A 54,731-nucleotide genomic window follows, 5' to 3' on the forward strand; every position below is an offset into this window, starting at 1 on the left:
TATTTATTATTTCTCTATGTAAACTGCTTTTGAACCTTTTGTTGAAAAGCGGTATATAAATATTTGTTGTTGTTGTTGGGTAGCCCAAGGTTTCCGCCCAGGCTATTATGCAGGTAGAAGGGCACAGGTGAGCCCTTCTACCTGGGATCCCAGTCGTGTGTCTACTCAAGCAGACGTAGAGCCAGGCTCCTAGAGCACCCAACTCGCGGGGAAATCCGCAATGCACCCACATGGTGCATTGTGGGATTTCTGGAGGCCTGGCAGCGTTTCCCAGGCCTCCAGAACACCACGCTGCTCGTCTCAGCAGTGATTGTGTGCGCAGCTGAGTAGCACAGCACAAGGATCACTGTGGCCGTATGGGGGAAGGTCGGTATACACCTCCCCCCACCACCAGCCAGAACGACCTTAGCATGTGCCTCTGTGTATCTCTCAGCCTAACCTACCTCACAGGGTTGTTGTGGGGATAAGCATAACCATGTACACCACTCTGGGGTCCTTGGAGAAAGAGCAGAGACTTTTACACACAGCAGGCTTTACCGCGGGTTTACTGGGAGGCTTTACTGCGAACTCGAAGTTGTCGCCCAAAACCAATGCAAATAGTGGAAATTTTTTGCCCCGGAAATAAATCGGGGTAAAAAAACTGGGGCATGGTGGAATGTGGAGGGTGGGGACAAGGAGTGGGCAAGTTGCTGCATTTAACAAAAAGTCGAGAAGCTCATGACTACTAACACAAGTCTGTTCTTTATGCCCACCTCTCTTAGTGAGTTAGTGGCTATTAATATAGCAATGAAATAAATGCAAGTGACACTTTTATAAACCTTCTGTTTAAATGGACAAACACAGGAACATAGGAACATAGGAAGCTGCCATACACTGAGTCAGACCATAGGTCCATAGTATTGTCTACCCAGACTGGTAGCGGCTTCTTCAAGGTAGCAGGCAGGAATCTCTCTCAGCCCTATCACAGAGAGGCCAGGGAGAACTTGAAACCTTCTGCTCTTCCCAGAGTGGCTCCATCCCCTGAGGGGAATATCTTACAGTGCTCACACACTCATCAAGTCTCCCATTCATATGCAACCAGGGCAGACCCTGCTTAGCTAAGGGGACAAGTCATACTTGCTACCACAAGACCAGCTCTCCTCTCAATGTATGGTGCCACTGAGACCTTAACAGCCAAGCTGAAGACAGATCATCCTGAAGAGACTCTATCTATGTGGTCGCTAAGCGTCAACACCGACTTAATCAATCAATCGGTCTATATTCTAACATGCTGTTAAAAACCCAAATTGTATGTGAACTGTTCCCCAATAATTTGCAGGGACTTTGGGGTAAATCCAGCCGATATGTGGAACATATAGACCAATGGCCTGCCTTATACTGAGTCAGGCCATTGGTCTATCTAGCTCAGTATTGTCTACACAGACTGGCAGCAGCTTCTCCAAGGTTGCAGGCAGGAATCTCTCTCAGCCCTATCTTGAAGAAGCCAAGGAGGGAACTTGGACCCTTCTGCTCTTCCCAGAGTGGCTCCACCTGCTAAGGGAATATCTTACAATGCTCACACTTCTAGTCTCCCATTCATATGCACCCAGGGCAGACCCTGCTTAGCTAAGGGGACAAGTCATGCTTGCTACCACAAGACCAGCTCTCCTCTCCTAGACGCACCCCCACCATTCCAGAGGAGATGCGAGTTAAAGGGCTTTAAAAGCCCCATGTGAAAAACTTCCAGGTCAAGTAAGCAAGCAAACAAACAAATAAAATTCATCATGCGGGTCCTGTGAACTACTTTTGTCCTGGTCCCCACACAAGCTAGAGACAGCCCTGTAGAGAAACCCTTGGCATCCAGCTTCAGGCCAAACATTAACAGTATCCTGTTTTTCAAAAATGTGCCCTAATGTGCTGTGACTGAAAGTGAATGGATAATCAGTTAATGGATATTGCACTGGGAAAATCTCCCTGTATGAGAGGATTAAGAGGCTCCAGTGACCACGGGAACATTATCCTTGTCATGCCTCTGGCATCAAGCCTCTCTTGCTTAATAGCATTAATACTTCACAGGTGGGGTTCAGTTTCCAAGGTGCGTACCAGGGGCATTGCTAGGAACTTATAAGATCGGGGGCCCGGGTCCAGAGCACCCACTTTGCTAATTAAACTCAATCATACCCCCTCAAGGATAATCACAGATGTTTTAAAGGTCTCTAAGGTTATCATGCAGTGAAATCCTGTACATACCTACTTAGAAGCAGGGTGGAACCACCATTGAGCGAACGGGTTCAAAGAACCCGGGCCACCGCCTCTCAGGGGCCACACGCCAGACACGCCCCCTGCATCTGACGCATGGCCTTGTTTAGGAGCTAGATCGGCCAGTGCTGTGTTCTGCCTGCTCTGGCCACACTGCAAACGCACGGCCCCGTTTGGGAGCTAAAACATGCGCCCCCTCGTCTGACATCAGATGCGGGGGGCGTGACTAACCACTCCCTGCATCCAATGTCAGATGCTGATGCAGGGGGCAGGGCTAGGGGGCCGCAGCAGTGGGCTGAGCCCGGGCCACTGCTGGCCTCCCTGCACGCCTGCTTGGAAGTGAGCCTACTGTAGTCAATGGGACTTAAGAACATAAGAACAGTCCTGCTGGATCAGGCCAAAGACCCATCTAGTCCAGCATCCTGTTTCACACAGTGGCCCACCAGATGCCGCCGGAAGCCACAGGTAGGAGTTGAGGGCATGCCCTCTCTCCTGCTGTGACTCCCCTGCAACTGGTACTCAGAGGCATCCTGCCTTTGAGGCTGGAGGTGGCTTCAAAGGAGGTGGCCCACAGCCTTCTGACAAATGTTAAGCTTTGCATTTGGGTAAGAAAAATCAAAGGCACAAGGGCAGGATGGGGAAGACCTGGCTTGGCAGCAGTATATGGGATGTGGATCCAGGTGTCTTCGTGGACCACAAGATGGACAAGATCCAGCAGTGTGATGTGGCTGTTAAAAAAGGAGAAGCGGGTGGCTGATGAGATTCGGGGCTCTGAGCCATTCAGTGGGGGGCCGAGTCCCATGGGCGACCCCTTAATGATGCCCCTGGTACATGCCAGCATAGAATGGAAAGCCCTCCAACCAAACCTCTTTATTGGGTACAGCACCAGCCTTTTCACTCTGTGTACATCTTGCACTGAATTTGTGGCTAATATTGGAGGCTAAACCGTCACCATCACTTTTAATTGTAAACCTCCCTGAGCCTGCTCGGAAGGGCAGTATAAAAATCAAATAAATAAATAAATAAATAAATAAAATAAAATAAAATAAAATAAAATAAAATAAACACCATCAGTTCAAAATCCGGCAGCTCAACTGACTGTAAGGAACTATCATCTGGCTCCTCCCCAAATCCAGATATTATAGAGCATTTTGCCCTTCCGCTTTTAAAAAAATGTAAATAAATATCAGCAGTGGATTGTCTCTTGAAACAGGTGTATGTGATATCTAGGGGAAGACAGGCAGCCCACCCGCTATGCAGTTTGGTTATTCAAACGTAGATCCTTACTGCCCTCTGCTGTGCAGCATTGGTAAATTTCCCACAAAAAGCCATTATTAAGCAGCCTGACAAACAGCACAGAAATTGCTTTTTTAATTACAGCTAAGGCTATAATAGAGTGTGTAATACAAAGTCTGCACAGTTACAAGGTTTGGTTTGTTCTTCCAACTAATGTGTATCTACAGTGCTCCGTGCATTGTCTTGGATGTTTACATATACACAAATAATTCTTAGCAGGCCAGTTCTATGAAGCTCAGTGGGGATTGTGGAAGAACTAGGGGTGTATTGGAGGAGGAACATGCAGGAATGGAGCGCCGGTACTTCTTGGCTTCTTTGGCTGTCAGGGTGGGCATCATGGCCATGGGGGATATCATGGAGAGACCCATCACTTCTGAATTTGCAACTGGGAAGAACTGAATTCTAAAATGCTCCACCTGTGGAAAGCCACAGAACGGCAGTGGACTAGATGCAGTTCTCCATAAAGCATCTTTGTAGTCCAACAAGACCAGCTTAACTAAAATTCTCTTAATTTGCTGCTGAATGTCAATACATTTAAACTGTGTGACTATCTAAACATGTTGTATAGTACTTCATGCTGGTCAAAGACTGAAATAAACCCATCCATCCATTCACTATAATTTAACAGATCTCAATGTTTTGAGCTTTTATTTGGCAATAGGTTGGCACAAATGAAATTTGAGTCCTCTGACCCAATTGTTGTCATATATGCAGTTTGTTAATACACATGGTTTTTGTTGTTGTGCTAGGGAGGAGCCATTTCTCAGTGGTAGAGCATCTGCCTCACATGCAGTGCGTTCCAAATCAGTGGCAAACCTATAGGAACATAGGAAGCTGCCATATACTGAGTCAGACCTTAGGTCTATTTAGCTCACTATTTTCTTCACAGACTGGCAGTGACTTCTCCAAGGTTGCAGGCAGGAATCTCTCTCAGCCCTATCTTGGAGATGCTGTCAGGGAGGGAACTTGAAACCTTCTGCTCTTCCCAGAGCGGCTTCATCCCCTGAGGGGAATATCTTGCAGTGCTCACACATCAAGTCTCCCATTCACATGCAACCAGGGCAGACCCTGCTTAGCTAAGGGGACAAGTCATGCTTGCTACTGCTACCACAAGACCAGCTTTCCTCTCCTTAATTGTGGGGATGTGTACTACTACTACTACTACAACAAATATTTATATACCACTTTTCAACAAAAGTTCCCAAAGTGGTATGCAAAGAAAATAAAGAGATAAATAAGAAGGATCCCTGCCCCCAAAGGGCTCACAATCTAAAAAGGAACATAACACAGACAACAGTACCAGCTACAGGAGGGATGCTGTCCTGGGGATGGATAGGGCCAGTTGTGCTCCCCCTTCTCAATCAAGAAAACAACCACTTTAAAAAGGTGCCTCGTTGCTCAGTTAGCAGGGGAGGTTCTAAAGCCATAGGCTCCCTGCTCCCCCCGGAGGGGTCACCAAGCACTGCTCACCGGCTGTATCTCCTTCTCACCTTGCCCCCTTGCCCCTGCTACTCACCTGTCACCTCCACAGAAGGTCCACTAAGCCCACAGTCTCTGTATGCAGAGATAACCTTTGCCGGCTGCGACATGGTGAAAGACCTTCACGGCCAGGCGCCTGTCACCAGTCCGTGATGTCATGACAGTGGACAGTGTGGTGACAGCCAACAACCTGGATGGCTTTAAGAGGGGTTTGGATGACTTCGTGGAGGAGAGGTCTATCAATGGCTACTAGTCGGAGGGCTGTGGGCCACCTCCAGCCTCAAGGGCAGGGTGCCTCTGAGTACCAGTTGCAGGGGAGTAATGGCAGGTGAGAGGGCACGCCCTCAACTCCTGTCTGTGGCTTTCAGCGGCATCTGGTGGGCCACTGTGCGAAACAGGATGCTGGACTAGATGGGCCTTGGGCCTGATCCAGCAGGGCTGTTCTTATGTTCTTATGTTCTTATGTCATCATACTGCCCTGCAGCCAGAAAAGGTTAGCAAGCTGGGCCACATGCAGGGACTGTGGGCTTAGTGGGTCTGGCACACTGTAGGGATGTGCACAGAACCAGTTTGGCACTCCTTTTCTGGAGCATCGAACCAGTTCGAAATGCCGGCGTTTGAGCCTGTTCGGAGGCCAGGGGGGCTACTTTCAGGGACAGGCGCACACGGGTCGGCTATTTGCATAGTGATGCTGAATGGGGCTGCAAGGAGGAACGCTGCAGCCCTGCACCCATGCTTTTTGGGAGAGTGCCAGCAGGGGGAAAGCAGCAGTGCAGGGATTGGCAGGTGGGAAGCACCCTTCCTGTCCCTTAAAGTAACCTCCCTGCCCTCCCGGGAGTGCAGGGAACTGGTTCCGTGTGCATCCCTACCACACAGACCAGCGGAGGTGGAGTGAGCAGCAGGGTGAAGCTTCAGGTGGGGCGGTTACAGGTGAGCCGGGGAGGGGGTGGCTGTAGTGTTGGCATCCTTCCAAAAGGTTTGAACACACGCTGCCACCAACATTGCTACACATTGTCCAATCCCTTGCATCTCCAGGTAGGGTTGGGAAAGATTCCTGTCTGAAACCTTGGAGGGTCACTGCCAGTCAGAGCACACTAGGAAAAGGATAATTTTTGCCAGTCCTGCCTTCGTTCTGCACCCCTCTGTGCCTCCTGAAAATATGTCCTTGAGAATTCGGCAGCCCTCAGGGACATATTTTCAGGAGGCACAGAGGATTGCAGAGAGAAGGGGGGGGGTGTTTGGCAAAATTTGTCCTTTCTTCATTACACACGCTACATATTGTTCCGCATGTGCAACATTAGCCTAGTAATTCCCCTGTTAACTGAGCAAAGAGGCACCTTTTAAAAGTGGTGGTTCTCTTTATTTAGCAGGGGTAGAGCAACTGGCCCTATCCATCCCCAATACAGCATCCCTCCAGTGGCTGTTGCTGGTGTCTACCTTGTGTTTCGCTTTTAGATTGTGAGCCCTTTGGGGACAGAGAGCCATTTTATTTTTTTATTTTTTATTTATTTATTTATTTATTTATTTATTTATTTATATGTAAACTACTTTGGGAACTGTTGTATTCATAAACCAGTCAATGTTATTCTGGGGCACTGTGGGGGGAAATGGCAATGGTACTTAAGGGAACGCCTTCTTCGGCATGAACCCCACCACCCACTGAGATCTGCTGGAGAGGTCCGTCTGCAGCTGCCACCAGCTCGTCTGTTAGCCACTCAGGGATGGGCCTTCTCTGCTGCTGCCCCGAGGCTTTGGAATACGCTCCCTAGTGAAATGAGCCTCCCCATCTCTGACAGCTTTTTAAAAGACTTTAAAAACACATCTCTTCACCCAGGCTTTTAATTAATGTTGTTTTAATTGGTTTTAATGCTATTTTAAAATATTATTTTAAATTTTTTAATTGTTTTAATGTGTGTGTGTCCCCCCCCATTTCTGTCTTAACGAATATTTTATTTTGTTTTTATTTTGTTGTAAACCGCCCAGAGATGTAAGTTTTGGGCGGTATAGAAATGTTTTGATAGATAGATAGATAGATAGATAGATAGATAGATAGATAGATAGATATTACCAATGTGGGCCACCATGTTTTTGGCATAACTGCCACTTTCCCCCCAGAATGTCCTGGAACAATTCCACATCCAAGCCATTATGGGGAAAACAATATGGTGGCTACCAGGAAAGAAGTTCCACCACTCCCAGTTTCAAGTGGGAAAAGCTTTTTTACATGATAAAAGGCCCACTGTTGCTACCGTGTTCCAAGTAAAACTTGGCACCATACTGAAGGCATTCCTCATCTAGGATAACATTTCACCAAAATTGAAGGCCCCCCGTTTGGGATGTTCAAAGCAACCCCCTCGTAGCCTCGCTTGTATCTTCCAGCTCTACAAAATATTACTTTGAGCCTTTGTTAATCATTTGGAAATTGTATTAAGACTCAGCGGCTTCTGTTGTAGTGCTCTAGTGCTCGATGAAAGGGGAGGAAATGGCTTCTGGTGCACCACTTTCAATCTCACATTAGAAAAAGGTTAGTTTTGTAATAACTGTCTTGGCGTTCATGCTCAGTTTAATTTCAAGAGAAAGAAAACGGAGCTGAAGGGTGGATGGAAATTCCTGAATGAATAGCTTCCCTTAAGTCATCTGTGCAATCACATTAACTTTCATCGAATGATATATGGTTAAAGGCTAATTGCATTAATTTATAAGGAGGGGTTGTGGGAGAACAAAGGCTGCATAAACAGCCTGTTCCAAATTAGGCCTAAAAGAAATATTGATCTTTTCCCTGAAAGGTGTCCCTGGGGAGGGGGCAAGCCCAAGGTGCCCCATGCAAAGTCATTTCCCTTGGAAAGCACGAGCACTGAGGCCATAAGGCAAGGTCTGGGGATTTCAGTGCTTTTGCATGAAGTACAGGACTTTTTCCAGGGTGAGGGGGGGAAAGCTTGCAACCCTATGCCCCACTGAATTCAATGAGACTGGATGAATTCGGTCGGGGGGGGACTGCCTCTTTTTGCCCCGACACCCACCCCACCAGGCGCCATCCTGTATCTGTGCTCGTTTTAAAAGGGAACCTGGATTCAGGCCCCTCAAATTCATGGAACAGATAGGAAATATATTGCTGAGCCTTTGGTCAACATACTGTATTTACTTGAATCCAAGACTAGATTTTTTCAAAAATTTTAAATATTAGAAAATATTAGAATCAAGATGTCATCTTAAATCCAGAGTCCTGACCCTTTTGAGTAAAGGCAGGCACAACTTTTTAAAGGGGGTTGTCTTACAATTCAAATCCGTCTTCGATTCGGGTAAATACGGTAACATGTGAATTACTGTACCTGCACCTGTGCAAATATGTACCTGTGCACATGGTATCCAGACTGTATGAGTGTAGAAGATAACATGTGAACAGGGCTTTAATGGGGAAATGACATGACTAGCAAGCCAGAGGTTGCCGGTTTGAAACCCCGCTGGTGTGTTTCCCAGACTATGGGAAGCGGCAATAAGGGAAATCAGCAATATATGCTAAAAGGCATCATCTCATACTGTGTGGGAGATGGCAATGGTAAACCCCTCCTGTATTCTACCAAAGGGCTCTGTGGTCGCCAGGAGTCGACACCGACTTGACGGCATACTTTACCTTTACCTAGAGCAGCTAAGAGACCAAGCTCCAAATCAGGACTCCCCTGCTTCAAATCCTGCCTCTGCCATGAGCTCATTGGTGGCCTTTCAGCTTCAGCTGCAATATGGGAATGATGATGATACTTACTCACCTTACAAGACTGTGGCAAGGATGATACTAGGGATCCAACCAATCCAGAGCCAGTCTGGAGTCTCGAAGAATAGGCATGATTACTGAAAGCAATCCTGGTGGGTTTAGTGGCTTGATAATTATCAAGCCATTAAAAGATTATTGGCTGACATTTAGAGCAAGAATGCACCTGTGCATCAAGAGAGCAGTCTAACAGAACTTCCTAACTACCGTGGTGCAATGGAAAAACAGCCATTTTTGACTGCTTCTCCTGTAAGCCCTCTGTGCCGTCTTCAGGCACCCTTCTCCCGGAAGCCCTCTTACTGGAGGGCTTTCCCTTCTCCAGGAATCCCTCTGTGCCACCTGAAAATATGTCCCCAAGGACTGCACAACCCTTAGGGACATATTTTTAGGTGGCACAGCGGGCTTCCTGGGGAAGGGGAGGCACAAAATAGTTAGGAAATTCAGTTAGGCTGCTGTCTCACTGCACAGGTGAATCCTTGCTCTGTATGTCAGCCACTATTCCCCCCCACACACAGACACAAATATCCAGAGTGGGGGGTGTCTCCAGGTATACTTCAGAGCTGTCAACCCTACATATGAAACATATGCACATGGGAGTAGCGGGGTGGGGGGAGCTATACAAATGCTAAGCATTATTTTTACAAAAATGTGCCAGAATAGTTGCCCTTCAAACTAAATTATTTATTCAAAAGGATATTTTATTCTTGCCATATCATTTGTATCTGATAACATAGATAAAATAAGCTAAACAAAAGTTTCTTTCCCAGAATGACAATCTAGATTTTCCATCTAACAAATAAAGATGATGATGAGATTTTGGGATATGATAACAATATGAGCAGTAACAATCTGAAACACTCCAGTGCTTAACTGGATACCATTTATTTGTTATTAAAATATCTGGAAAACCCAGGACAAAATCCCGGACAATCTTAGTGGATGCTGTCCACCAAAACCCCAAGATCTCTCTCCTGGTCAGTCACTAACAGCTCAGTCCCCAAATCAGTATATATATATGAAGTTGTGGTATTTTTACACCAGTATGTATCACTTTACACTTGCTTACATTGAGCTGCATTTGCCATTTTGTTGCCCACTGACCCAGTTTGGAGAAATCCTTTTGGAGCTCCTTGCAATCTGTTTTGGATTTCACTACCCTAAATAGTTAAGTGTCATCTGCAAATTTGTCCACCTCGCTGTTTACCCCTACTTCTAGATCACTTATCAACAAGTTAAAGAGTACTGGCTCCAGTACAGATCCCTGGGGGAACCCCACTTCTTACTTCGCTCCATTGTGAAAACTGTCCATTTATTTCTACCCTCTGTTTCCTGTCCTTCAACCAATCCACACGAACCTATCTCCTTATCCCATCCCCGTTAAGTTTACTCAAGTGCCTTTAGTGGGGAACTTTGTCAAAAGCTTTTTGAAAGTCCAATTATACTATGTGAACCAGATCACATAGATAGATAGATAGATAGATAGATAGATAGATAGATAGATAGATAGATAGATAGATAGACACAACCTCTTCATAAAAACTATTCTTGTCACACCTAATGGTTAATATATACACCATATCACAAATCTTAAATAGCTTTCATGCTCACCATCATGTAGCCAGAGTTACAAACAAGTATTTAACATCACAAGTATTTCTATATACTCTGTACTGCCTCTATTTTCAGTAGAGAGGAGAGCTGGTCTTGTGGTAACAAGCATGACTTGTCCCCTTAGCTAAGCAGGGTCTGCCCTGGTTGCATATGAATGGGAGACTTGATGTGTGAGCACTGTAAGATATTCCCCTCAGGGGATGGAGCCACGTGCTCTGGGAAGAGCATCTAGATTCCAAGTTCCCTCTCTGGCAGCATCTCCAAGATAGGGCTGAGAGAGATTCCTGCCTGCAACCTTGTAGAAGCCACTGCCAGTCTGTGTGTAGACAATACTGAGCAAGATGGACCTATGGTCTGACTCAGTATATGGCAGCTTCCTATGTTCCTCCATAAAGGGGCATAAATCAGAATCTCTACAATAAAATGAACAGTGTCAGTCACCAAGGAGTGATAAATATGTTTCTTGTAGGGAAAGAGTCCATTGAGTTTCATAAGAGCCAACAGCTAGGTGCATTTCAACCTAAAATCAGTCTTCTTCAGTGGCTTCAGGACTTCTCCCAGAAGGAGAAGTAGGCTGTACATTCATATTTGCTCCACTGATGGATATTACCTGAAATAAAAGTTGCCAATTGTTCTGGAAGGACTTTGGATATATTTCTGGGAAAACAACAAGTCAAGTCACTGAAGATAACCAATTTCAGGCACTGTCCAGCATGACTTGTCCCCAGCAAGCATGACTTGTCCCCTTAGCTATGCCCTGGTTGCATATGAATGGGAGACTAGAAGTGTGATCATTGCAAGATGTTCCCCTCAGGGGATGGAGCCAGGAAGAGCAGAAGGTTCCAAGTTCCCTCCCTGGCATCTCCAAGATAGGGCTGAGAGATATTCCTGCCTGCAACCTTGGAGAAGCCACTGCCAGTCTGTGTGTAGACAACACTGAGCTAAATGGACCAGTGGTCTGACTTGGTTGGTATATGGCAGCTTCCTATGTTCCAGATCTAGACCTGCTTTGCTTCAGCAAAGTGGTTGTGTCATGTGCCCTTAAACCATTAGAGTATGAGAAAGAACATCTACTTGAAGATTTACTTGATGCATCTGAACTCCCATGTGCCCTGTACTGTGCTACAGATTTATGTATTTGTTTGTTTATTTATTTTACTGATTAATTTCTATTCTGCCCTTCCAAAAATGGCTCAGGGTAGTTTACACAGAGAAATAACAAACAAATAAGATGGATTATATGTGATGCTTTTTATTGTGTGAATGAACATACCAACCATCTGTTAGAAAGTTGACTATTAAACATTGCTTGTAACTGCTGTCATGGCTGAACCATTAATGGCTTATGTTGCCAAAGCACCAAGTTCAGAAACCAACCATCCCACCGCACCACTCATCTCCGTCCTGAGAAATGACACCAGATGAAGTTGCAGCTGTTTGCTTTTATTTGTGGTATAAAATCAAGGTCAGATGGATTTACATGGTCCTCCACCATCCCCTCTGTATCCCTACTCTCCCATTACTAGCAGCACGATTGGTGACTTCGGTCATGAACGCAGAGGCTCAACTTCAAACACATTTACACGTAGCTGTTTCTTCCCTTCTGGGCTGCAGTGAAGGAGTAGAGAGAAAGATTATTTTTGCTACTAAAGGAAACTTATATGCAAGCAGTTCCCCATAAGCATTTGTTTTCCAGATCCCCATAAGTAATTTTCCAAATGCCCATAAGTAGTTTGTTTTCCAGGTCATCTTATGAAGTGAACTGGCTTTCCAAGGCCTCAGGCAGGAGTCTTTCCCAGCCCTACCTAGAAATGCCAAGGATTGAACCTGGAATCATGTTGGTTCAAGATAGAGTCCACTCAAGGTATAGACAACATTTCTGTAACCCATGTGCTGACAATGAATGGATGAATGAATGAATGACAGTTTGATACAATTCAAATTCACAGGACATAGGAGGGGTTCCTAGGTAAGTCACCAAGGTTGTTCTCATGACCATTTTTGGTGAGGCTGGGGAGGAGAGGCAGGTCACAACCAGCCTCCCCCAACATGATCCTCGCTGCTGCAGGGTCACTCACACCATGTGCCCACACTACCAGTGTGAGAGCGATCCCAGAGCAGCGAGTGAGAGTGGGGAAAGCGGGCTGTGTCCTCCGGCATCCCACAATTCATTGTGTAAGAAGCATGGTGCATTGGGGGATTTCCCCGCTGCTGGGCACTCCTTCTGCCCAGCTCCATGGAAGTACGGACTATCGGCAGCCCGAGCTTCAACATGACTGGCTGGTGAGAGAAGAGGGCACATGCGTGTCCTCCTCCTTCACTTTAAGCCCGGGTTCAAAACCTAGGCTACCCGGTTGAAGATCACTGGTATCAGGACCAATCCTGGCGATTCTCATGACCAGTCCAACTAGGGCTATCACTGTCCTATCCGGGTAGGGCTGCCATGAGAATGACCTCACCATGTTAAATAAGTGGAAAGTGGGCTCCATTAGAACTAGAACTACTTAAGGTGGGGTTTTTGTGTGTGTTTGTTTCGTTTGGTTTGGTTTAGCATCATCCTCTTAAATGTTGGCATTTAATTTCTCACACCATTTTCTATCCAGCTCCAGCCCAGCAAAAGTTAGTTGGGACTAAGGCCTGGTGTTCACTGTCCAGTGTCAGGGACGTACCACTTCAGAGTGCAAGTGGAGGCTCATGGGACTGGATGCTTTTTCATACAAAACCTCTCTCCACACAGAAAATAAGATGCCAGGGAGAAGGCTCTAACTTAGCCTCCTCCCTGACTTCCTAGACCAATATTAGGTTGCTTATTATTTTGGGCCATCATTTGCTGCGTTCCAGCCTATTGGGTCCTTTCGGGGAGGGCTTGCTTCTTGTCCTGCTGCCCCCACTGAAGCACTGTTGAAGGGCAGCACCAAAGGTTGTTGACCCATTGGCACAGCCCCTTCAGCATGTTTACCATGACTCTGAATTTAAGATGGGCCCCTTTTAAAATAGAGATTAAACACCTAGATTTACCAAAAAGAAAGAGGACGCTGGATTTAAGATGACCCCTCTGCATCAAAAAACTTGAGGGAAACCTAGTCTTGGATTCAGATGAATACAGTAGATATCAAGTTAGGATGAGGGACTTGTTTGCTTTGTTCTAGGATGGAGCTTTGTTCTCTTTTGGTTTGTCCTCAGAAGGAGCTGTCTGTAGTTCAGTGGCAGAGCATCTGCTTTGCATGCAGAGGCTCCAAGTTTAGTCCCTGGCATCTCCCAATTGGGCTGGGAAAGACGCCTGTCTGAAGAGCCGCTACCAGTTTGTGTAGACGATACTGAGCCAGGTGGACAAGTGACTTGACTCAGAGAAGGGACTTGGACTAGAGATGCTGGGTGCTGTACATAATCCAACAATGTCTGGGGACTCAAGTTTGAGGACCGCCCCGCCCCCACTCAACTGGCTGACCATTCTTGGGATTTATTTGCTCAGACTGACAAGGCTTGGAACAGCCAGCTGTCCAGTGTTCCCTGTAACAAGGACGTTGTTGACTCCCAGCATGCCTAGCTGCAATGACCTTTGGCTGGGGATTATGGGAGTTGTAGTCTGCAACACCTGGGAATCCCTGTGTTAGGGAACCCTGCTGGTGTCTCTGACTCTCACCTTTGTTTTTCAATGTCCTCAATGGTCTCTGGCAGCTGGATGTTCAACGTCTCGGGGAGGAAGAAGGCTGCAGAGCCACACAGCACTGCCATGGCACAGTATGTGACTTGTGGCAGAGGTTTCCAGATGCTGTCCAGCAGGAAAATGAGAGGAGCTACAGACCCACCCAGACGTGCCATGAAGGAGCAGTATCCTTGCCCATTCTGTCTAGAAACAGAGCAGAGAGGCTGAATGTCTCACATTGGGTGGGAGATCCAAGCCCTGGCAATTCTATACAGATCGCTCACCGGATAGTTCATTTATTCTGATTTTTAGCAAAGCCATCTCTCAGTTAAAAAACCATCAATAATTAATAAAACCCGCACATGAGCAAAAAACGATAGTTTTTAGAAGCCAAACACATACTTGAAGCACCTTTGGATTTAGATGATGCCTGGAATTGTGGGCAAAGCTGCATTTGGATCCAGTTTGGATCCATCTCTGGCAGGCATCATCATCATCAAACAGTAGAGGAGAAGAAAAGAAGCCTTGAAGAATATATCAAGGACAGTGAAGAAGATGCACTTCCAATGGTCAATAACGAGAAACTATTCAACACCAATCAAACAAAGCAGGCCTACAAGAAAGAACAAGTCAAGAACTGAGCAGAAAAATGGAAAAATAAGCCACTACATGGTCAATATTTGCACAATATTGGTGGAAAATCAGACATCACCAAGACCTGGCAATGGCTTAAGAATGGTTACTTGAAGAAAGAAACAGAGAGTTTAATACTGACTGCACAAGAACAGGCACTAAGAACAAATGCAATAAGAGCAAAAGTCAAAAAGTCAACAACAAACAGCAAGTGTCGCCTTTGTAAAGAAGCAGATGAAACAGTGGACCACCTAATCAGCTGTGGTCAAAAGATCGCACAGAATGACTACAAACAAAGGCATGACAAGGTAGCAGGGATGATACACTGGAACATCTGCAAAAAATACAAGCTACCTGTAGCCAAAGATTGGTGGGACTATAAAATTGAAAAAATGGTAGAAAATGAAGATGCAAAAATATTATGAGACTTCCGACTACAAACAGATAAACATCTGCCACACAATACACCAGATATAACTGTAGTCGAGAAGAAAGAAAAACAAGTCAAAATAATCGACATAGCAATACCAGGGGGTAGCAGAATAGAAGAAAAAGAAACAGAAAAAAATCACAAAATACAAAGGTCTACAAATTGAAATTGAAAGGCTGTGGCAGAAACAGACCAAAATAATCCCAGTGGTAATTGGCACCCTAGGTGCAATTCCAAAACAACTTGAAGAGCACCTCAACACCATAGGGGCCACAGAAATCACCATCAGCCAGTTACAAAAAGCAACTTTACTGGGAACAGCCTATATTCTGCAATGATATAATAACAGCATTGATAATAAAATCCAGCCATCCCAGGTCCTTGGGAAGGATTCGATGTCTGTATAAAACAAACCAGTCAATAACACCTGTCTGACTGTGTAAATAAATAAATAAATAATAATAATTCGATTTCTATACCACCCTTCCAAAAATGGTTCAGGGCAATTTACAAAGAAAAATAATATCAACATGTTATGTTGAACGCAGGTCCAGAAGTACACTTCCTATCTGTACCATTAATTTGAAAAGCCTGTATCCAGCTTCACTTTTTAAATGAACACAGGTACATTCATTCACACAAACACTTGTGCAAGTGTATAGACATCAGCATAATGCCTGGATTGGGTTAAAGTATCTGATTAATCTGACTGAGTGATTAATCAATTTAATATTTCAACCCTAATTTTCAGTCAATATTGTAGAAAAGCAAATACCTGGAATGTATTCCATTAGGATTTGCATAGGCTAGAAGATGGAGGCTGGGGGATCTACTTAAGAGGACTCCTGTTAGATCAGACCAGCTAGCCCAGCATCCTGCTTCCCATCTAGGCCAACCACAGCCTACTAGTTACCAGCTGAGTTACCTCTGAGCTCAAGGGGATCTCCCTCCTACCTGAGGACAGTAGGATAGAGTTCTGATGCATACAAGAAGACCATGGTGAAAGCAGCTTCAGAGAATCCTTTGCCTATGACGGCAATGACTGAGCGCAAAATCCCCAGTGCTGGAAGAAGGAACAGGGCACTGTTGGGAAAGTGGGAGGAACCTCTACACGGAAAGCAATGCAAAGTCCTCAGTCCACAGATCCCACACAGAACAATGTGAAGAATGAACATCTGCATGCACAGTAGGCATAGTTAAGAGTTAACCAGCTCAGAATGTTTTGCCACCCCATCACACAATCTGTCTGGCCCATCCAGCATTCTCTGAAGTGTTGCAAAAGGTTCTGGGAAGTCTGTCTCAAAGGTACACACAGCTTCATTAGTGTCCATAGCTCTGTCATGCTATGAGAAGCCAGAGAGGGAATTTGGAACCTTTTGCTCTTCCCATAGCAGCGGCTCCATCCCCAAAGGGGAATATCTTATAGTGCTCACACTTCTAGTATCCCATTCATATGCAACCAGGGCAGACCTGGTTGAGGAAAGCTGAGGAGAGCTGGTCTTGCGGTAGCAAGCATGACTTGTCCCATTAGCTAAGCAGGGTCCACCCTGGTTGCATATGAATGGGAGACTAGAAGTGTGAGCACTAGAAGATATTCCCCTCAGGGGATGGAGCTGCTCTGGGAAGAGCATCAGAAGGTTCCAACTTCCCTCCTTGGCTTCTCCAAGATAGGGCTGAGAGAGATTCCTCCCTTCAACCTTGGAGAAGCTGCAGCCAGTCTGTGAAGACAATACTGAGCTAGATAGACCAATGGTCTGACTCAGTATATGGCAGCTTCCTATGTTCCTACGTTCCTACAACCCTGCTTAGCTAAGGGGACAAGTCATGCTTGCTACCACAAGACCAGCTCCCTTCCCTGAAGGTCCCAAGTTCACTCCAAGCATCTCTATTCAAATAATCTTAAGCTTAAAAAGACCTCTGAGTCTTTGGGAGTTGCTGACTGTCAGACGAAACAATTCTGGTTATCCAGGCCAACGGTCTTAACTCAGTCCAGCAATTCTTTATATTGTTTTAATGAATGAACATCTATTTATAATAATTATTTATATTCTTCTAATTAATGAACGCTTATTTGCATGGATTCTCTTTGCTTGGACAACTTTTTTCATTAGCAAAAGAAGAGAAAGGGAAATGTAAAAAATACTTTAACCCAGGAGTTCTCAAACTGGAGTCCCTAGATGCGCCCATAGCTGAGGATAGGTCTGTAGCTCAGAGGTAGACCACTGGCTTTGCATGCAGAAGGTCCCAGATTCAATTCCTAGCATCTCTAGATAGGGCTGGGAGGAGAGACCGTTGCCTGAAACCTCTGACAGCCGCGGCTAGTCAGTGTAGACTATACGGAGCTTAGATGGACCAATGATCTGATTCCATATAAGGCAGCTTCCTATGTCCCTGTGTGGTTGGAGTACAATTTCCATTCTTCCCAACCATAATACCATTATGGGATGGTGGGAATAATAGTACAACAGTATCTGGGGACCCAAGTTTGAGATATCGGCTCTAACGGAAGAGTATTTATTTTCAGCCCTATAGATGACTAGTGGTGGGCGGTTTGGTAGTTTGGTGGTTAATTTCAATCACCTCTTCTATAAGATCATTTGCACAATCAAAAACTCTGCCCTACCCAGGTTTTGGAGCTGTGTGTTCTCCTAATTTTCAGTTGTGTGGAAGCAAGGTAGGAGTAAAACCTGGGTAGAAGTGATTGTGTGGAAGCAAGGTAGGAGGAAAACCTCGATACCTTCCACATAATCACTTCTACCCAGGTTTTCCTCTTACCTTGCTTCCACACAACCAGAAATTGAGAGCATACACAGCTCCCAAACCCGGGTAGGATACAGTTTTTGCCTGGGGAGGGTTAGCAGGGAGAGCGGGCTTAGCCTGCTCTCCTTGCACCCGAGCAGGCAGTGTGCTCTGGGCAGCCGAAGTGGCCGCCCACATGACTGCCGGCTCCGTTATGGAGCTGGCAGGGGCTGGGAGGATCGGGGGCTGCGTGGCACCCTGCAAGGCCACAGGGCATGCTGGAGAGACCCCCGAGCCGGGAGGCTGCTTTTCAGCCTCCCGGTTGGGGGTCTACTCGTGAGTAGCCAAACCGCAGAGCCGCACTGCGGCAACTCACGATCAGAAAGCTCGGGTTAGCAGAGCGCTCGCTCCACTAACGTGGGCTTAGGGGAGGGCTACTTAAGCGGGTGACCCGCTTTGACTCAACCGGGCTCGGCTGCAAGCCCAGTGAGTCTCACGATCGGTGGGAAATGGGCTAAGCACCCTTAGCCTGCTTTCCACTGATCATGAGAATAGCTTCCATGTCTACTAATACAGATATGTATTCATTCATACCTCTCTCTGTTTTTAGTCGGATCTCTCAGTTCCCTTAGAGTAGTGTGCCTAGTAAGTTACCTATTCTGGAAAATATATACTTTTTCAAAACCAAACCTACTTACATGTTGGGATGACAATGTTGATTCCTATGCATAACCCAGCTAGGATGAGTGACCAGGCCTGGCACGGCCTTCGCCCTGCTCGATTCACCGCGACATACACAATGAGCTTGGCAGGAATCTCAATGATCCCAAAGACAAACTGGGTCATGTACATTCCCTGGCCGAAGCCTGTGATGTTCATGCTCATGCCATAGTAGGAGAAGGCCACCCCAAACCTGAAGGGGAGGGAGATAAAGAGATGTGCAGAGAAACTGCAGACTCAGACAGCACATAAATCCCGGGTTGGGGGGAAAAGATGTCTCACCACACAGCTCCCATGCAGAACGAGATCTTTCTCATCACTGGTGTCCGGAAGAGGTGGATGTAGGAGTAATTCCCACCTGACTTCTGGGTTGCTGCTGCGGTCTTACTCAGCATCTGAGAAATTGAAGGCGGGTTTCAGTGCTGTAGTTCTACTGCTGAGCAAGAACTTTCTGCGGCCTCAACAGCATCATGGATTTGGTATGCATGCAAGCAGCAGGTCAGGTTAATATTGTTAGACTTCCTGTTGGAGTATGTAACTCTAGAACAGGCCTGCTCAACTTAGGCCCCCCAGCTGTTTTTGAACTACAACTCCCATAATCTCCAGCCACAGTGGCCAATAGCCTGGGATTATGGGAATTGTAGGCCAACATCTGCAGGTGGGCCGAAGTTGAGCAGCCCTGCTCTAGAAGAATGACTGATTGGCTCTCCACATGAGCAGTGTGAAGAGCCGGATGGGGTTTGGCCGGGAGAACAGGCTTGACCTGCTCTCCGTGCACACAAGCATTCAGCCCTCCCTCGGCAGCTGGATCAGCCGCCCACAGGATTACCAGCTCCGTCACGGAGCTGGTAGGGGCGGTGGGGATCTGGGGCTGCCTGGCCCTCAGAAGCCCCAGAATGCCCCCATGAGTGTGGGGGGCATTCTGGGGATCCCCCCCCCCCACCGGCATTGGGAGGCTTGCTGTAGCCTCCCAGTCGGGGGTCTCCTTGCGAGGTGCTGCAGCGACTCATGATCCGAAAAATGGGGTTAGCAGAGCATTTGCCTCATTTAACCTCATTTAAACCTCATTTAATGGGGGGTGGGGGACAATTAGGTGGTCTAGCCACCAGCAGCCACACGACTTCGGCGGTTCATATGCTCCCCTAGCCTGGTTTCCACTGCGTGTGTGAATAGCCTCAGAGTCTATGTTATTAGATGAACTAGAAGCCATGCTGATCATGTAAGCAGAGAACAGCTATAGTACAGCCTATTAGAATCAATGTATAGGGAATAGCTTAGTAGGACTGTCTCAGTCTGAGAGCCAAAGAAAGTGCTGGCTCCTCCTTTGCCTTTTGCCTTCTCCCTGCTGATCCTACTGGTAGCGGGGGAAACGGCCTCTTTGGGGAAGAGACCTTTAATGCTCACCAGGGGCGTAGCTATAATAGGGCAAGGGGAGACGGTTGTCTGGAGGCCCACTGCCTTGGGGGGCCCCCAGAGGCAAGTCACATGACTGACTCCCCCAGCCGCACACCCGCCCGGCCCGGGCTTCCTTCCGTTGTATTCATCCTCCGAAATTGATGTGGTTGTTAAGACCTGGAGCTATCAGAACGGCATGTCTTTCTCTAGTACCATTCAATGATCTGCATCGTCCACAATTTACAAAACAATTTACAAAATATTTAATAATAATAATAATAATAATAATAATAATTCAATTTCTATACCACCCTTCCCAAAATGGCTCAGGGCAGTTTACACAGAGAAATAATAAATAAAATAATTTAGGATGATGTTCTATTGTGGCACATAGGATATATATATATGATTTTTGTTACCACTATTCAGCCTCATTTAAGATTTTTTTACTTCATGAGCTGAGCTTCAGTGAGGGGTGGGGCATTTTAAAGTCCTGTCTCTGGGCCCACTCCAACCTTGCTACACCCCTGATGCTCACCTAAACCCTGCTGAAAACAATGGTCTTTTTACCTAATGGGTTTGATGTCCAAGCATCATCAATCTAAATGAACTCACCAACAAACTGAGGAAACAGCATCTAAGATATGTGAGTTTTCCTTTTGAACATTTAAAATAAAAATAATTTAGCCTTCTTGGATGTTATCTCATTTGAGTAATACTGCATAAAATCATCTGATGTTCTAAACAAAAACATCCCCATAGAATGTTTATGATGCCATGTGGAAACATGAAAGCTAGGACTGGAAAATCCTTATTCTGCAGTCAAAACGGCAGCTGGCCCACAATGCCTGTGTTTGGCAATGTAGTGGTGATAGCCCTGGGTGATCTGTTGATGTCTCTTCTTTTGAGTTAATCGCTAGGAGATTGCCTCATGATAGCTGAGATCTCTTGGGAGTATTTTTCAGGAGATAAGCATCACCTTAGAGAAGGTGGCCTCCCCACCAAGGGAAAGGTGTGAGGGTCTGTGTGTGCGCACAGAAACAGCGATTTGGGGGGGGGGGAGAGCGAGAGCGAACACTATGAGTCAGGTGCACCTTAGCAATGTCTTCCTCTTGGGATCCAGTATTGGGTAGCACAAGAGTTCTGTACTTCTTGTACACAGGAGTTCCCAGAAAATTGTTGAGGTTGTTGGACATCTCTCATCATCATCCTTCAGCCATTGTGGCTGGGAATGTTGGAGTTATAGTCCAACAACATGTAAGGATCATTCATGGAGACCGCATTCTCTAATTGCTTTATTGATTTGATTTGATTTGATTTGATTTGTATTCTGCCCTTCCAAAATGGCTCAGGGCATTTTACAATTAAAACAAACTACTAAAACAGTAAAGAGCTAAAACAAATTTAAAATAATGTAACAATTAACAGTTTTAAAACATTTTAAAACAACAATTAAACAATTACAGTGATTAAAAGCCCCGAAATCAGGTTTTGAATTTTAAAATAGATCAGATATTAAAACCTCCAAAATTTAGGAAGCTGAGAAATCTTGGGTGAAAAGATGGGTTTTCAGGTGTTTTTTTAAAATTGCCAGAGATGGGGAGGATCGTATCTCAACAGCAAGCACATTCCACAATCTCGGAGCAGCAACCGAGAAGGCCCGTTTCTGTGTAGCTACCAAACGGGTTGGCGGTAACTGGAGACGGACGGTAACTGGAGACGGACCTCCTCAGATGACCTCAATGGGCGGTGGGGCTCATAATGAAGAAGTCGCTCTCTTAGATACCCAGGGCCTAAGCCATTTAGGGCTTAACTAGGGCTTAACTAGCACTTTGTATTTTGTCCGGGAACCTATTGGCAGCCAGTGTAACTCCATCAGTAAAGGAGTAACAAGGTCTCTCCGAGTTGACTCAGAGACCAACCTGGCTGCCGCGTTCTGAACCAACTGAAGTTTCCAGACTACATACAAAGGTAGCCCCACGTAGAGCTCATTACAAAAGTCAAATCTGGAGGTTACCAGCAGATGTACCACAGTTTTGAGGTCGTTGATCTCGAAAACGGGCGCAGCTGGCGTATCAGCCAGAGCTGATAGAAAGCACCCCTGGCCACAGCCTCAACCTGAGAAACCAAGGAGAGGTGTGAATCCAGAAGTACTCCCAGGCTGCGAACCTGTTCCTTTTGGGGAAGTGTGACCCCATCTAGAACAGGCAGATCAAAATTGTCTCTAGAGTTCTGACCCCGCACAATAAGTACCTCCATCTTATCTGGATTCAGCTTCAGTTTATTCTCCCTCATCCAGCCCATTACTGCTTCCAGGCAGGCATTTAGGGAGGATATGCCAGCTTGACATGGAGAAGTAGATCTGGGTGTCGTCAGCATACTGGTAACACCCAGCTCCAAATCCCCTGATGATCTCTCCTAGCGGTTTCATGTAGATGTTAAAAAGCATTGGAGAGAGTATGGAGCCTTGAGGGACACCATACTTAAGCTCAGATTTTGAAGAGCAACAATCTCCAATTGACACCATCTGGAATCTATCCGAGAGGTAGGAGCGGAACCACTGTAGAACAGTGCCTTCCACCCCCAACACCCTCAGACGTTCCAGAAGGATACTATCATCGATAGTATCTAAAGCCGCCGAGAGATCCAAAAGGACCAACAGAGTCACACTTCCTCTGTCAAATGACAATTGGAAATCATCCATCAGGCCAACCAAAGCAGTCTCCACCCCATAGCCCACCCGAAAACCAGTTTGAAATGGGTCTAGATAATCAGTTTCCTCCAAGATCGCCTGGAGCTGAGAGGCCACTACCCTCTCAATTACCTTGCCCAGCCATGGGAGGTTGGAAACAGGCCTATAATTGCTCAACTCTGAGGGATCTAATGCAGGCTTCTTTAGAAGAGGTCTAATGATTGCCTCCTTAAGACAAGGAGGCATCCTGCCCTCCCTCAGAGAAGCATTTATTATTTCTACCAGGATGTTTACAACAACCTCCCTGCTAGATAGAACAAGCCATGTTGGACAAGGGTCAAGAGTACAAGTGGTAGGCCTCACCACTCCAAGCAGCTTGTCCACATCCTCAGGAGCCACAAACTGAAACTGATCCAGTCGAATCACATAAGAGGAGTCATTGGACACCTCCAGCTCAGACATCAAATTAACTGTGGAGTCTCCATTGAGGTCGGCCCGAATCCGAGAGATTTTATCTGCGAAAAACTCTTTAAAGACATTACAGCGGGTAACTGATGACTCCAAAGATGCATGCCAAATCTGCACGATCTTTGCTTGATATCTTGTGGCACACAGTGCTCCCCACTTCCTCAAGGGGTGAGAAGTACTAGGGGTTGTGTTCCCTGGTTTTAGTTTCCCTGGAATGTGACAGTACTGAAGCTTTATCGTGCTTTTGTAATATTTGCAATATGGGAGGGGGGGCAGATACTAATCCCCTCACAACCCTGAACAACTCCACTGGACATGAACTCGCAGAGGCAATACGGGCAGAAAAGAACTGCTTCTTTGCCGCACGTATCGCCTGAGCATAGATCTTTAAATGTGCTCCATGTCGTAATCTGTCGAATTTGAGTCGAGTCTTTCTCCACTTGCACTCCAGTCGCCTACCTTGCTGCTTCAGCCCCTGTAGATCTTCTGTATACCAAGGGGCCAAATTTGAAGTGGGTCAGAGGGGACACTTGCGGGGAATCGTGTCTACTGCCCTGGTGAGCAAGTTGTTCCAATTCTCAACCAGGGCAACAACAGGATCACCAGCAAAGCCAACATTAAATCCCTCCAAGGCTTCTTGGAATCTTAGTGGATCCAATAACCTCTTCGGGCGGACCATTCTAATGGGCCTCTCGCCCCTGTGGAGGTGGGAAGTAATTGTAAGTCCAACCTTAACCAGATGGTGGTCCATCCATGACAATGGGGAAATCACAGGAGTCCCCACCCATGGAACACCACCCTGATCAGAGTAAAACACCAAATCAAGCGTGTAACCCCCAATATGTGTCGGTCCACTTGTGATAGTCCCATAGTTGTCATGGCCGTTATGAACTCCCGAGCTACCCCAGACAGATTGGTCCCGAAGTGAACATTGAAGTCCCCCAGCACCAAGAGTCTGGGAGACTCCAATGCAAGTTCCGCGGCCAAGTCCGTGAGCTCAGTAAGGGATTCCGCTGGGCAGCGGGGAAATCGGTACACCAACAGAAGTCCCAGTCTATCCCTGGTCCCCAAACTCAAGTAGACACATTCAGTATGGTCCAATACCCTGATAGGGACCCTGTTAAGGGAGATGTTATCCCTATAGACCACAGCCACCCTACCTCCCCACCCACGTCCCCTCACCTGCTCCTCTACAGAATATCCTGGAGGGAGAAGATGGGACTAAACTGGACCACTAGCCTCCCCCAACCAAGTCTCGGTAATACATACCAGGTTGGCCCCTTCATCCATTATCAAATCATGGATGAGTTCAGATTTATTTTGGACTGATCTGGCATTACAGAGGAGCAGGGGAAAGCTATGTGGGTTGTTGGCAGTGCTCCCCGAGGTCAAAGAGCTGGCAGGACAGCCAGGAGGGGAGACAGCTATTAAATTTCTGACTACCCTTCCCCTGGAGATGCAAGGAGAGCTGGTCTTGCAGAAATTTATGCAAGGAGAGCTGGTCTTGCAGAAATATCGAAGTTCCCTCCCTAGCATCTCCAAGATAGGGCTGAGATAGACTCCTGCCTGCAAGGAGAAGCCACTTGGAGAAGCTACTGCCAGTCTGTGTAGACAATGCTGAGCTAGATGGACCAACTCGGTATATGGCAGCTTCCTATGTTCCTATGACCCAAGGTTGAGAATTCCTTGGCTTGCAGATCTGCTGCCTTCTATTTATCTCCACTCATGCAAATTTGAAAATAAAGCAAATATTACAAAAGCACGATAAAGCTTCAGTACTGTCACATCCCAGGGAAACTAAAACCAGGGAACACGACCCCTAGTACTTCTCACCCCTTGAGGAAGTGGGGAACACTGTATGCCACAAGATATCGAGCAAAGATTGTGTAGATTCGGCATGCATCTTACCTAATCCTGGCTGCAGGACTTGAACTGCTTTGTAGCAGATTTTGCCATTTTCTAGAAGGTTGGGAGTTTAGGGTGAGAGAAAAGCATTTAGGAAGAAGAACTCTCAACCACGGCATAAGTTTTGCCCAGCGAATTCTGCCTTGGCAACATCTACAAGTGGGCAGTGACAAATCAGTTGCTCACAACACCCACATCACTGATGATCAGAACACCCTCTCTGGCTGTTGTATAGCTGGAACAATTAGAGATTGGTCAAATCATTTCTGTCATAGGAACACAGGAAACTGCCATATACCGAGTCAGACCATTGGTCCATCTAGCTCCGTATTGTCTACACAGACTGGCAGCAGCTTCTCCAAGGTGGCATCTTACAGTGTTTGCATGTAGTCTCCCATTCAAAATACAAACCAGGGTGCATCCTGCTTAGCAAAGGGGACTTTTCTTGATTGCTACCACAAGACCAGTTCTCCTTTGGTCTGCCTCTTTTGGTCCTAATCCCAGATGCCTTGACTCACCTCAAGGTTTATTTTGGCAGCAAACTCTTTCTTTCCATTCATTTTGGCGCACTTCTGCAAATGCCTGTGAGCTTGCTTTAGCTTCCCTTTGGTCAGTAACCACCTAGCAGACTCTGGGAGCCACCTGTTAAAGGGGGGAAAGAATTAGGACATCTCATGCATTGCTTGTATTCTCCAGCTTTGTTGAAAATTCACCCAGCCACTCGGGATCAGACCTTCCATGAGGCAAGGTGAGGCAGTCACTTCAGGCAGTACTTAGGAACATAAGAATCTGCCATATACTGAGTTAGACCATTAGTCTATCTAGCTCAGTATTGTCTTCACAGACTGGCAGCAGCTTCTCCAAGTTGCAGGCAGGAGTCTCTCTCAGCCCTATCTTGGAAAAGCCAGGGAGGGAATTTGAAACCTTCTGCTCTTCCCAGAGTGGCTCCATCCCTTAAGGGGAATATCTTGCAGTGCTCACACACTCATCAAGTCTCCCATTCATATGCAACCAGGGCAGACCCTGCTTAACTAAGGGGACAAGTCATGCTTGCTACCACAAGACCAGCTCTCCTCTCTGTAGATTATTAGGGCACCAGCAGCTGCAGGGCAGCAAGATGCTCTCCTCTTCTACTATTGGAGTCGCTCTTTGGGAGCAATGTGACCTTTGCAAATCTTGCAAGAAGTACGAGGAGAGAAGAGGAAGCTCCTGGCAACCTTCCCTGAGCACCATTTGCCCCCTGAGGCACTCTTACCCCTGGACTTTGGGGCAACGTCCAGGGCCTCCACACCCTCTGGGGCCCCCCAAATCCTCTTTAGTCTGTCCTGGGTGGTGTGGTTGCCGTGCTGCACTGCCAGCCCACACTGCGCTGGGCAGCCGAGAGCAATTGTGACCTGCACTGGTACTTTAGAGACAGAGTGGGGAAAGAAATGTGTGGGATGGGGATATGTTAAGTTGCGTGTTGAAGTGTTTCTGCTAATGCATGTTTGCATAAATATACCTGTTTTATATTCTTACATTCTTGTGAGTTCAGTTGCTGTTTGTGCCCTCAAGAACCCATGTGTTAAAAATACTGTGTTTGTCGTGTGTGTGTGTAGGGCAGGGGCGTAACTATAATAGGGCAAGGGGAGACCGTTGGCTGGGGGCCCACTGCCTTGCCCCCCCCCCCGAGGCAAGTCACCTGACTGACTCCCCCAGCCACACACCCACCCAGGCTTCCTTCAGTTGTATTCATCCTCCAAAATTGATGTGGGTGTCAAGACCTGGAGCTACCAGAACAGCATGTCTTTCTCTAGTACCATTCAATGACTTGCATTGTCCACAATTTACAAAACCTTTAAAAAAATAATTTAGGATGATGTTCTAGTGTGGCACATGGGTGTTTATATATATATAACTTAAATTGTTTACACACACACACACACACACACACACACACACACATTTTACTTCAGTGAGGGGGGGGCATTTTGAAATCTTGTCTCTGGGCCCACTCCAACCTTGCTACTCCCCTGGTGTAGGGGGATGATGCTTAACTTGCAGTACGGGGGAGGCTCCAAAGGCCTTTAGGTCCAGGCTTCAAAATTACCTCGGTGCCCTGGCAACCTTCGAATAAATCGAGGCTGTTTCATGGTACTCTAGGATGGGTTTCTCAATAGGTGAATTAGCTGCATGAAGCTAGCCAAGTAATAACAGCTGGGAGGGATCTACTACTATAAGGACTTGTGGGAGTATCCTGCAAAGCAGAAAATGCATATAGCGCATGCTTGGCTTGATTACGTTAAACAACAACAACCCTGAACCAAGAACACAGACAGGGGCATAGCAAGGTTGGAGTGGGCCCAGAGACAAGATTTTAAAATGCCCCCCCCCCAAGGCTCAGCCCATGAAGTAGGTTTTGTAAATTGTGGACGATGCAAGTCATTGAATGGTACTAGAGAAAGACATGCTGTTCTGGTAGCTCCAGGTCTTAACACTCACATCAATTTCGGAGGATGACTACAACTGAAGGAAGCCTGAGCCAGGTGGGTGTGTGGCTGGGGGAGTCAGTCATGTGACTTGCCTCTGGGGGGCCCCCAAGGCAGTGGGCCCCCAGACAACTGTCTCCCCTTGCCCTATTATAGCTACGCCCCTGAGCACAGACCAGTTCCTGAGGGGAAAGCTAAACTTAGCTAAAAAGATTCTAATATAACTTCTTCCAGCTCTGAAAAATCAAAACCAGAACCTGTAGGCTGCAATACAGGAGCAACAGGGACACCCTTCATTCTTTCCCCACATCCTTTCCCCACAGTTAAAATAATCCCCCAAACTATGTTAACTAGCATGCTCCTATTTTTTCCCTTATGCAGGGAAAGCAGTTGGGGAACTAAGTTTTTCTGACCACAAAAAGAAAATAAAGGGAGAGAAAAATACAGCACCAAGTTAAAACCAAAGGGGGAGGGGGGAATTCCCAAAGGTGTTAATACATTGTTAATAAACCATGTATTTAATGTTGTTTGATGCACTTCAAGTGTGAGACACTCTTCTTCACTTAAGAAATTAACATTAACCAAAGTATCTTCTGCTTACTTATCTGTTCTCATATATCTCTGGGGATAATATTCCACAACAGCAGGAATATCCGTAAACGTAGAGCCACCTAATGGCACAGTGGGGAAGTAACTTGCCTAAGGAGCAAGCGGTTGCTGGTTCAAATCCCCGCTGGTATGTTTTCCAGACTATGGGAAACAACTATATCAGGCAGCAGCAATATAGGGAGATGCTGAAAGGCATCATCTCATACTGCACAGGAGGAGGCAATGATAAACCCCTCCTCTATTCTACCAAAGACAACCACAGGGCTCTGTGGTCACCAGGAGTCGACACCAACTCGACAGCACAACTTTACTTTAAAACATGTAAGCAGCATGGAGAGATGTTAAATGGCAAGTTTCTGAGTTCCAGCAATGACCAATTTCTTGATGCCTTTTTATGTAAAAACAGAATTGCACTTTCTCCCTACTTGTAATGCAAGTCCTAGGTTAACAAGACATTTAGATCTTGGTGAAGGAACAACATAATGATGCATTGTGGTATATCATTTATAAAAGATGCCAGTTCAATGACTGTTGGATTGCTAATTTCATTTTATGCCAGATGGGCTGGATACTAATTATTAACACCTTTCACTTAATGTGTATTGTTTCCCCCTTCTGGAGAGGTTGCCTTGGGTGAGACCCCTTGGCAGTCTCTGGCCAAACTGTTGTGTAACGCAGTTTAGGGAGAAGAATGAGTTATTCCCTGATCTTTGTCCTCCTTTCTGTCATCCGGGAAATCAAATCAATGAACCATTCATTTCTTCATCAGTGAGGCTGTCTTGAGAACCTCAAGCCAGAGTATCATGGCAGACAGTTCAGGGGATGGGACAGGTTAGGAAGACCCTAAGGCCCAGACCAAGGATGATCCTGTACTGCTGAGACCCCCCACAGGGGCCCACACCAGGAGAAGCAGGGGAACCTGAACCACAACCTGAGGACATAGCCTGTTTTCATCCTCTGGTCTGGAGGAGTCCTCTAAGGACCTGCCAACGCTAGTACATGTCCCCTAGCTCATCTGGAAAGAAGACAAGTATTAGGGTCCTTAGCACTAGGTGATTCTTAACACTTAGAAAATCAGGCAAGTCTCCTTTAGGAAGTAAAGCCTTCCCTAGGGGAAGGGCAAGGCCAATTCACTCTGCCTGGGTAACAGCCATTTAAAAAATTGCAGTCTGATTCAGGAAGACGTTGGAGCAACATCCCTTGAGTGTTGCTAAACCAGCTCTTGTGGGCTCCTGCTCAGTGCTACCCAAGGTCCTGACCCCTTTCCCCTTGGAGCTGTCCAAGGTCTGTATCCTTTCCAGATCCCTGCCTTAGTGGAGCTTCTGGTTCAGCCTAGAACTGGATACAGAATTTACAAAGACCCTTCATCAGAACGACAGCGAATACTGTCTCTCCACTTCCTTCACCCCGTGGGCCTCAGTTCGAGAGGGGAAGGGGTTACAGTGCCCAGTAGTGGCCGGTGCCCGTGCATCTGTGGTGGGGGTGGTGAGAGGCACCTTTAAGTTTAAGGCTTTAAGTTTAAGGCTTCCAGTGGCATCTGATGGGCCACTGTGTGAAACAGGATGCTGGACTAGATGGGCCTTGGGCCTGATCCAGCACAGGGCTATTCTTATGTTCTAAGTTTAAATTAATAGGTGTTTACCTCTGCTACCGCTGCACCTGAATGCTGCCCCGGGCAGCAGCGCAGCAGCCAACACACCCTGCAGCAGGGGATCACCTCCACCACTCACCTGGCCACCAGTAAGGGATCGGCTCTGCGGAGGCCAGGTGAGTGGTGGAGGCAATCTCCCTGGCAGCATGTGCTGGGTGGCACGCTGCTGCTCAGGCCAGTGTTCAGGAGGTAAACATGTAATTTAGACTTAAAGGTGCCTCTCACTGCCGCCGCCACTCCCGGTGGCACCCACCCTTGCTGCTACTGACAGTGCCTCATATCTAAGTCCTCTTCTCTTTCTGCATGCTTGTGTCCACCTCATCCTCCACCTCATCCCCAGAGAGTGCTCTGAAGGCCCTAGCCTCACTGGCCTTGAAATGTGTACTGTCCGGTTGCATAATAACTCTCCCCTCTTCCCCATTTTATGAGACACCCAAGCCACATACCCTGGGAGGTAGAATGGATCCCTGTTACCTAGGCAACAGAGCTGTGTCTCCCTTTAGTATCAGCATCCTTGTTCTTAGCTGTGTCCACCCCATTTTTAGGGCAGCGGCATCACTGTTGCACCACTCAGGCATCGTTCCCTCTACCCCACCCCCACCCCCGTGGCTGTCAGAAGCCCTGACTCATCATCACCTTCTCATGATGGGCTGATTCTCAGGGATGGGGCTGTAGCTCAGTGACAGAACAACTGCTTTCCATGCAGACATCCCCAGCCTCAATCTCTGGCATCTCCAGGTAAGGCTGGGAAAGACTCCTATCTGCCTGACACCCTGGAGAGCTGCTTCCAGAGCTAGAGTTGCTGAGCTAGATGGACTCAGTGGTTGACAAAGGCTGACATAAAGGGCAATGGTCCATCAGCCCTGGAATCTTGTGTTTAGCCAATCTGCACAAGTGCGCAATTTGCATATGGACAAGAATTGCTGATGGAGTCACATAAGAGTAACCCCCTTGGAAATAATGGGAATTATTAATAATAGGACCACTCTTGCATGAATGGCACAGATGCAACATTCTGAGGCTGACAGAACATTGCTCTGATGGAACATTGTGCTGCAGCTTAGCCTACATAAGGCAGCTCCCTGTGTTCCCATGAAAGGGCCAGAAGCCAGCACGTTGGCTTTTGTGCCATAGCCTAAAATGTTTGTATGATGTTGCCCCTGGTAATACACAAGCACACAGTGTTACTTTTCACTCACCACATGGAGACGATGCCCAAGACACAAGGCAAGGTGACGGCAAAGAGCAGCCAGCGCCAGTCCCGCACCAGATAACCAATCAGAGCAAGAAGCATATTCCCCAAACTCCAAAAGATGCTGGTTAAGATCCCAGACAGGGTGCGATGCTGTATGTCCACCCATTCCACACCTGGAACATAGAAGCAGAGCTCAGCAAGGATCCACACCCACCACTTTCACCACGACAGCCTGAATAGGCCAGATTGAGATCCTGTGGTGTGTTTAATGCACTGGTAACCTCTCGCTTAGATAACTGCAATGCATTGTATGTGGGGCTGCCTCTGGAAAAGGTCCGGAAACTGCAGCTGGTACAAAACAGGGCTGCAAGATTATTAACTGGGACTGGACATTCCGAGCATATAACGCCAGGGCTTCGCCAGCTGCAGTGGCTCCCAGTCCGTTTCTGGGCCCAATTCAACGGCTGGTTTTAACCTTTAAAGCCCTAAATGGCTTGGGACTGGGTTACCCGAGATATATGGATTGCCTTGCCCCATATGTCCCAACCTAGACCTTAAGATCTTCTTGGGAGGCCCTGCTCGTGAGTGTCTCTGCCAAATGAGGTGAGGCGGGTGGCTACTGGAGAGAGGGCCTTTTCAGTGGTTGCACCCCATTTATGGAATTGCCTCCCCAGTGAGGGTTGCCTGGCTTCATCACTTTGTTCTTTTAGATGCCAGGTAAAGACTTTTTTGTTCACTCAGGCCTTTTTAAATTTTGATTTTTAAAGTTGATTTAAAAAACTGGTTAGGACACTGCTCTCTCTGCTGGTTTTGTGCTCCAACATTCTTATCTTCACTTCTCTCTTTTCTTTCTCCTCCCAAATAGCCAGTAAAGTCTGTAGGCTTGTTCATTTGGGGAAAAAAGTATCTTACAAATAAAACTTAGTTCCATTTTTCTCATTGCAATTTAGCTTAGAAACTCCAGTCCTTATTGTGTATGGTTTCTCTGAAACGAAACTCCATGTTACGTTTGCTTTGCTAAAGGGTCCTCACTCTTCCTTACAAATACACACAGAGGAGAGCTGGTCTTGTGGTAGCAAGCATGACTTATCCCCTTAGCTAAGCAGGGTCCACCCTGGTTGCATATGAATGGGAGACTTGATGTGTGAGCTTTGTAAGATATTCCCTTTCGGGAATGGAGCCACTGTCGGAAGAGCATCTAGGTTCCAAATTCCCTCCCTGGCATCTCCAGGATAGGGCTGAGAGAGATTCCTGCCTGCAACCTCGGAGAAGCCACTGCCAATCTAGGTAGACAATACTGAGCTAGATGGACCTATGGTCTGACTCAGTATATGGCAGCTTCCTATTTTCCTAACACCCAATATGTGTAAGCATTACTTTAAACACACAATGGGCAGATTCAGACATCACACAGAACCATATTTTGTTTTGTTTGAGTGCAGTTAGTTTGCATGTCTGAACCAGTCAAAGAACCATGGTTCATTTGGGGCAGCCAAACCACTATTTGAACCCAATGTTTGAAGTTGGTTGGTTTGTTCTAACCATGGTCATGCTTGACTTCTGAACCCACAATTGTGATTGAACCCACAACTGTGATTAAGTTTTGGTTTGTTGAGCAGTTCGATCTTCGCAGCGCTCTCACAGAGAAACAGGCAAGCCCAGATCATGGGAGGGAAGGAGAAGGGATGGGACCTGGACCTGAACGTATCACAAGATGGCAAAATATTTAGAGATGGTCTGTGTTGCCAATGAAAGTTTGTTACGTAAACCTTAGGTAGAAGTTGTGGTTCTTCATGATGTCTCAACCCACCCAAAGTGTAGCTGCAACTGATTTGACAACTCCATCCTTTCCTTGAGGAGAATGACCTGAAAACAGTGGTACACCAGATGGTAATCTCCAGGCTGGACTACTGCAGTGTGCTCCATGTAGGGCTGCCTTTGTACGTAGTTCGGAAACTTCAGCTAGTTAAAAATGTGGCAGCCAGATTGGTCTCTGGGGTATCCCAGAGACACCACATTATGCCTGTTCTTCAACAGTTGCACTGGCTGCCTCTGTGTTTCCAGACAAAGTACAAAGTGCTGGTTATTACCTTTAAAGCCCTGAATAGCTTAGTCTGGGTTACCCAAGAGAACGCCTTTATCTACAAGATCCCCACTGCTCATTAAGATCATCAGGAGGGGTCTGTCTTTGGGTGACACCAGTTCATCTGGTGGCAACTTGGGATCAGGCCTTCTCAGCAGGGCCTTGGGACTGAACCTTCTCTGTCATTGGGTACCACCAGTTCATCCCCACCGCTCATTTTGATCCTCATCGCTCATTAAGATCCCCCACCGCTCATTAAGATCCCCACCGCTCATTAAGGTCATCAGGAGGGGTCCATCGTCAGGTGCCACCAGTTCATCTTGTGGCAACTTGGGATCGGGCCTTCTCTGTCTTCGGGTACCACCGATTCATCAAACCGCCTTGGGGCTATTTTTTAACAAAAGGCAGCATAAAAATGCATAAATAAATAAATAAATAAATAAATCTGTGGGCAGACTGGGATCGAGCCTTCTCAGTTGTCACCCCTAGGTTGTGGGATGCGCTCCCCATGGATATAAAAGGATTGTCTTCCCTGGAGGCCTTCAGGAGAGCCTTAAAGACCCATCTTTTTAGTTTAGCTTTTATAGTTTTTAAATTTTTAATCTGGTTAAATGTTTTGGTTTTTTAAAAATTGTTTTATTATGTGTTTTTGATTTTTGATTTTAATGTAAACCACCCTGAGCCACTTTAGGAAGGGTGGCATATAAATAAAATGTACACACACACACACACACACACACACACACACAATATACACTGTTATATAATATGTACATGCATATACAATATGTATATGTACTAACACTGAGCTATAGATCCTTTTTATCTTTTTCTGCCGGTCACTTTTTAGTATTGCAAAGTGTGTTTCAGAAAAATTATTTTGTGTTGTCTCGGTCACTTAAAGGATCTTCTTGACACCTTTATGAAAAATAGTAGTAATGATAATAATCATAATAAACATGTGGAAAATGTCCTGAAAGTAACATAACAGAGTACTATGGTTAAGCCACGGCTATTTTTGATGTACTCAAGTCAACAGATACTGACTTTTTCAGTGCTTTTTTAAAATATAAACACTGAACTGGTCTTGTGAAGAATTTAACATGTATTCAGATGGTGATGCATACATCCTGGTTCAACCCACTCTCCAAAGATGTCTCAGGATATGTGTTGCAGCTTCGGAAAAGGATACAGGGGATCAGAGTCATCATCCTGTTCAGCACTCATGAGGTGTCTCAGGTGTTTCAGACATTGCCCATACATTTCCAGACCATGTGGACTAGAGGCTTTTATCCTTTTTTGAAGAAAAAAGGCAGAGATTTTTAGGATGGCCAATGCCTTGCTGGATTCTAGGTTCCAACAAACATGTGTAGTGGAACTGGGATACACTCAGGTTCCTGGTACTTATCTCCTGCCAAGGCTTCTGCCTCTACTCTGCGGTCTCTCAACATGCCGACCGTGAAATTCCATTTTGCTTACCCAGAGGCAGTACGATGAGGGAGAGCCCACAGAGAGCCATCCCGGTCAGGGTCCGTGTGATCGCCAGCATACTGTAGGTAACAGAGGCAGCACTCACCATCCCCAAGATGAGGGAGCAGACATAGGACACTAGGAGCATGGTCTTCCGGCCAAACCTGTCAGTCAATCAGCCTTTATTATGTTCTTTGACCAGCATAGAGTAGAGTTCAACATTAAAGCAGCCCTGAAACAGGCTGTGCCCGGAACTGTGCTAAACCTGTCAGACCACAGAGAAACTGCTGTTTTTGCAGCCATGGATATGAGTCCAAGCTTGCCCCCAGATTCCTATTTTATGTCACATGAGGAATTGGCCCTTTCAGAGGAGTTGGCCTCTATCTGATTTTTGTTCCAAAAGAAACACAGAAAAGAAGAAACACCTGAGGGGAAAGCAGCAATCCCACAAAACGCCAATGCACAGTTTCCCATCCATCCCACAAAATGCCTATTTAGACAAACAGATTCCAGGTGTCATCCTACCCCATTCAGACATTGAAGCTATTCCCACGACCAGGAGAAATTGGCCTAAGGGAGGCTAGCCCGATTCCTCCTGGCCATCTGCTGCCACGGGAGCCACGCAGCAAACTACCGAAACTACCCCTCCCCTTAAACGAGGTAAGCGGAGCGAGCACTCCGCTAACCCTGTTTAGTTGCTCATGTGCTGCTGCGACACAGCTCCATTCTGCGGCAACACACGAGGAGACCCTCGCCAGGAGGTTAAAACAAGCCTCCTGGTGTTGGGGGTCTCTACAGAATGCCCCACGCGCTCGCTCATACATGTGTTTGTGTGAATGACAGTACCTGTGTTCACTGTAAAAGTGAACCTGGATATGGGCCCTTCAAATGCATGGAACAGATAGGAATCTGTACCTGTGTGCAACATAATGGGGCTATTCTCACAATCAGGCAAAATCGGGCTAGGAGAGCCTAGCCCGATTTTGCCTGATCGTGGGAGCCACCGGGCTCGCAGGTGAGCCCAGTGGCTCCCAGGCGGTTAACCCGCCTAAGTAGCCCGCTCCTAAAAACAGGTTTGCAGAGTGAGCACTCCGCAAACTCGTTTTTTTTCCTCATGAGTAGCCGTGGCGTGGCTACTCACGAGGAGACCCCTGGAGAGGAGGCGAAAAGCCGCCTCCTGGCTCTGGGGGTCTCTCCAGCATGCCCTGCGTGCTCACGCAGGTCATGCTGGAGCTTGCACGGGCCAATCGGCCCCACGGTCCCCCCTCGTGTGGCCGGCTGATCTGGCCGCCCAGGGCTCCAGCCATGCTCGTGTGCGGGCAGACTTAGCTTAGCCCGCTCTCCCTGCTCAGCGCCCCAAACTGGGTCTCACTGATCATGAGACCCAGCTCAATGTGTGAATGACTGTACTTTTGCATAGATCTGTACTTGTGTGCACTGTACACTCGTCGTACGAGTACTGGACAAAATGGGCCTCTTATATGGAGATAATTCTACATCAACCACCCGGGGGAGGTTTTCTATGAAGCAAGAGAGCCAGAAGCAGTAGCTGCTCCCTCTAGTGCTTATTTGTATAGGCGCAGGCCGTGGTTCTACTTCACCCCATATAAGCTACCAGATGTTCTTTGGAGCTCATCACTTCATGGTCCCCTTTCTGCCTCATCCAGGACCCTCGTTGTTGACAGGCTACAAAGAGGAATGCTGGTCCTCTCCTGAGCTTGGGGACTTCCTTCCACTGCTGGTTTACCATTCAACAATCTCCTGCTGCAGGGCATCTCCTGGGTCCTTCTCCCCCCTGGGTCACTCTACGAGCCTCCTTAAAGTGTGAAGGGGTAAGATCCTGGACCAGACCCTCTGCTCACCAGCCCAGGTGTGGTGACACCTGGGATTATATGGTCCAACTAGCATTAGCATCCTTCTGGGCCTCCCACCCATTGGCCACTAAGCTGGTGGCTCAGCAGTTTCCTTCTCAGACCTTCCTCCCTGCTTGTGGGCCCCCTGATGCCTGTGGTGGTGGCTCACACCCTGCTTCAGAAGCCACCAGAGGACAGGCAACTGCAGAAGAAATGACCCACAGGTGGAGAAGAACCTTCAGCCGCATGTAATGATGTGGGGGAAGATCTCAAGCTGTGATCCTTGGTGTGGAAATTAGAATATTCCAAGTCCACAAGAGTACCCATATTTTCCTCTGCAAAATGATGGAGGGTTACGGAGGAGTCCTCTGGGGCAAATTAAACATCTCTTTACCAACTACCAAAGGCAGAAGTACGGTGCCCATGTGGCTTGCCATCTCACTTATGGGAAGTTCTGCTGCATGTGACATAAGAAACTTATTTATTTACTTTTTCTGTGTAAATCGCCTTGAGAAATTCTTTTGAACAGCATTATATTTGTAGTAATAGTAGAAATAGAAAAAGAAATAGTAGATACTATTGCATTCAAAAAAGGAAACATGTCTTTCATGCAGTGATATTATATTTACTTGAATCCAAGACTAGGGTTTCCCCCAATTTCTTTCATGTTAGAAATCAGGAGGTCATCTTAAGTTCAGAGCCCTCTTCCTTTTGGGTAAAAGAAGGTAGAACAACCCCTCTTGTTTAAAGGGTTTGTCTTAAATTCAAAGTAATCTTGTATTCAGGTGAATATGGCAATACTAAAATCTAAAACAAAGAGAGAGTTCAACAAAATTACCTGTCCGACAGGTAGCCAAAGATCACAGCCCCAATCATGACACCAATGAAGAAGAAGGTGGCCGTGGCTTGGTTCAGGCCTCGTTGCTCACAGATCAAATCCCACTGGAACAGAAGAGCCAGAGTCAGACGTGGAATGAAGTTATCTCCTACTTTCAAGTTGCTTTCAGGCAGCCTATCCTAAGCTATTGCCAATAGGGGCTCATCCTAACAAGGCGGGGTGGGGGGGGGGGTGTCAAATGAGGCACAGGTGCCTCTGGTTCCTGGCAGCTCCTGTTGCTTCTTTCTCTCCCATTCTGTCCTGCCATGGCATTAATGAGAGCTGTGCTGCAGGCTGCTCATTTGCCAGGTAGAGCTGCATGGAAGCATGGCTCTCATTACCACCAAGGCAGGGCAGAATGGGAGAGAAAGGAGCAACTAGAGCTGCCGGGAACCAGAGGCGACTGTGCCTTTTTAGGCACCCCCCTGCCTCATTAGGTTGAGCCGCTACTGGCTATTGCCTGCCATAAATACTAGGCTTGTTCCTTGTATATAACCATATAGGTACGGAGTTGCCTTGCCCTCTTTCTTTCTGGCTGGCTTCCTATGCTTTTAGTGGGTACCTGGCAGGCAACATTTGACATATTTTTCCCACCATCTTTCAGAGAAAGGGTGTATACCAACACCCTGCTAACTTGGCAAAGAGGCACCTTTTAACATGGTAATTCTCTTTTATTTCGCAGGGGGAGAGTAACTGGCCCTATCCACCCCCAGCACAGTACCTCCAGTGACTGTTGCCGGTGTCTATCTTATATTTATTTTTAGTTTGTGAGCCCTTCAGGGACAGGGAGGCATCTTATTTATTTATTATTTCTCTTTGTAAACCGCCTGAGCCATTTTTGGAAGGGCGATATAGAAATCAAATCAAATCAAATCAAATAAATAAATAAATAAATACATGTGTCTATTATGGTTATACAAAGTTCTCAACTGATGCAAAACGATGACTAATTGAAATACCTATGTCAGCATTTAAGTACATCTGCCAGTAGTTTACTAGGCCAATCAGAGTGCTGTCAGATCCCCAGGGCTGCATTCTAAAAAACAACAACACTTCTCTTTATAATAGCAAAGACTATTGTAACAGAATGCTGGTGTGTTGGATGTGCACAAGTGAAAAGAGGGATCAAATGGATCATTTGGTTCAAAGTTCATTTGTTCTGAAATGAATAACCAGAGCTCAGAACAAATGAATGAATGCCCCCATTCACAATTTGTAACTCATTCATTATTCATCTGAAGCTGTGGGGGGGGGTGTTCAGACCCCCCCACCCCATCCCCAGAACCTTCTGGGTGGGCCCCTGACTGGTATAGGGAAACCTTGACATTGGTGTGGGTTCTGTTCCCTGACATAGCCGCACATAAAGAAATCGTGAATACCATATCATTGAAGTCAATGTAATCATGGGGATTAGGTTCCTGGAGGCTGGGAAAGCATGATAAAAATGGGCCCAAATGGGGTGTGTGTGTGAAATAAAGTGCCCTACGGTGGTCAGAGGGACTCCAGCACTGTCTCCAGCAATGCCCCCCCAAAAGTGCCAAAATCTCTTTCCCCTCTGCAAAAAATCATGATTTTTAGACCCTTAAAAAAAGAAAAGAGCCATAAAATGGCTCTGATTCACAAAATGGTGGCCAGAAATGACCTCCACAGTCATTTCTGGCTGCCTCCGATCCATGGATTTAACTCTGTTTTTTTCTTTCTTTTTGCCATTTTTTCCTCACATAGAGGAGAACATGAGGGGAAAATGGAAAAAAAATGGCCCCCAAAAACGTGAGGACTACTGAGGAGTCCTCCTACCCCGGGGGAAATTAAACATCTCTTTACCAACTACCAAAGGCAGAAGTATGGTGCCCACTTGGCCTGCCATCTCACTTATGGGAAGTTCTGTTTTGCCATTTGTTTGGCCATTTTTTCCTCAGGTCAGGTGCCAATTACTCAACTGAAGATGGTCGAAACTGCAGATGCCGAATCTGTGAGTAACTAGATCCTCCTGTATATTGCTGCCACCACCTGTTCACAACCCAGGAAGGTTTTTTATGACCCCTTCCCCCGAGGGTATACCAGACTGGGTCGAACAGGATACCCAGTCTCCCTCACAGTTTCATCAAAGACCTGAAACTGTAAAGTGATCACTTGGTGGGGTGGGGGATATTAGAAAATTGTGGCTCCTTCGGCCTAGGGCTTGGGAGGCATGTGACTGAGGGACCACCTTTCCCCACTGAGCTCTCATAAAACAGTATTAAAACTCAAAAGGCTTTATAGTTATAATGGGACATGAATTGGCACAAATGGGGAACAATAGAAAAACAGCCTTATTAAGACACCCAGGCAACACCGGGGTGGGTGAGGGGGATGGAGAATAAGCTAATGCAAACTGACTAAAATTACTGTCCCTACCGTATCTTTTATCCTGGTCCTTGGGGGTGACTTGGAGGCCCCACCAGCCTCCAAGTCACCTTCTCAGCTTAAGCTGAGTAGGGTGTTGGGTAGAGAGACAGGGAGGCACTTTACCACCTTCTCCCCTTCCCCACTAACCCTCTCTGTAAAAAAACAACAACCAGAAGAGCTTCAAAAAGAAAAGAAACCCCTGCTCCCCCAAAAGAGGGAAAAGTCAACTTTTAATTACTTTTAATTTAATTGGTTCCCATGTGGGAGACTGTAGTCAAGTATAGGGTTTGGTTTGTAGTCTGACCCCGATGTCATCTATCCCAGCAACCAGGTCCAGATTAGGTTAACCCTTGGACACTACAGAAGCTCATTCAGGGTGTTTTTGTGGGGTTTTGTGGGGGTATTTAAACACTCCACTCCCTGGAAAACAGTTATTTGGGAGGCAAGATCTCTCTCCCACACCCTGCCACAGACTTATTGGATGAGAGGGTCCCCTGCTTAGGGGCAACTGTTTCCTGTGGCGTGGTGGGGGTCTTTAAATTTCTCATCACACTGAACAAAGTAACTGCTCCGCTAGTGTTTTTGAAGAAGGGGAAATGAAAACAAAAGGAGTTGAAAATAATGTAAAAGAATAACAAATGAAAAAGAAAACAAATGCAATTTCCCCAAATGAATAACTAAGCAAAGTCATTAAATAAAGCAAATGGGACAAATAAATAAAAACATGCTCTTATAATACTCGACTGCAGGGATAGGTAAGAGCTCCAGCTGTTGTTGAACTGGAACTCCCACCAACCCAAGCCACAACGTATTGTGACTGCTGATGATGGAAGATGTAGCTCAACAACAGCTGGAGAGCCAAGGTTGCCTACCCTTGCCCCAAAGGTAAAGATAATGGGTGCCGTCAAGTTGGTGGCGACCACAGAGCCTAGTGGTTCTCTTTGGTAGAAGACAGGAGGGGTTTACCATTGCCATCTCCCGCACAGTATGAGATGATGCCTTTCAGCATCTTCCTATATCACTGCTGCCCGATAGAGGTGTTTCCCATAGTCTGGGAAACATACCAGCGGGGATTCAAACCGGCAACCTCTGGCTTGCTAGTCAAGTCATTTCCCCCCTGTTCTAGTGTGCTATTTATTGTCTCTTCCTTCTCTGCCTTACCTTATACTGTTTTGTTGTTTATAGTGATTGTAATCCTTCAAGCAGTACTTTTTTTTCTTTTATTCTAGGTTGTTTCATGATATAATAACAATAACAACTATAATAATAATAGCGATGTTGCACTGTTCTGTCTCCTTTAGAACTTGCAACATTGCTGCTGCAGCAGACCCAGAAGCCGCAGACTGCAGTAGAGAACCAGCGATAGTGCCCGAGTTACCACAGTCTTTCTCATTCACATCAGTGGGAATAAACACAGTAAAGTTGGTAGCGTTACTGCAAGTTCTCTACAAACTGTTACTGTTTCCAGGTCTGCAACGTGTCTAGGGGTGTGCACAAACCAAAAATGGGAGTTTGAACTGAACTGTGTGCCACCAAACTGGTTCAGTCAAACCAACCAGCCAGTCTGGTCCATTTGACCGAACCAGTTCAGTGGTTCGAGTGACAATACTTGTAAAGAGGAATCTGGTAAGGACTCAGCTACTCCTGTGCCACAAGGGCATATGCATTCAGAAAAAGGAATATTCCATTATCTGCCTTCAAGAAAAGCCAATGGTCTCACATTAAAATGCACCATTATGAACAATCTCTGAAGTTTCAAGGCAAGAAGGTTGGTAAGGTATCTAGCTGGCACAAAATTACATGTAGCTCCCCCAAGACTAAAGCCACCTAATGGCTTAGTGGGGAAATGTTGACTATCAAGCAAGAGGTTGCCGGTTTGAATCCCCATTGGTGGGAAAACACCTTTATTCAGGGAGCAACGATATAGGAAGATGCTGAAAGGCATCGTCTCATACTGCGTGGGAGCAGGCAATGGTAAAACCCTCCTGCATTCTACCAAAGACAACCACAGGGCTCTGTAGTCGTCAAGAGTCAGAACTGACTCGACGACACACTTTACCTTACCCCCAAGACTAACAAAGCTGGGAACCAGACTTGGGTCTTTTTGCAAAAGCCAGAAGTAAACCCAAGCAATCTGGGCTTTTCCACTACAGCCCTCCTCCAGTCAGATTGAAAACACATCAGCTAATACTAGGGAGGCCAAGCCAATTGGAAAATATGTTAGTTTGAGCAAGAAGTTGAAAAGATGGAGCCAGACCCTAGCCTCCACCCTTAATTACACCCACCTCCAAAAGCAAAGCTTCATTGGAAACACATTGTGCCACTGAAAATATGGCTTTCTAAACATTGAATTGCACAATTTCGAATGACCCAAAATTACAGTACACACATATTTAAGTGCCATATAGCAATTGGGATAGGACTTTAACCTCAAAGATGTTGATGGCAAAGGGAATATGGTAGTCTCTACTAGTTCGAAGGAGGTGGCATGCATGGGGTTCCCAGGTAGTCTCCCATCCAGACATTTGCTGGATTACACAATGCAGCAGGTTGCTGAATTACATTCCTTCAGGCCATGCCTTAGGGCAGGGCTGCTCAGCTTTGGCCCTCCTGCAGATGTTGGCCTACAACTCCCACAATCCTTGGCTATTGGCCACTGTGGCTGGGGATTATGGGAATTGTAGTCTAAAAACAGCTGGGGAGCCTAAATTGAGCAGGCCTGCCTTAGGACAATATTGAGTTTGCAAGGTATTCCTATTGAAGCAGAGTAGACCTTTGCTTCTAATTGTGTCTAAATGTGCATATTTTTCAAGGCCAAATGAAATGTGTAGAGCTTCATTGAAAAAAAGTTCTGGTTATTTTCCAGGAGGATTCACCAGAGGGAGAAAGAGATAATTATGAATGGAAATTATTCTTGTTCTTGTCTGACATGATGCACAACATTCCAGCTCCAGGATGCTCTGTCCCCAGACTGCTGTTGACTCGTAAGGTAGACTCAACCGCTAAATGAGCAGTTGTGTTATGCAGGGAGTCATATTTCCACTTGAGGGGTGTTGTATATACCTGGTTATAAAGCAGTCAGTTTCCCAGAGAAGCACAACCATAAATTTAAAATCCAAATAAAAATATATTTTACTGAATACCAAGTAGAGGATTGGATCTCATGGAACTCACAGGTATTCCCATGTGACACAGAACATGTATGGTGGACATGTGTCTGGACGCTTATACTTGACCTCTGCTATACTGATTACTATGGTCACCTAATGGTGCAGCCGGGAAGCAACCTGCTTAGAGAGCAGGAGGCAGGCTGTTGGTTCAAATCCCCGCTGGTGTGTTTCCTAGAATATGGGAAACTCCCCTATATCGGGCAGCAGCGATATAGGAAGGTGCTGAAAGGCATCATCTCATACTGTGCGGGAGATGGCAATGGTAAACCCCTCCTGTATTCAACCAAGAAAACCACAGGGCTCTGTGGTCGCCAGGAATCGACACTGACTCGACAGGCACCAACCCAACCCAACCATACAGATTACTAAGACACATATGCTGCCCTAAAGAGGGAGAGAAGGGAAGAAGATGGAGGGTGTCAAGGGAGAGAGATGGATTTGAGTGAACCGGGGTAGGGAGGGAGGAAAGTAGCACAAGCAGGGCCGTCACAGTTCTTCCCATGTCAACAACTGTGGTTGACGACAGCAACAACCAAATGGCTACTAGTCGGAGGGCTATACGCCACCTCCAGCCTCAAAGGCAGGATGCCTCTGAGTACCAGTTGCAGGGGAGTAACAGCAGGAAAGAGGGCATGCCCTCAACTCCTGCCTGTGGCTTCCAGCGGCATCTGGTGGGCCACTGTGCAAAACAGGATGCTGGACTAGATGGGCCTTGGGCCTGAACCAGCAGGGCTGTTCTTAAACATGTCAGGGCTACCTTATGGGTCTGCAACCACCCCAGGGCAGAGCATACCGGTGACAGAATGCTGCACTTCATGCTGACCAGCGTGAATATTTCTATGCCGCTTTTAAAAAAAAAGTTTGCTGGTCAATGACTGAATAAACTTATCTCTCTTTTTAAAAAAAGTTCTTACAATAAAGTGGTTTACACAAAAACGATATTAGATGTCTCCTCATCCCCAAATAACTCACAATCTAAAAAGAAACATAAGGTGGATACCAATAACTACTGCTGGTAGGATGCTGTGCTGGGGATGGATAAGGCCAGTTGCTCTCCCCCTGCTAAATATAAGAGAATCACCACTTTTTAAAAGCGCCTCTTTGTTCAGTTAGCAAGGGTAATAACTGTGCCTCTTTGCCTGGTAAAGGAATTTCTGTCTTTAACGAAGGTGTTAAAAAGCACAGGTGCTCAGCCAAGAAAAATGTGGCAACTCTACAAATAGTTAATTTTCCACTCCTCTGTAACTACATTAAAACTTGAAGTTTATAATCAACCTGAGGGCTTCTAATTCTGAAACAAATTTCATAGAAAGTGCAATTCTTTGGTACAATCTTTAACACCGTATAAGAGGATCCTATGGTGCTCCAGATTCACAAGCCTCGAGGGAACTAGTAACTTTATGAATTTTGTAATGTTTAGTAGTCTTGCTTGTGGGGTAGCTTCCAGCAAGGCACTACATTTCAGCCATGTTACAGCTGGCAGCTTAAAATTTCCCTGTTAACTGTGTCCAAGACTTGGGAACAGAGGTGCACCTCGGTAATTCTGGGACCAGGACCTACAGGTGAAACTCGGAAAATTAGAATATCGTGCAAAAGTCCATTAATTTCAGTAATGCAAATTAAAAGGTGAAACTGATATATGAGACAGACACATTACATGCAAAGCGAGATAAGTCAAGCCTTAATTTGTTATAATCATGATGATCATGGCGTACAGCTCATGAAAACCCCAAATCCACAATCCCAGAAAATTAGAATATTACATGGAACCAAGAAGACAAGGATTGTAGAACAGAACAATATCGGACCTCCGAAAAGTATACAGTGTACTGTGCTTGACTGGCCAGCAAACTCGCCTGACCTGACCCCATAGAGAATCTATGGGGCATTGCCAAGAGAAGGATGAGAGACATGAGCCCAAACAATGCAGAAGAGCTGAAGGCCGCTAATGAAGCATCCTGGTCTTCCATAACATCTCATCAGTGCCACAGGCTGATAGCATCCATGCCACGCCGCATTGAGGCAGTAATTGCTGCAAAAGGGGCCCAAACCAAGTACTGAATACATATGCATGCTTATACTTTTCAGAGGTCCGATATTGTTCTATTCTACAATCCTTGTCTTCTTGGTTCCATGTAATATTCTAATTTTCTGGGATTGTGGATTTGGGGTTTTCATGAGCTGTATGCCATGATCATCACAATTATAACAAATTAAGGCTTGACTTATCTCGCTTTGCATGTAATGCGTCTGTCTCATATATCAGTTTCACCTTTTAATTTGCATTACTGAAATTAATGGACTTTTGCACGATATTCTAATTTTCCGAGTTTCACCTGTATAAGCCTTTGGAGCCCACCCGCTATACACACACCCTGACACAGGCAGTATTTTTAACAAGTGGAAGCGAGCTATTCCCACGATCACCAAGGGAGCCCAGCCCAGTTTCTAGTGATCGTTAGAACCACCAGGCTCACAGGCGAGCCCAGTGGCTCCCCAGCGGCTAGCCCACCTAAAAAACCCTCCCGCTGAACCAGGTTAATGGAGCAAGCACTCTGTTAACCTTGTTTCTTTGATCATGTGTCACTTGGGGTGGGGGGTCCCAGGAAGGCCTCACTGCTTTCCGGGGGTTCCGGAGGCTGGGGTGCCACCCAGCGGTGCTCCCCTTCCCCCGACCCCATGTGTAGACCCTCGTGGGTTCTTGAGGGCACAAGCAGCAACTGAACACACAAGGATGTAAGAATATAAAATAGATATATTTATGCAAATACGCATGAGCCGAAACATTTCGACACGCAACTTAACATGTTCCCACTCCACATATTTCTTTCCCCACTCCCCGCTCTGTCTCTAAAGCAGCTGCCCGGCACAGAGGCGAGCCAGCACCACCCAGGACAGACTAAGGAGGATTTGGAGGCCCCCAGCAGGTGTGGAGGCCCTGGACGTTGGCTCCGAAGTCCCCGGGGTAAGAGCGCCTCTGCTTGGGATTTGGACTACCAGCTGGGTTACAGCTCCCATTGCCTTTGGCCATGGAGTCTGGAGATGGCTTGATTGTGACTGATGCAAGTCAGATCAGGCAGCCAGCTCTCGAAGGTATTCACACATGCAGGCAAAAACCAGGCTAAGGAAGCCCTGCCCAGTTTTGCCTGCATTTGTGTACTGCTGGGATCAGGCCCGATGCTGGCGGCACCTCAGCAGCAAACATGCCTCTGGAGCCACCCTCTAGAACAGGCCTGCTCAGCTTCGGCCCTCCTGCAGATGTTGGCCTACAACTCCCATAATTCCTGGCTATTGGCTACTGTGGCTGGGGATTATGGGAGTTGTAGTCCAAAAACAGCTGGGGGGCCTAAATTGAGCAGGCCTGCTCTAGAATGAGGTTAGGAGAGTGAGGGCTATGCTAACCCCCTTTCTGTGATCTGCTTGCAGCCAAGGCTGGCAGACTGCAGGGATCCCAGCTAGCTCTGGGGAGGGGAGAGGGGATCCCCATAATGTGTACTTGCGCTGTGCAATGGGGCACTCCAGGGGGCCAGGTGATGCATCCCGGCACCCTGACTCCCCCAAGCTACTGGCAGCAGCCGGTAATCGTCTGGGCGGGTGATCTGCCCACTGAAGAGGGAGCCCTCGATCGTCTGCAGGGAAGTAAGCATTTTAAGGCTCCCTCCCCGCTAACTCTCTTGCCCTTTCTCACTCATCACACTATCTTTGCATGCTCTCCATCTGTCTGTATTTGTAGGTCGGTTACATCAGGGTTTCTTAACCTTGGGCCCTCAGATGTTGTTGGACTACAACTCCCACCATCCCCAGACATGGCCTTTGTGGCTGAGGATGGTGGGAGTTGTAGTCCAACAACATCTGGGGGCCCAAGGTTAAGAAACCCTGTGTTACATATTGTTGATTATTGGTAGCAAATACACTGGAATAGTAGAGAGAACTCCTTCAGATTCTGCTTGAAGTTGACCTCTTTATACTCAGCTGTTGTATCCACATTTCCAGTTGTAGTCCAACAACATCTGGGGACCCAACTTTGAGAGCCCCCGCTGTAAAGAGAAGGTCAGAATATAAAATCGAAATACTGATAATATTGTAGTTGAACCAGGATTACATCAGCAGGAACATTCTTTTGATTTTCTAATTTCTTTCCTTCAACTCTCTCTGGCTTGCAGACTTGCCTGGGAAGAGGCATGTTAGCCAAGGATAAAACATTAACCCTCAGACAGCTTCCAGGAGGTTGAATGATGAGTCTGAACCTGGCATGACAAAGCACTAAGTTAATGTGCTGAGAAGTGTGAGAGTTTGTAATTATTGATGAATTGATAAGGTGATAGCACTGGAATAGATGGCTTTTAAAGGGGATTCGACAGATTCATGGAAGATGAACCAATCAATGGTCACGATAGCTCCATGGAAACTCCACATTCAGAGACAGTTCACCTCTGAACCCCAGGTAAATGAGAAGGGAGGGTTATTGCCTTCATATTGTTGTAAACCACCCAGAGACTTGCATTTTGGGCAGTATACAAATGTATTAAATAAATAGAATAAATAAATATCCTATTTGCAGGCTTCTCATGAGTATCTAGATGGCCAATTTGAACTAGATAGACGTTCCATATTACATAAGAAGATAAGAAGAGCCTTGCTGGATTAGGCCCAAGGGCCAACATCCTGATTCCCACAGTGGCCTACCAGATGCCTCAGGGAAGCCCACAAGAAGGAGGTGAAGGCATGCCTCCTCTGCTGCAATTGCTCCCCGGTCTCTGAGCCTAGAGAGAGCCCTCCGCCACCAAGATAAGTAGCTATTGATAGACCTGCCCTCCATGAATTTGTTTAAGCCCCTCTTAAAGCTATCCAAGCTGGTGGCCATCACCACATCCCATGGCAGAGAACTCCCTAGATTAATTGTGCAATGTGTGAAAAGGTACTTCCTGTTCTCGGAAATGCCTAAATTTCCTAGCAATCCTTTTCGTGGGATGCCCCCTGGTTGTAGTGTTGTGTGTGAGAGAAATAAACATCTTGCTCTCCACTCTCTCCACATCATTCATACTGTTGTGAACTACACCTGGTTTTGCACTCTGTACATGCTCAGAGGGAAAGAGGCAAAGTCACATCATACACAAACTGAATTGGTTCTTGGAGTTGGTGACTATGTAGGATCTGGGCACGCAAACAGAGATAGAGAGAGACACAGAAAGTTCAATGGGCTTTATTATAAAAAGTTGCTCATCAGGACAAAATAAAAACATGTTTCCGATTCAAAGTGTAGTGTAATGTGCCTAACTAACATATGTCTGTGCAATCAGTAATTACAGCCATCTAATAATCTAACAAATCCTAATAAAACATTTAGAGAGAAGAAGGAAGGAGGGAGGGCTTAGGAGAGGGATGGCAGTGATTAGTAGAAAGGAGGGAAGAGGGATCCAAGGCTTGTGAAGGCAGCATATTACCAGGATCAGAGGCTTGAGAAGGGTGGATCTTTCAGCTGAAGGAGCGAGGCTGTGGCTGGGGACAGGAGCTTTTAGAGTGATGATCAAGCATGCAGTTTGCTCAGAGCAAGGCTGAGAGTCAGAGCACCATGGCTGGGGAAGTCTTGACTTCTCACTGCGCAGCAGAAGTCACAGAGTTCCTGTCCATGGACAGAGCTCCTGCTTGTTGCCCCACAGCTTAGCAGCAAACTCTGGGATGGCTCTTGAGCAAGTATGCTTGTTAGGCAAGATTGCTAGGGAGTATCATTGCAGGGGAGTCTTGACTTCTTACTGTGCAGCAGAAGTCACAAACAGACAGTCCCTTCTCCCTGGAAAGAGTTCCTGCCTCTAGCCCCGTGGCTTGGGCAGCAAACCCTTGGATTGCTCATGAGCAGATCTTGCTTGTAGGCACAAGATTGCTAGATCTCTGTCCAGTAAGCCTCATTCTTTATAGTTGTATCTTCCTTTGATCCCCATAGAGTCTACTTGAAATCTCCTCACCCTTCCTGGGTCCCAAAAGGTGACAACTTGTTGTTACCTTCTGGATATTGTCTTTTAATTATTCAGGCAGTCCAGGGAGATCTGAATCCCATCTTCTGTAAGCTGTAAGCTTAGAAGGGTGGTGGGGGGACATTGCCCAAAGCAAATCTGCATCTCTGAGCTGCAAATAGGCACCTTCTCTTCTCCCAGATTTGCCAGCCTGGTCCCAAAAGGTATTAAAAGGTGTTAGTACAAGGATTTAATCTACAGGTGTTTTCTTTGTGTGCATTTACCTAGAGTGGAATTTCTATAGGGAGCAATTGAGTATAGCAGAGCAATCATTGACAAAGATTAATATAGACACTGCAGGAGGAAGTGAGAGCTCAGCTTCTCACTTCTTCCAGACATTATCTGATATTGGGTTAGATTTTAACATTTGGATTGTTCTGGCCTGGCTTTTGTGCTTCTTTGAGTACCCATTTCACAATACAATGCTGGATCGCCTCTTCCTTCACAGAGCAGTTGAGACCTGGGTGTCAGTTCACCCTGAGTCCAGGCATTTAATTCATTTCTTAATAAAATGAAATCAGACACAGGCCTGAATTCCATATACTTCTGAGTTGGTATCTCTGGGTCTAATGTGGGTGGGGGGGCGTCCCCAACATATTATTTACAAACCTATATCATGACATCTCTTAGCTACCTTTTTCCTAAACCAAAACCAAATGCTGTAGTCTTTCCTCTTAGGGTAGGAGCTCTAAGTGTCTGATAATATTGCTTGCCCTCTTCTGCACCTTTTCCAGTTCTATCTTCAGATATGTTCAAAGCGTTCACACAATATCCCAATGATATCATATTCTCTGCACACATGCTGCAGCAAGCTTCTACACTACTTCCTAGTGTGATTTTATCCTCTGTACACATGCAGAGAGCTCATGTGATTTTCACAACTCTACCTGCTGGCCAGGTCTCTTTCATTCCAAGAAGAACCCTTATCTTTCCTCAGTCTCCAGAAATGTAGTGGGTAGGTTCTTCTCAGAATGCAAGTGCTGGCCTGTAGATGGCATAGCAAAAATTTCAAAGGTCCTTGCTCGACATGTGAACATTTAAGGCTGAAGTGGTTTAACTTGTGAGGATGGTAATTATCAATTAAGATTATAGTGAAAGGAAGCAGGCAGATTAGTTCTTGCCAGAACAACTTGTTTCTTTTTTAAAAAGGAAATGCAGGAGGACCAGTTTGGACTGGAGCCAGATTGTCCCAGCAAGTTTATCCATCCTGACTAAAAGTAGCTGGTAGGAGGCAATTTAAATTAGGAAATTGGTATAGATGCAAAAGGTTAAACCCACATCCCCCTGGTACCACAGTCTTCATCCGAATTGTCCCTCCAAAGCTGCAATTAGCCCCAGAGGGAAAATGTAAACAAAGAGTTGTGCTGTTCAGAGGGGGTCAGTTTTATATGGAAATTCTGCATGGGAGCAAAGGGTTAGATTCAAATCACACACAGAGATCGAGCTTCTTTGGAAAGAAAAGGGATAGGGGGCGGAGGAGAGAGAGAGAGAGATCCAATCCTGGAATTCAGAATCCCCATGTCACTTCTACTTTGGTTCTGAGTAATAAATAGATGGAAGATCACCTAAGAAACACACCTAAGTTGCCCCAAGCACTTCAGAAGTGGAGTACAATTTAAAAGCAATACATTAATATATGAAGCTGCCTTCCTTGTTAGCTCAGTGCTGATGCTCTCCACACAAACAATGTGGAGAGCCGGATGGGGTTAGGCAGGGAGAGAGGGCCAAGCCCACTCTCCCCGCACACAGGCACACACAGAGCCCTGGGCAGCTGGATCGACCACCCACATGATTACCAGCTCCGTCATGGAGCCAGTAGGGCCTGCGAGGCTCAGGGGCCTCCTGGCCCCCGAAAGCCCCAGGATCCCCCATGCAAGGGCACAGGGCATTCTGGAGAGACCTCCAAGGCTTGTTTTAGCCTCCTTGCAGGGGTCTCCTAGCAAGTCACCACAGCTCGGAGCGATTCATGATAACCAAAATGGAGTTAGCGGAGCACTTGCTCCGCAAACCTCATTTAAAGGGGAGGACTTAAGCGGGCTAACCGCCAAGAGCCACACAGCTCCCGGCAGTTCCCACAACCACAGGAAAGCGGGCTGGGCTCCCTTAGCCTGCTTTCCTGCAGTCGTGAGAATAGCCTCATGCTGTGGAGGCTCTTCGCTTATGGCAGAGTGGGCAATGCCCACCCCCCAAAAGGCCAACATATCCAAAGAATCTAATAAAAATGGTCCAAAAACAATAATAATGGCCAGCCATTCTGTCCTCTGCCAGCATTTCAGGTCTGGCTGACTCAGTCACTGCAGCCCTGCACTTCCCTGCCTGTAGCTTGCAAGCTTGCAGTGTTGACATATAGTGGGCGCCGGTAGTAAAATTCCTTAAACACCTATAAGAGCCCACGAAACAGTTTCACATAACCGTGTTCATAAGGCAGGAGCCAATCCCATGGCTTGCCTTTGTTGTCAAAAGCTGGGCTGAATGCAAATAGCCCTATCAGGAAGACATCATACTGACTGACAGCTCCCTCTGCCGCTGACTAGCAATCAGTGTGGCCGGGGGCAGTCCTTGTTCTAGTCTTCTCAAGGAAGTGAGCGGCAATCGCTATTTTGTTCACTCTTGGATGGACAGTGTGCTAAGAGCAGAGCTTGCTGAGAGACCATTGAGCCTCAGATTATGTGAGTTAAGTTTATGTAATTGTCAGATTGTGTGCGTTTGGGCACCTTTGAGGAACTAATCGACACAAAACAAAACGTGTAGGTAGCCCCCTGCATCTCTCCTCAGGTCTGTACCTGAAGCGATCGCTTTGCCCTACCACATGAAAGGGCCACTCCTGCTAAATGCATGCTTTATTTGCACTTTTATTATCATGAACTTGCAATAATTACTAATTTCCCGCCAGGTCTGCCATGATTTAAAAAACATCATTTCACAAATTGGGAATCTAATCTTCCCATAGTTGCAGTCTGCAGATATTTCCTATCATCATTTGGACAGTTTTATTTATAAAAGAGAAGGGGTAGCTAAGAAGCTTTTTACACCCGCCTCCCTAGTTATGCACTCTGGGGCCCTGCCAAGCCACATCCCCCCCCCTCCTCCTCTGCATTCACTCAGCCCTCCAATTTCTTTGTGTGGGACAGTGGAATAGGCATGGCCCCTCCCGCCCCTGGAAAGAGCAAGCTGCAAATGTGAGAAATCATTATAAGCCCCTCATGCTAGTACTATGTGGAAATAACAACTTGATTTGTGGAGGGTTTTTGGGTGGGTTTTTTGTTTGTTTTTAGCATTTTGAAATACACCAAAGCTGCAGAGCCAGGCAGATGGTTTTCTAGGCATTCAGGGCTACAAGTAAAAAGCGAGAGGGAAATGATCGATACATATTTTAAAACTCTCTGTTAGGCATTTCTGAAATAGTAAAAAGGGGCAGGTGGGCCAGGCTTCCAGAGAGGCCTATGCATAGGCCTCGCTGAATGAAGCCTGAAGCGCTCCAGGCAGGCCTTGGAGATCGGCAGGAGCAGAGAGTCAAGGAAGGGTTAACTTTCCTCCCAGCCCTATTGGGTCTCCTGGAGTCTTGTGCTCCTCCCACGCTTGGAATTTGTAGGGAACTGCAGAGCCCAGGAAGCTGGCTGTTGGGCTGAGGGTCTCCCTCCAAGGAAAGTAAAACACTTGCTGTTTGAAAGTAAACCCTTTGCTGTTTGTTGTGTGTGTGTGATTTGCTCCCCTTGGTCAAGCTACCATGTTGCTCGCTCTCCCCCCCCCCCAATGAACTGTGTGTGTGTTGCACATGGGAGAGAATTCCCATCCTCTCTGTGTGTGTGTGTGAGAGAGAGACAATTCTTAAGCTTTAAAAAACAACCAACAAAACATTTTCAAAGTATGCCAAAACATGTACTCATGGCATGTTTTTATAACTGTCTGAAAATGGGTGTCCTTGAGTGCAGAGGCTTTTACAGGTATGTTCACTGGAATGACATAGCCACCTAATGGCGCAGTGGGGAAGTAAGTTGCCTAGGGAGCAAGAGCTTGCTGGTTCAAATCCCCACTGCTATGTTTCCCAGATTCCTATATCAGGCAGCAGTGATATAGGAAGATGCTAAAAGACATTATCTCATACTGCATTGGAGGAGGCAATGGTAATCCCCTCCTGTATTCTATCAAAGAAAACCACATGGCTCTGTGGTCTCCAGAAGTCGACACCGACCCAATGGCACAACTTTACCTTTTACTTTCTATATGCCCACAGCAGTTAGTGTTGTTGTGTTTTGTTTTTTTGCTCCACCCCTACACCACCCACTTTGGCTCTGCCCACCTTGCCTGGCGCCCACACAGTCCCAGGAGTCACCAGCCGCCACTGGCCTCATGGTCTACTCTGACTGGCAGCAGCTTCCTGGGGTCTCAGGCCGAGGCATTTTCCATCATTTACTACCTAAGGCTTTTTAAGCTGAAGACTCCAAGGATTGAACCTGGAACCTTCTGTGTGCATCGGATTATTGTTATTAGAAATACGTATATACCACTTTCCTACCAAAAAAAAAAGTTCTCAAAGCAGTTTACATAGCAAAAGGAATGAGAAGATGGTTCCCTCTCCCAAAGGGGATCACACAAGGGGGACACCAGCCACAGCCCCTGAAGAAATGCTGGGCTGGGGTTGGACAGGGACAGCTGCTCTCCCCCTGCCAAATAAGAGGTCATCACTTTAAGCAGATGTTCTATCACTGAGCTATAGCCCATCCTCAATAAAGAAGCTGTCTTGTTAGCTCAATATTGTCTGTTCTGACCTGCTGCTTGCCAGGGTGTCAGGCAGAGGGCCTTTCCTTTCCCATCATCTACTATTCAGTGCTTCTTTTTTAAGCTAAAGACACCACAGTTTGAACCTGGGACCTTCTGCGTGCAAAGCAGGTGCTTTGCCACTGAGCCTCAGCCCATCTTCAATAAGCATTTTCCTCATCTCAGTTCTTCAACCCATTGCTTGCCTTAGTTGCATTTTCAGAGAATTGCAAGACTGAAAGGAAGGCTTACCTGCGTGGCTACAGTGGAAGTGAACTGTGAGTGGTCGTAGACCCATCCATGCTGGCACTTCTGGACAGATGTGGCATTGGCTGACTCCCTGGTAGAATTAAGTAACAGGTGAAACTGCGGCTCAGAGAACATCTCACAGGAGCTGAAGGCTTCTTCAGAATCCCTGGGGATGCTGATCAGCAGAACCTCTTCATCAGTGAGGTTGGCAAACTGGTCCTGATGCGGGATGGCACAGTGATGGGGTGGAATAGCAGCCAGGAAATTGTGCAGCAAGAAATGCAAGGGAAGAATGAGCCTTGAGAGACAAAGCAGGAGCAAGAGCATGATCTGGAATTTGCCAAAGCCTCCAGCCTCTTCAAGGAGATCTTCGAAGTTCATTTTTGCCAGGATGCTCCTTTCCTCATAGGGATTGAGGCACTGGCAAAGGAGACCCTGACAGATCTTCTGTTGGAGGAGAGGAACATCCCAGGACTCTTCACACTGTCGTCTCCTTGGACTTTGAAATGCAGATCAAGCATCTGGCCCTTACCAGGGGGTTGAGCCAAAGGATCTTTCAGGGCTGTTCAGTTATGAGTGGAATTACAATCACTGAGGCAGGCAGAAGAGCAGGGGGGAGGAGAGGTGTCCAAAAGAAACTGCATGGGTTGTGTTAGGGGGCAGGAGAATGTTTAACACATCCCGTCTTACCAGTTGACTAATAAGCTTTGGTATTGTCTGAAATCAAGCCAGCAATAAAATGGATAATGGCGGTCTTCCAATTCTTGTCCCTGAAGTTAAACGCTAGCCCATGAAAATCACCATCAGATGCTATAATAGACAAGGAGACCAAAAACCATAAACAGCCTACAGGTCTTCTCCTGTTGCCAAAGTTTGTCTTCTGCAAGATCCCTGTTCCCCCAGAATGACCATCCCACAGACAGGTTACTTA

The 54,731-nt window shown here is 46.5% G+C and overlaps 1 protein-coding gene across 1 annotated transcript; it reads right to left on the reverse strand.

The window, feature by feature from the left end:
• Nucleotides 1-11,831: 11,831 nt before the first annotated feature.
• On the reverse strand, nt 11,832-54,321 carry LOC128352397 (solute carrier family 22 member 7-like). The gene is given in 11 exon segments (XM_053312964.1): nt 11,832-11,998; nt 14,034-14,240; nt 16,054-16,162; nt 18,537-18,751; nt 18,841-18,953; nt 25,537-25,660; nt 30,946-31,114; nt 34,504-34,658; nt 37,186-37,289; nt 53,804-54,285; nt 54,288-54,321. Coding segments are annotated over 11 exon segments (1,773 nt in total). The 3' UTR covers nt 11,832-11,937.
• Between the last annotated feature and the right edge of the window lie 410 nt (nt 54,322-54,731).

The sequence above is a fragment of the Hemicordylus capensis genome, chromosome 1, assembly GCF_027244095.1.
Source record: "Hemicordylus capensis ecotype Gifberg chromosome 1, rHemCap1.1.pri, whole genome shotgun sequence".
In the NCBI taxonomy this organism is placed as follows: Eukaryota; Metazoa; Chordata; class Lepidosauria; order Squamata; family Cordylidae; genus Hemicordylus; species Hemicordylus capensis.